We start from the raw sequence: 72,089 nt of genomic DNA, 5'->3' as shown, positions 1-72,089 counted from the left end.
TCCATTTTCACGTATAGATATGTTAATTGTTTAAATGCAGGTTATGATATCTATTCATTGTTGGATGCAATTGCAGGTTACCATCAAATACTAATGAATTCGAATGACCAGATCAAAACGAGCTTCACCACTTAGGTAGTTATTATTATAATGTTATGCCTTTTAGTCTGAAGAATTCATGAGCTACTTAACAACGGCCGTAAACAAATCTTTAGAGAGACCATTAAGGACAAGATGGAGAGATATGTTGATGACATGATTATCAATAACCGAACAATGGAAGAGCATGCTTCAAACCTAGTTATGATCTCCTTTACTTTACATGGGCATAATCTCAAACTGAACTTGGAGAAATGCACCTTCGGTGTCTCTTAGGAAAATTTATAGGGTTCATGATTTCTTAGTGAGGCATCAAAGCAAATCCGGAAAACATTCAAGTTATCATCAACATGGAACCACCAACGAGGCTCAATGATGTGTAGAAACTGAATGGAAAAATCAATGTATTAGGACATTTTATTTCTTGCTCGACAAAAATATGCATGCCCTTTTACAAAATTCCTAAAGGAGTGAATGACTTCAACTCGAGGGCAGAATGTCAAACATCCTTTGAGCAACTAAAGATCTTATTGGCATCTCCACCACTGTTAAGCAGACCTCTAAGTTGAGACTATGTACCTATATGGTAGTGTGACAATAGATTTCATAGGTATGGTATTGATAAGAGAAGAAGCTTCAGAATAGTTTTCGGTTTTAACAAATGCAAAAATCAGATACCTGAAGCTTTAAAAGCTAGTGAATAGAGTAGTGGTGGTGGCACAAAAGTTGAGGCACCATTTTTAAAGTCACTCAATAGTGGCCTGCACGGATACACCATTTAGAAAGACTGCAAATACCAGAAACTTCTAGAAGAATTGGCAAATACGCAGTAAAGCTAACAGAGTTTGAAGTTCGGTTTGAGCCTAAAAAAGCTTTTAAAGCACAAGCATTGGTAGACTTCCTTTTGGAAATACCTGAAGACTCTATTATTCCTTCGACATTCACGGAATTAGGGGAGCTTTATATGGACGAAAGTTCGAATAAGGAGGGAGCAGGCATATGAGTCTTCGTCAAAAGTCCTAATAGTATTAAATTGAGATACGTGGGCGACACTAGACTTCGGCACAATACAAAGCCTTACTTCAAGGACTTCGAATTCTGAACATGATACCTGACAGAGCTGTTTTGAAGAGTGATTCAAAGTTGGTAATGTGTCAACTCATTGACAATTACGAGGTCAATGATGTCATAATGAAACAATATCTTACACTGGTGAGGCAGCTCTTAGAAGAAGGGGAAAAGATTGCTAAATAATGGAATATCTCACACTGGTGAGGCAACTCTTAGAAGAAGGGGAAAATATTGCTAAATAATGGACATTCAAAGAACTGTGAGATTGTCTTTGCAACATGGAGAATTGATATACTTGGAGCTTTATCAATAACAAAAGCCAAAAAGAAATTCTTGATAGTAGCAGTAGACCATTTTAAAAAACGGGAAGTTGAAGCTGTTTCTACTGTCACATCTTCTAAAACCATTTCATTTGTTGAAAAACGAATTTTATGTAGACCAATATACAAAAATTGCTCGGTTTTTTTACATGTAAAATCGGACAATTCTTGCTTGATTATTGTGATGTATTTTTTTGTATTTGTGACTAAAACATTTTCACCCGGTTTATAACAATCGAAACTAAAGAAGTTTAACCGGTATCATCCGAGTTAAAATTAGCATTATAATCGAAAAGTTGTTTAATAAAACTTTCATTATGCAATTATCCTCCTAATAGTCCTCGGAATAATGATTATTATGATGAAAAATCCAAAATGAAACACCCACACAAGTTGCTTTTTGCTTCTTTTCCTTACATCAAGCATATGTACGATCCAAAAGCAACTTTACTTGATATATATAAATAGATAAAGCTTTAAGAAAGAAAGCATAACTCTTTTCATTACCAATGTGGATACGATGCTTTTAGGTACAAATTATTATTATTATTATTTGATGCAATTTTAACAACTTTAAACACATTTATTTTTGTTATTCAAGTATATATGTATATGGTCAATGATAAATACTACTAAAATATACAATTCAGCTTAGGAAAAGAACAAAACAAAAAAAAAAGTTTGGCCCTAGTGAGCAGTACCCTGCACCTGCAGAGTACTGGATCACGAGAATCGTTGAGAAAGTAAACAAAATTGCAGTATGGTACATATAATAACTATAAACTGTAATCAATTTGACCAAGGACGGACCCCATCCATTATGAGAAACAAACAACAAATATAAATTACTCCCATGCTCCATTAACTTTTCTTTACTTTCTTTATAACTCATAAATTTCAATTTCTTTTATAAAAAAAATAAATAAATTTCAATTTCGGATATGAAAGTCCTTATACTTGGCATTTTATTAAGGCTTAATGCATCACAAGTTCATGTACTTAATCCAAGATTTCAATTGTCCCTAAATTTTCAAAATTTTCAAAATCTAATTACGTTCACTAACTCTAAAATTTTAATTGTCTCGTGAATTTTTAAAAGTTCCTAATTATTTATCTATTTTGTATAAGTCTTTTTCACACATGGTGATAACTTTAACACGTGATGGACGTGTCTTCCAATTTCTGCATCCAATAAGAGATTATTGCATGCAATTAGACAAAAATAGAGGTTATTTGAAACTCTTGAAAATTTATGAGTAATTGATTTTTTGGACAAAGTACAAAGGGTAGATGATTCATTAGGCTTTTTGTTAGTATAAAAATCTCTTATAAAAGTAAATAATTTCAAAATTACTTCGCAATATCAAACTAGAAAAATTCAAAAGTTAAATGTCCGTTTATTTCAATTTTAGTGATCTTTTTTTTTTGTAGGGATTGAAACAGTTGATTTTAGTAGAAAATCAACTAATATCGACTACCTATTAGCAACAAAAACAATAAACAACTAACATTAGATATAAAAAAAAATGGACCAAACAGATCCTAAATCTATTTTAAACCATATTTTTTATGAACCACGTTTTCAATTGTTTAAATCATAATTTTTTATCATCTTTCTCTTTAAACAACTATTTTATTTTTCTTAACTAAATACTATGGCTAAATGCCCTTAAATTTAAAAAAAAAAAAATCAATAATTAAAAAGGTTTAGAAAATCATTTCTACTAATCTAATGAGAACTTACCTGCCGTTGGAGAGATTTTGAAGTCTATGAGGCATAAAGAGAGTAACACAAAACTTGAGGGACCATAATATAATTTACCTAAAAAAACAACAAAAAGAGTGGACTTTCAGCACCCAGCCAAATGAAGTCGGAAAGAAAGTTATCTATTTAGGAAAAAACACAGACAGCCTTTCTATGGGCCCAGTAAGCCCAAAAAAGGACACTATCCACATTGATTTTTGCTACAAAACGACAATTACCCCAAAAGCCAGGGGAAAAAAAAAGAGTAGAAAGTTTTTTGGCATTAAACGGTGTCGTGCCTGCCAGACGTTAAAACATAAAAGTCCTCTCCATTAAAGAGGAAAATTGGAAGTAAAGGAAAGGACACTGTTTTTTTTTTTTCAAACCTTATCGTGCGCATGCCATGCGCTTGTCTTTCGAACAGACGTATCACGCCGTCAAACACACCTGTCAGATGAGGTTAGTACTGTCACACTAATAGAGCTGCCTATCTACACTAACACCGTTATAATTTAACGGTGAGTTTTAGTAGCTCCTAAACTAAATCCACCAACGAAGTTATATCTCCGTTACTGAATTTCACGACGTACACGTACAGTGTGGGACCTTGTGCCATGCTAACCGCAGGCGATGAGTTAGGCCCCATCATACTGCAACAGGAGAAATTTTATTTTATGTATGTGGATTCAGTGGTTTGTGACACTAATAATTTATTTTTATTTTTTTCAATAAAAAAAACAATGAATTAATAGGTCAAATCACGACAAAATTGTAACAATGAATCAGAAACATAACTCGGTAATAAATTAAAAAAAAAGAAAGGTAAGTGGATAAATGAGAAGACTGTGCAAACACATGTGTAAGAGTCATTTGATGTTAGAATCGATCGTATTTGAATAATTCTATCCTCAAATTCAGAATCATCAATAAAATTAGAATTTATTGCGTCAATCACTTGTTTAGCATCAGATTCGAAAACCATATTCTTATTCCATCAGCTTCTAGCCATTGCATAGCATGTAATAGAGTTTCGCCCTCACATTCTCGTGTTGTCGGACAACATAACAAACCCACACATCTCCCCATTACAAACTGCACATTTGCATCTCGTACTGCTGCTCCCATCCATGCACGACCATTAGCGTTAAAGCATGCGACATCAACACAACATGAGAGAAATCCTTCTGATGGCGGGTGCCAAGCTGTTATAAAATTAAATTGATATTTAATATCTATTTTTATTTTTAAATTATAACACTAAATAACTACATGAAAACTTTAATTGGAAGAGGATTTTAGTAATCTCAGTTTGAGTTCTAATATATATATAAAACTTTAATTACGAGAGAATCCACATAAAAGATTCTGATGAACCTGGTATGGAATAATCAAAAAATTATTTAAAAAAAATAGGCCATGCATGAAATTATAATTAAATCGAATAATCTGTAATAATGTTTGTGTTAGAATATATGTACATATAAATTAGGCTTGATTCATTTACGACTTAAATTTGTTCAAAAATCTTGATTGGCCTCTGAATGTACATAATGTCTTATTAGTCCATTAAATTTATTTAAAATATAGTGATTAAATCTCTAAATCTATAAAAGCACCCTAAACGTCAAAACAATAGAAAGTTAATTTGCTTTACAATTTTAGAATCGCGAATTAGACCTTTATTTTTGTAAGTTTTGATTTTTTTTTTACAGATTTAGACAAATTGAAATATATATCATTTTAAACAAATCTAAGGGCTAATTGTCACTGTGAGCAGGGAGTAGGTCACTTTAAACAAATATAGATAACCTATAGAATATTTTAAGCAAGTTGAAGAGATTAATGTGCAATGTTATAAAACTTTAACCGGACTGACCAGTTCAACTGGTTGAACCGAAAACCGACGAGGATTCGTCCGAGTTGCGCTAGATTGTTGAATCCTCAACAAACCGACGTGAATCCAAAACCGGTGCAACCCCTGTTTTTTTCTTAATTTATATCTATATATGTTCTAACAGTGACATTATTTAAAAAAAAAACTAGATCCAAATCAATAATCTTTGTGCGAACCCTAAAGAATTTTTTGAATTAAAACCGCACTATAAAATAGAGGAACCTCATTTTGCTGCGGTATTCACGTCGTGCAGGTGCGCTCCTAATCCAATGGTGCTTTGACTGCATTTCATGCGTGTGTGAGAGTCTTTCCCCTAAACTAGTTACAATTTGTTTTATTAACTGACACAGTCTATAATTACGTTATATTAACTAACTTATAATAAATTTAACCCTCCGATTCATGTTTTCTTATACATAAAACAATATTTTTTTTTGGTAGGAAAAGGAAAGAAAAGACAAACAAAACCCAAAGAATTATCCTGGGATTAGCCTGGGAAAGCTAACCCGAACTCTATCATCAGAAAGTAAAGAAAAAAGGAAGTCTGGGGGCGACGAGAAAGTGGAGACTCCTAGCATCATCACATGGCCCTCAGCAGCAAGGCGGTCAGCAACCCTGTTATGCTCCCTGAAGACATGTCCAAAGTTGATTGTGTCGAAGGAGGAGCATAATCTTTTTATCCCTTTTACTAAATTTTGGCTGCTCAAGCAAAAAGCGTTATTTTCAGAGATAATTTTAACTGCTTATAAGTTGTCAGATTCCACGAGCAGACTTTTTACACCCAGACTTTTGGCGAGCCTAAGCCCAGAAAAGATTCCCCATATCTCAGTGGTGAAGGAAGAACCTATACCAAGGTTCTGAGCAAAGCCAGACACCCAAGCACCCCCAGCGTCTCTCAAAACCCTCCCTGCCGCAATCCTCCCATCCGACAGACATGATCCATCAATATTTAACTTAACAGTCCCTTCACAAGGTCTACTCCAACCCACTAAGTGAACCTCATTCCTCTGGCTATAAATAGAAAAACCCTCATCCTTAAAGCTCTTAATAATAGTGTTAATTTTTTTTAGAGAAATAAAGCAAGTAAATTGGGAAAGATAATTGCCCCATCTCCAAAAATATCAGCATTCCTCCATTGTCAAAGCTGGTGACAAACAACGGCGAAGATAATAGCACCATGCTCCAGCTCAGGTAATAACAAACCTTTAACACCATCAATAATCCACTCATGACTAGGATAAGCCGTGAACTTTGGCAGCAAATGATCTGGAAGAATATCCCTCCACACATTCTTACTCTTCACACAGTCTCTAAGAGCATGACATGTAGTTTCAGTCTGGATTCTGCACCTACTACAAGTATCAGCCTCCACTAAATGGTGCTTTTTCCTATCCACATTAGTAAGCAACATGTCTTTAGCACCAAGCCACAGGAAGCTCCTAATGCGATAGGGAACCTTCAAGGCCCAAATATTCTTCCAAGCGACTGAAGAAGGAGAATCTAAATTTATATAGAACGCCTCAAATGCAGATTTACAAGAATAGGCCCCGTTATTTGTAAGGTACCAACTGTGAATATCCCCATCTTCCTCCTTATAGCTAACTTTCACTCCCCTAATCTTCAGGAGCGTTTCCAGATTAAGGTAGGCTTTAAATTTCGACCAAATCCAATCTCCCTCCGAGTCCACCAGATCAGCAATACTCCAATTACGAATCTCCAGAGGCGGCGGCGAGGTACACACTTCTAATAAAGGCTTCATCCCCAGCCAAGTGTCGTTCCAAAAACTAATAGATTTTCCATTGCCCACCGACTAACCAATCCCAGAGCAAAATTCTGAGAACACAGCGTTAACACCTTTCCATAAGAAGGAACAATTAAGAGCTCTCTCTTTTGGGCCCCCAAAAACTTTATCCTTTCTGTATTTACCACACAATAACCGAACCCAAAGAGCCGACGGAAAATGCCGCATTCTCCAAATAAGCTTCATTAATAGAACTTTATTATTGTCTCTGGCTTGTTTAATCCTTAAACCTCCCCTATCTTTAGGTTGGCAGATTTCCTTCCAAGGAACCAGATGAACTTTATTTCCCTCTTCCGAGCTTCCTCACAGGAAACGACGATTGATTTTATCAAGGCCATTAAGAATATGTTCCGGTAATTTACAAGTTTGCATTAAGTGATTGGGAGCAGCACAGTTCACTGATTGGATCAAGGTAAACCAGCCCGCCAGAGAAAGGGATTTAGCCTTCCAATTAGCACACTTCTTATTAGTTTTATCAAAGATTTCTTTAAAAGAATCTTTCGAGACTCTATCACTATGGAGATGAACCCCTAGATAGTTACCAAAAGCCTTGGTTAGAGGGATACCAGAAATCTCACTCAACTGCTTACAGACTCTCTGGTCCATATTTTTAGAGCACATCATCCTAGACTTTTGGATGTTAAGATTTTGACCTGAGGCAGAGCAAAAGTTAGTAAGGATATCCATGATCACACCTATTTGCTCCCCACTCCCTTCCACAAAGATCATAACATCATCTGCAAAGAATAAATGAGTGATAGGGGGACAAAATTTGTTAATGGAAACTGAATGAAGCCCCCCAATGCTAACAATGTCTTGGATAAGATGAGTGAGCCTCTCCATAGCGATAACAATTAAGAACGGGCTCATAGGATCCCCCTGACGTATTCCCCGGGAAGGTGTAAACTCCTCAGATAAATCCCCATTAATCAAAACTTGGAAGACAAGAGAAGAAATACAAACATCAATTAAGTTTCTCCACTTATCCGGAATCCCAGCTTTCTCTAAACAGTCTAGAAGAAAACTCCAGTTAATCCAATCATAAGCTTTTTCCAGGTCCAGCTTAAGAGCCACAATCCCACACTTACCCTTTTTGACCTTCATCGAGTGAACCATCCCCTGTGCGATAACAATGTTGTCCATCATCTGTCTCCCTGGGACAAAACCCTTCAATTAAATTGGAAAAATTAATTAATTATTCTCTTCAAAATAATAAGATATGAAGTAAATAAATATCAAAACATGTTATTAAATCCCTAAACGATTTAAAATAAGACTAAGCCCTTGAACTTTTTAAAGACTAAATTTTCAGTTTCTAATTTTCACACGCATTGAACACTTTACTAACGATTTAGATAACATAACAATTAGTGAAAACTCAATGTGTGTAAAAATTAAAGTTCAAGCATTTAATCTAAATAAATAAATGAAAAAAATTAATTTTTAAAATCATAAAAGTGTAAGGGCTTAATTATGTGTTTAGTCGTTTTATTATAAATGCAATGCACCCTATTTGTATGTCGGACCAATACTTTAATGTTGTAGGAATAAATGGAGTAAAGCGTACTGACCCGTTTACTGATCTATTTATGGTCCATCCGTAATCTAGTATGTTAGGCTTAGGGTTTAGATTTAGCCTAGCTACACATAGATAGATATAGAGGTTAAACCTAACCGACATCAGAGACAAAATATACTGCCTACAATAGTTTACCCTGAACAAAAATATCAAAGACTGCACAAAGACAATCCCTATGTTCCCTATCCCTTAGCCATTGCCCCTTCCTTTTGTTCTTGGGTAGCGCTCTTAGTTCGTGGAACAACGGAGATTGCTCGTTCGGTGTAGTAACCTCATAGATCGGTGATACATAGCCAATGTTGATTACTTCCGCTGTTGTTCAACGGATCTGCGCTACAAAAGATAAGCCTAAATCCGTTGATTTATTTATTGATATATCGAGGTTCATTACATGTCCCCTAGAGGTTAGAGGAATCCATTATGGCTATTAGAGCCTTCAAATGTCGTATAATGTATTTTAACGTATAAGGTTTATAATTAGGATAAGGTACAAATTTAGCCTCCACGTAGAAAATAATGCAATCTTAAACTTTTATGAGATAATGCAATTTGAAATCTTATTACAAAATATAAATTTTATTTATTAACAAAACATGTAAAATTTAAAGCATTATTCAGATGCGAGAATGTTGGATTGGATGGTCGTAAAAACATGAAATTGCACATGAAAGAATAGCTCTTGCTTTGTTAATGAAGTTTGAAATTGCATCCAGTACAGTGTTCAGAATAATCATAGGACTATAATTTGTACATTATCCGTACAGTGTTCAGAATGAGTCCATAAAGTGTGATAGCTTAATACAAGAGTAGAACTCGAACTCATGAGCTCTTTTAAGGAGTGTAAGTGCTCTAATCACTCACACCAACCACATTTTATTTATATCTTATCCTTTTATCATTTATGATTTATTTGGATCTTAAATTTTATACGAAAAAAATAGAATAACAACATAGTTTAAATATTTTTTTTTTTTGAAAAGGAGTTAATTTAAGTTGAATGCATAAAGCAATATAATTAAATGCATCACTATCTGGTCGCACTACGCGTCTGTGTAGAGGGGGCAAGCCTTCCCCTGCCAATTTATTTGGCAAGAGACCGCTTCTAAAACTCGAACCCTTGACCTCTTGATCACATGACAACAATGTTTACCGTTGCGCCAATACTCGCCCTCAATTAAATGCATCATTAACAAAAAAAAAAAAAATTAAAACATTAGATGATCATATAATTAATCCATATACACTTAGACATCACATCATACTTCCGATCTATTTGTGAAGCAAAAATTGACAACTTGATGAGTTTGTTAGTGAGAGAGATGCCTAATAAACATTATGTACGGATCTAAACTTTTAGTGTAAGTCAGAGTGTAAAGGGTTGATCACATACCAATTTAGTGCTAGTTTGTTTTTATTTTTTAGAACTAAATTTTACCTTTTAATTTTAAATAAGAGTTTTTGAAACAACTACATTTTAGCAAAAAAAAAAAAAAAAAATCAGCAACAACAAACCACAAACAGACAATAGCAATATCAAACAATAAACAACATATAAATAAGGGTAAATAATTTATTAGTCCCTTACTTTTTACCTAACACATTGTTTAGTCCCTATATTTTGAAAAACACATTATAAGGTCCCTAGCTTTTGCTAATATTAACTCTTTGGTCATTTTATCTAGTTTTTTTAGACTTGTAATCGTTATATTTTAACATAAACATATATATATATATATAAAATAACAGAGTAACATGGTCAACTTGTATTATACTGTGGTGGTCCTAAAAGCTAAGATCTATTCGGTTAAAAATATAAAAAAATAGATAAAAGGATTATAAGGTTAACATTGGCAAAAGATAGGGACCTTAAAATGTGTTTCATAAAATATGAGGACTAAACAGTGTTTTAGGTAAAAAGTACCATTTTAATACCGTGGTTATTGAATTTCAATTCTTAATGGTATAATCATTAAACGTTACACTCTTTAAAACCGGTGATCACTCAATGCCTCAAAACGGCCGTTAACACTATCAAAATGAAATTTTGAAAAGTTAATGATATTTTAAGAAATTTTAAATCTTGAAAGTTTTAAATTTGAGGTCATTTATGTATTGTTTGGTTAGGAGAGAGTACATTTTTAGAGAGAAAAAAACTCCAAAAAAATATGATTTTGGAAAATAAAAAAATGAAGTTTGATGTCATTTATGTTAAAATAGATAAAGTTCAGTGACCATGTGTGTAATTTACACAAATAACGGAGTAATAAAATTTCTCACAGCAGAGTGAGAAAACCAGCATGCATTCCATGCGATGCCAATCCCTACAATTTCTTTTGTTATTTCGTCTTCTCTCTCTCACCTTTTGTTTATTCGTTCAATTTTGATACTGCGAGTCTTCGATTCGTTTTCCGAGGCACACTCCACCAACGCTACTTAAAATAGCCTCCAGCTCCTACTTGATTTAACAGCAAGCCGCATTCATATAACTCACCCTTCTCCTTTCTCTTCTCCTGTGGATAACAGTGATGAAAAGTACCACACACAGCAAGAAGAAGATCATGGAAACCAAAAGTTCTCTGAATTTTCTTCTTATTATTCTTCTATATGCTGTTACTTGCACTGCTAATTACAGTGATTTTGAAGTGCTTTTGAAGCTTAAATCCTCCATGATCGGACCTAATGGCTCTGGCCTTCACGATTGGTCACCGTCGCCGTCGCCGTCGCCGTCTCCTTCTGCTCATTGCTTCTTCACTGGAGTCACTTGCGATACGGATTTAAGAGTTGTGTCTCTTAACTTATCGTCTCATCAAGGTCTCTTCGGCTTCCTGCCTCCAGAAATTGGGCTTTTGAACAAGCTTGTTAATCTTACTATTGCTTCACTTAATCTCACCGGTAGGATTCCGATGGAATTGGCTACGCTTACTTCTCTTCGGATTTTCAACATTTCTAATAATGTGTTTGTTGATAATTTCCCTGGAGAAATCACGCTTGGTATGACGCAGCTTGAGATTCTTGACATTTATAATAACAACTTATCTGGTCCTCTGCCGGTGGAGCTCATGCACTTGAAGAATCTCAAGCATCTTCATCTCGGAGGGAACTATTTTTCTGGCTCGATACCGGAGTCTTACTCGGAGATTCAGAGCTTGGAGTACTTAGGTTTGAACGGTAATGCGCTCTCTGGCAAGGTCCCTGGAAGCTTGGCTAAGTTGAAAAATCTGAGGAGATTGTATGTTGGTTACTATAGCTCGTACGAGGGAGGTATTCCGCCGGAATTTGGATCCTTGAGTTTGCTTGAAGTTCTTGACATGGCGAATTGTAATCTTACTGGCGAGATTCCGCCGAGTTTAGGCCAGTTGACTCGTCTCGATTCCTTGTTTCTGCAAATGAATCGTCTCTCAGGTCATATTCCTTCTGAATTCTCTAATTTAATTAGATTGAAATCGCTTGATTTGTCGATCAACGATCTGACCGGTGAGATACCGGAAAGCTTTGCTGAGTTGAAGAACCTCACGCTTATCCATCTGTTCAGAAATAATATGTACGGTAGAATTCCAGAATTTATCGGCGATTTTGCAAATCTTGAGGTGCTTCATGTCTGGGGGAACAACTTCACATTTGAGCTCCCGCGAAATCTAGGCAGGAACGAGAAGTTGATAATGGTGGACGTATCTTTCAATCACCTGACCGGCGTGATTCCTCGTGATTTATGCAGGGGAGGCAAGTTGCAAGAGCTGGTTCTCATGAGTAATTTTTTTCTCGGATCGCTTCCTGAGGAACTTGGCCAGTGCAAGTCTTTGACCAAAGTCCGTATAATGAATAACCTCCTAACTGGAACTATTCCTGCCGGAATCTTTAACTTGCCTAATGTGACATTGCTTGAGTTCAACGACAACTACTTCTCCGGCGAACTTCCGTCGGAGATATCAGGAGAAAAACTGGGGCAGTTGGTGATTTCTAACAACCGAATTGGCGGAAGACTTCCTCCGGCCTTGGGAAACTTAAGGAACTTACATATTCTATCACTTGGCATCAATGGACTTACAGGTGAAATTCCTAATGAAATCTTCAACCTCAAGTACCTCACTGTAATCAATATCAGCGCCAACAACCTCAGTGGTGAAATTCCTCTTTCAATTTCAAATTGTTCAACTCTAACATCCGCTGATTTCAGTAGAAACAGACTTCAGGGAGAGATTCCAAAAGAGATTACAAAACTGAAGGATCTCAGCATTTTCAATGCCTCCCACAATCAACTCACTGGAGAAATACCAGTTGAGATGCGGTACATGATTAGTCTCACATCTCTCGATCTCTCCTACAACAATCTGATCGGCAGAATCCCCGCCGAAGGTCAATTTTTGGCGTTCAATGACAGCGCATTCTCTGGAAACATCAATCTATGCAAACCACACCAAGTTTCTTGCCCCTCCCTGAGGAATGTGCTTCATAGTCCAGGCCATGGTCACGCCGGAGAATTCACCATCCCTAAAATAATAATCACGATTATCGGAGTCACTCTTCTGCTGCTAATAATCATTACACTCTACGGTTTATGGAAGAAGAGGATTGAGAAATCAAGAGCTTGGAAGTTAACTGCATTCCAACGTCTCGATTTCAAAGCTGAAGATGTTCTCGAATGCTTGAAAGAAGAAAACATAATAGGCAAAGGCGGTGCCGGAATTGTCTACCGAGGTTCAATGCCAGATGGTTTTGACGTTGCAATTAAAAGACTAATAGGTCGTGGCAGTGGACGGAACGATCACGGTTTCTCCGCCGAGATTCAAACTCTTGGTCGAATCAGGCACCGAAATATTGTGAGGCTGCTGGGCTATGTATCAAACAAGGACACTAATCTTTTGCTATACGAATACATGCCTAATGGAAGCTTAGGCGAGCTGTTACATGGGTCAAAAGGAGGACATTTGAAGTGGGAAACTAGGTACAAGATCGCCGTTGAGGCGGCCAAGGGGCTCTGTTATCTACACCATGATTGTTGTCCTCTGATTTTACACAGGGATGTGAAATCAAACAATATCTTGCTTGATTCAGATTTCGAAGCTCATGTTGCTGACTTTGGGCTGGCCAAGTTCTTGCAGGACGCCGGTGCTTCTGAATGTATGTCCTCCATAGCCGGCTCTTATGGTTACATTGCACCAGGTTCGTTTTGCTTACCCAATATGAATTTACTGCTAATTATCATTATATTGCAATGCCTTGCTAAAATCTTGTGAAAATTTTGATCAGTAATTGGGTATTTTAGCCATAAGTTTTGTTGGATGATTGTTCCAAATTTTATGTCAAGTTGACACCCTTGTGTATGTCATTTTTTGTTAAATGATTCTAAAATAACCTACTAACACTATTAGAAGGTCACAATCATGAATTAAGTGTAAACATGGCCTCAAACTTGGAAATAAGTATTAATTTAATCAAATTCTAAGTTTAGGTATAACTCATCAACCAATTTGGTAAATTTTGTTAAATTGGTCCAAACTTTATAAACTTTTAATATTCAAACAGATTGTATGTGAATCAATTTGTCAAAATCTGGGAACTTGTGAATTGAGCTGATTTAATTCAATTCAGTTGATTATAAATATTAAATTGTTGATTTATTGATAGTGGAATCATATTTTGTATCACTTGATAACAACTTAAAGGTGTGACCGGTTTAATTGTTCATATATATATTATATATTTGTTTGTTGTTAGTTGTTTAATATTTGCTATAACTTGTAGAAGTTTTTCTTCCGAAATAGTTAACAACATTTTTAGTTGTAATCAAATATTTTTATTCTAGATCCTATTATAAAAGAAAAAAAGCTATGAAAAATCAAACATGAAGTGTCAATGTCATCAATCACTCGACATATAACATTATAGTAGTGGTGTTGACATGTCATTACTTGAATGGTCTTGAACCATTGTATTTTCGGGATTAATTTAGTTTAAATCAAAATCAATATTTGATAAATTAGTCTAAATATAACTAGTTTTAAGACTTAAATTTTGTAAAGTTGAGGTTAATTTGTTAGATATTGTAAATTTGAAATATGAGTTAGATACTTGAAATTTAATTTAGGTTTAAAACATTATTTGGCCCCTGACCTATCCAAAATTGTGTTATTTGGCCCCTGACCTATTATTTGATCACATTTAGCCCTTGACCTATCCCATTTGGTGAAATTTCACCCAATTTTTATGAATACTTAACGAAATCGTTATCTCATTGATAAGTAACGATATTTTGACATTTAAATTTGAAACGTGATATTTCTTAAAGTTATTTTTCCACATTATGTGGAAATAATTAATTAGATTAAAAAAACAAAAAAAAAACAAAAAACAAATCCTAAACTAAAATCTATTAAGTTCAAGTGTCAAAATATCGTTACTTATCAATGAGATAATGATTCGGTTAAGTTTGAATTCAAACTGGGTGAAATTTTACCAATTTGGGATACATCGGGAGCCAAATATGACCAAATAATAGGTTAAGAGTCAAATGATAAAATTTTAGATAGATCATGGGTCAAATAGTGCTTTAAGCCTTTAATTTATGGTAATTTGTCAAATGGTAATTTGTCAAATGTTGTCATCCAAGAAATTGAACCTTAAAATTTAATTTTAGCTAAATTTTGTTAAATCCAAATTTTGTAGACATTGTGACCCCTATCCAATTAGAACTCTTATCTTGTTTCCATATATGCCACATTGGGTCTCAGCTTATTAACGTAGCATTGAAGGGGAAAATTGACCCTGATTTACTTTCCAATTAGAACTTTTATCTTGTTTCCATATATGCAACATTTGGGTCTCAACCTATTAACGTAGCATTGAAGGGGAAAATGACAATTGAGCTATTTAAAAGTAATGTTATGTAAGATAAGGAGTGGAATCTCTAATTTTCAGGTTTGAAATTTGATTTCTCACTCTTTCAAAATCTAGTTTAATAATTTAGTCTTTATTGATAGTTAATATATAAATTTCTACTTTAAATCACAATTGAAGTTTGTAGTTTGTATTAATGTTATATGTGAAATTTTAGCAGAAAGTGTTGTGATTAACTCAAATGTTGATTTGGTGTACAACAGAGTACGCATACACGCTGAAAGTAGACGAGAAAAGCGATGTTTACAGCTTTGGAGTTGTGCTGCTTGAACTGATAGCAGGGAAAAGGCCTGTAGGAGAATTTGGAGATGGAGTGGACATAGTTAGGTGGATCAGGAAAACCACATCAGAACTATCTCAACCGTCCGATGCATCTTCAGTGTTAGCTGTTGTGGACCACAGGCTTACCGGGTACCCACTGACAGGTGTCATTCATCTGTTCAAGATAGCTATGATGTGCGTCGAAGATGAAAGCTCAACCAGGCCCACCATGAGGGAAGTTGTTCACATGCTTACTAATCCACCCCCTGCTCACCCTATTGTGTGCACCGGCGTCGTATAACATATGTTTTTCATGACAAATAAAAAACTTCAACAAGTTTGTAACAAATTTCTGATAAAAGAAAAAAGAAAAGAGAGGTGTCTAAAATGTGTGATTAAGTTTGGTCATCGTTTCTCAATGTGAGAGGAATGCAATCTGTGTTTTTTTTGCAGACTTGGTGTTTATAAGAGAAACGAGAATCTGTTATATTGACTTGTGATGTGACTGACTACCCTGTGCACCAAAGTCCTGATTGGTTCTTATTTGAATGTGTATATACCACTTTTTCTTGGTAGTTTTACTTGTATCATATCTATTGTGAAAAATACACAAACAATTAATTAACTTCTAAAGATCACCATATGAAGCTCAAGTTTTGATTTTGTTATTTCATTTTCGATTACATATTTCAATTAATTTCTTTGATTCAAAAAATATTTTTAAGGCTTAATATAAATAGCACCTCCAAATTGGCTATAAAAATCAATTATCTCTTGAATTTTTTAAAGTGTTTGACTATTTAATATACCTGATTCAATTTGTTAAAAAAATGACTTACAAATCGTTTTTAGAATTGACTAAATTTTGTTGAAAAAAACTAACCTTTTTGCACAAATTTAGAGACTGGAAATATACTAGGTCTAATTTTAACATTAAATTTTTTTTTGCTGCTTCTAAATTAAATACAAAATGAGTCAATAGATGTAGATAATGCATTGTACAAAAGGAACGGTTTAATATACCATTAGTACCTTCAACTTGACGTAAAAAGTCGATCGATCTATTCACCATCTTAATTTGTTTAAAATAATTTATTAACTCTAAACTTTAAACTTATATTGATTATTTAGCTATTTAAATTTGTTTAAAGTGATATACATTTAATTTATTTAAAGCTAAATTTATTTGTGGTGCCATATGTGAATTTAAGTATGGAAATTGTAATTTTTCAGGTAAGGAAGAATACAATAAAATCATATTTTTATAAGACTTTTCTCTAATCAAAAGTTGTTTTCCAGCAAAATACTTTCACAGTGAACTTTTTTAAAATGATTCGGGAGTAGAGTAATGGATGAAATTCGCGGACGTTTTTGTGCAGGAATCTTGAGAGGGAAAAAAATAGCAAAATGAGCTTTTGATTGATTAAATAAGATTTCGTTGGGCTTGGGCCTTAGAAGAATGCGTGATGCTAATGATGTTCCAATTTAAAATATATATTATAAAATTTACGTAGGAATTCATTTTTACAAAATTATCTGCATAATAACTTTACTTTTTTAAATAATAATTTTAATTATATAAAATGAAATAAATTATTATTTTTAATATATTTTAAAGACTAGGATTATTAAATTAGAGATTTAGGATATATTTTTCCATAGAATTTAGGATTTATGAAATAGAGTCTAAATTTTTTAAAGGGGAAAGTACAAAAATAAATCATGTGGTTTGGACAATTTTCAAACATAAACTATATGGTTTAAAAGTTTGAGAACAGATACCTTGAGGTCGATTCCATTAACAAACACAGTCCAAATTGACTAACGGTGTTAAAAAAGTCAATAGCCAAGGGGAAAAAAGTTCATTTTGTGATTATATTTATTTATTTTATAAATTAATCATTTCATTATCTAATTATCACAAACAAACCCTGAAATAATAAATAAAAATCAAATACATCAACCTCTCCATCTCTTTTTAATTTCTTATTTTTCTTCTTCTTTTTCTTTCTCTTTCATCTTTGTTAATTTCTCTCTAAAATCAATTGAATTAATAAAAGAAACAAAATGTGTTTTTTTAGAAATTAGTTTGGGAAAAAAAGGATTTAAACAAGTTGTGGGGCATGTATTATGGGATTGATATGACTTGGAAAAAAAGGATTTAAACAAATTATCTTTGAAGTTGACCCGTTGCTAGTAGTTCGACTTGTGTTGGTTTTAGAGATTTCGACCCACAAGTACTTTTGATTTATTGAGAGATGCAAAAGATTATTGAAGTAAGATTGTGGTATTACTATTAGAGTCATTCATACCTTCTAGGAAGGTAGTAGAGAAGCTGATTGGTTGCTAAACTTCTCATGATTTTTTTCTTTAGGTCATCATGAGTGTGATGGGCCGTCTACATGTCTCGTAGCGTATGGCTAGCTTTCCTCGTAGAGTTAGCACCTATCATTTTGGCTGTTTTTTTTTCTCTTGTTTCTTTATATTTTCGGGGTGTTTTAGCCCTTCTTCTGTTACCAAAAAAAAATGGAATATAATTCTAGTTACTTATGCCTTTTATATTTAAAAATTCTATTTATTATTTTAAAAAGATGATCAATACATAAATGATTAGAACTGTTATTGACTAGACAGTATAATGTATATATTAGTCTAAATAGTAAAAATCTTATCTTAATTAATTTTATAATGTATATGTATGATTCATACAGAGAAAATCCAAAAATTAATTAACGATATCCATCAATTGCAATACTAAAATCTAAAATTTGAATTTACAAACCACAACCCCAAAGATGCATTTTCTTGAAACCATAATGAGTAACCAACTTTGAAACAATGAAAACTTACAAAATAATTAGCATAATAGTTCAAACACGCGGTAATGCATTAGTTTTCTTCTTCATTTGATTTGTATGGTAAAAATTGTTACTTTTGTCATAGATAGGATTGTTGAAACACAATTTTCCAAATAGTTTTTTATTCTGACAAAAATAATTTAATCAGAATCCCAAAATTAAATTGAATATGAAATCTTAAGTTTAAATTGATTTGCTATCCACTAACATTTATGTCGAGTGATTTAATAAACTTAAGTGCAAGCAAAAGAAATGGGCTTGATATAAAGAGAAACCCAAAAGGTTAATCCAGAGGCCCTAACAATTCAGAAGCCCACAAACAAAACGGACGGACATCTGGAAAAATACTATGGAGTACGTGTGTTCCCAATGCCTGACAAGAAGTACAATGCTGCAGAGGGCATGTTCCCTCAATGTACCTCTGTCACAACCGCAGAAGAAAAGGTTGCAGAAAACCACGGCTCAAGACATAAGAGCCTCTGGAGAAGCTGCATAACTTTTTGTCTGAAGGACAAAAGACGTCAGAAGCTGATGTGACAGGCTCCGTTTAAATCAGAATTTTATATTCAAACAGATCTCTTACCAGCCCCTCCTATAAATACCATGTCATATGCTCCATTCGAAGTTGACGAAATTTACAAGCTATCAAGAGAGATCAAAATCTTCAAAAGAGCTAGAGCAACATTCAAATACACAAACCATTGTTTATATTTGTGTTCATCCAAAAATATTGTTTGGATCTTCATTATGTTCTTTCAAATAACTTCTTTTGTTCATAATATTATTCTAGAATCTCGGTTGTTTGCTTCGGTCATAAGCAAGAAATAAAAGTATAGATACTTGAGAGCTTTTAGAGGAAGATACTTTACAGAGGCTCTGTCTATTTGTATAAAGGTTTGTGCTCTATCCGTGAAAGAGTACTTTAGTGGATTAAAGCTCGGAAGAAGGTATTTTGGGGGGCTGGATGTAGGCTAAAGGCCGAACCAATATAAATCTGTTGAGTAACTATTTTCTAACCTCTGACCTATTGCTTCTGATTATTTATGCTCTATATCCTATCTCTATTGCAAAACTGCTTCTGTTGTATTACCATTCATTAAGCATCACATATCTTAAACAGAAGCGTTATCCAACTAAAAAGGCAAACTCAAAGATAATAATTAAGATCAGAACTGCTCTCTTAAAAACCATCTTTGTTTATTGTGAACTAGCCTCTGATATTAATTATCCTGCCTCTGTGCTTAATAAAGTTGTGCATGCCAAGTGAGTAAATTATAAAACCCATAAAATTACCCAATAGTTTCATTCACCCCCTCTTTGGAACTAATATTACCTCACAAAGGACCAACAAGTGGTATCAGAGCCTAACAAGCTCTAGTGGAAAAATAACACTATCTCAAGCTTAAGATCTCTAATGGCTGCCAACAGCATAAGAAACCTCCTTGGTAATGAGACCACTCAAATCCTTCTGGAGGGTCTATCCATTACCAGACCACCTTTGTTCTTTGGATCAAATTATACATTCCGGAAGAACAAAAAGAAAAATTTCATCCAAGCTCAAAGCATGAGTGTCTGGTTAATAATAACCAAAGGACCTTATGTTCCTATTGAAAATAGTGGGTGGGACTCAAGTAATCACGGGTGAGGATAAGTGGTCTGAAGATGACATTAAAATATTGCAAACTAGTGCCTCTGCCATAAATATGCTCCATTGTGCTCTAGATGCTACAGAATTTAATAAAATCTCAGGGTGCGAGACTACCAAAGAGATATGGGACAAACTGGAGAAGGAACTAGCAAGGTCAATGAGTCTAAAGTAAATCAGAACATGCGACTCTATGAGTTGTTTGAAATGAAGGAAAAAGAAGGCATTTATGATATAAATACTAGATTCACCAATATCATAAACAAGCTCAAAAGATTGGAAAAAATCTTCTCAGAAGAGGAGCAAGTCAAAAAGATCCTCATAAGCCTTTCGAAAGGTTGGCAGGCCAAAAAGGCGGCTATTGAGGAAGCTCAAAACCTAAGCACATACAAATATGATGAGCTAATTGGGTCTCTTCTGAGACATGAAATTTAAATGAAAAATTTTGAAACCAAAGAAAAGTCAGAAGACAGGAATCATAAGTCAATAGTACTAAAGGCTGACTCCTCTGAGGAAAGCACTAATGACGATTAGGAGATGGTAATGTTCACCCGTAAAATGAAGCGGATGTTCAGAAAAAGTGATCAATACCATTCAAGAGATCTGACAGATCCAGAATAGAGCAAGGTGATAGCAAATTCAGAAAGGAGTCCTCAAAGCCTATCACATGCTTTGAATGCCATTAGACGGGCACATTAAATATAATTGCCCAACACTAAAAAAGGAAAAGAAATATAGCAAGAAGGCTATGGTTGCAACATGGAGTGACAGTGATGATTCTTCATCTTCCGAAAAATAAGTCGTTGAAACATCAAACATTTGTTTTATAGCTAATTAAGAGTAGAAAAAAATAGAGGAACTCGAAATAAATGAGTAGTCGAAAATGATCAAAGTTATCTGATGGAATCTCACACAAAACCATTTTCTACGAAGTACTTAAGTTTGGGTTGAAGATTGCTCTCGGGTGAGAGAGATTTTAGTGTGAGTCCAAGGAATTTGAGTTTTGACTTTGATGTTGAGATTTTAGTGTGATTGACAATCAATTTATCCACCAGTGTATTGTTGAAATGAGGGGATGGGATGAGTTGAATCACAGATTGAGGGAGAGAGCAGTTGAGAGAGATAGATTAATGATGATAGACAGTGGAGAGAGGATTGAGATTGAAAAAGTGAAAGAATTTTTTGTCATAAATAACCATTGATATAAAGAAATGGAATAGAAAGACAATAGATTGATAAATTAAGATTAAATAATTAATTAAATTTTTTATGAAGTTGACACATCAACTACTAGATTTTTATTAGCTTGCCACGTGGCAAGTTAGGATTGATAACAACCCAAATTATTCTAAAATGAGGAATAAAGAGAAAATTAATAGAAATAACATTATTTCTTATAAAAAATTGGGAATTATATATGATTAATATGAAATTAATGATAATTAATGTGCAAGGGTGAATATGCAAATAATAAAGAAAAAGGAAGAAGTCTCTAGTATTATGCTACGTCACGTGGACCATGACGAGACACGCCATAACAAAGAGTTCTTATATTAAGCACCGAGTCTTTCATGTCACTCGGAGGACCTTCAATTCATATTTAGACACGTGTATTGTGACCCCACGTAATAATTAAAATAGTGAAGCCTCTTATAATATGTATGAGTCCATGTTATACGTGTCGAAATATTATGGAAGGTCCTCCATTTGACATGGAGAACTGAGTGCTTCTAATAATTTGCCCATAACAAGATACGCCCGATGAGAGCGAGTAATGGAGACCGCCATTGTTCTCAAGAAGATCGTACATACATCGCGACGGTTCTAAGAATACCAAAAGTTGTACTTATAACCAGTCATGAATGAGAATAAATACAATTAAATGACAATTAATATGCATTAAAGGGAATAAAGACTTGACTGTTCGAATACCCCAACTCTGAAGTTTTCAAGGATAAATGTTGGGATTAATGGAGAATTGATAGCAATTAAAGATGAGTAATGACATGACTCTTCACCTGCGTCCCCATTAATATTGAAGGTTATAGAAACCTATATAAATACCCAAACTTCATAGGAGCAAAGGTACACAGATTATTACTATTCTAACTCTACTTTATGATTACTTATTATTCTTTTAAGAATATTACTAACTTTGGCATCGAAGTGTCCCGGTCGATCCCAACGGCGCCTCATAGAGAAGTGCTTCAATCAAAGATTTTTTTCACCAGTTATTAAGGATTTTACTTTTTATAATAGTAATATATAGATATTTCCTCGTTTTTATAATATATATAATGCAATGTTTTTAAAAATTTCTTAAGAAAATAATTAATATTATTTTGTTAGTTTACTAAATCAGCTTTCTTAAATTATTTTCCTTGATTTACCAAATTTAAAGTAATTTTTATTTGAAAAGATACCCACAACTATTAATCAAATTTTCAATTGTTTAATTTTTTTTTCTCTGAAGGTTGGGACGCGAAGGAAGGCCAGTAATCCCAACTAGGTTGGCACCACCAGCGCAACCAACAATCCGAATATTATTAATTAAGAAAAAATGAAAGTAGTACAAGAGAGAGAGGGGGAGGAAGAGAAATTAAAGAAATCTAACATGCGCTACACTACACAGATCGTCAAAAACGAAATCCCTGCAGAATTGAGGTTCAGAGTGCCACCACATAGCAGAACCCGCCGATTGACCAAAGCTAGCAAGACAGTCCGCAGCCGAGTTACCTTCCCTGAAAATGTGCGTGGCCTTCCAATTCATTCTTGAGAGTTTGTCAATACAACTCATCCAGTCCTTCCTGATTTTCCAAGGAACATTAGTAGAGTTCATGCTAAGAAGATTGACAGCATATGAGGAGTCAGATTCAATCCACAGATTCCTCCAGTTTCTTTCCCAGGCAGATTCAACCGCATAGACAATTGCCCTTAGCTCAGTAATGTGAGCCGCTGCACTATCAATAGGAAATGCAAAGCATCCTACCACAAATCCTCTATGATTCCTGAAGATTCCACCCGCCCCTGCATCTCCGCCAACACTCGAGGAGCCGTCCGTGTTGACCTTAATCCAGTAAGCGGGAGGAGCGAGCCATCGGACGATAACTAAGTCCGGCTCGGGCGGGGGTCTAGTCCGGGCGGCAGTAGCTACCGCGCATTCCCTGATAAAATGCAGCAAGCTACGGCACAAATTTTGGATTGAAGGGAGGTCATTATCAAAGATAGCCTTATTACGGGTGAGCCAAATAAACCAAATGCAAGTGATCACCGAAAAGTTCCATCCTTTTCTTAGCCGTTTTCTTACCCGGACAGTTCGTATCTCTCTAAAAAAGCTGTCGATATCAGAACCATCACAGTAGGGGGCGCTGTGTAGATTGCAGACCAGATCCCACAATCTCTTGGCAACCCAACAGTGAATGAACAAATGTTCAGTCGTCTCTTCCGCCATCTTGCATAGCTCGCATCGCTGAGCAAAAACAATTCCGCGTTTCTACATTAGATCCTGCACCGCGAGTTTCCGGTGAATCATCATCCAGCAAATTGCAGCGCGCCTCGGAGGAACGAATGAGTTCCACAGGAATTTAGACCACGAAACCGGCGTCCCTGTCTGAAGTTCCATGTAATAGAGCTTTGCCGTCAACCTTCCTAAGTCAAACGGTTTCCAAATGCAGCTGTCCGAGTCTCCAAAGGCGCTGGTCTGCATAATGTTTGCTTGAACCTGCACGGGAAGATCCTGCAGACCAGTCCAATCCCCAAATTCTCGGAATTCAGAAATATGCTTGAAGAGATTAGATTGTTGCTTTCTAGGGATATTAAGTTGATCCGCTATCGGAGGCTCTATCCATCTGTGTGACCCCTCTAGAGACTGAATTTGCTGAGAAATTTGTCAACAAGAGGCTGCAAATATCTTGCTCTAGGGGACCCCTGAAACAGCGGTACTCCAAGATAACTGAAGGGGAGGGATGCGGTCTTAATCCTCAGAATCCTCGAGAGACGGCCTCTACGCACAGCAGGGATAAAATTCCCAAAGATAGCCTGGGATTTGTCCCAGTTCACCGCCTGTCCGGAGAAAGCTTCATACATACTGAATAAATATTTAATGCACTTCATATTTTTCAAAGTAGCTTTACAGAAAAGCATCATGTCATCTGCATAAAGAAGGTGAGAGGGAAACCCAGTATCCCTTGTATACATTATAGGATCGAATTTACCTTCTTCCACCAGCTGGCTGATTCTCCTGCCAAGAAAATCCTCCGCAAGCCCAAAGAGAATGGAAGATAATGGATCCCCCTGTCTGACACCACAAGAACAGCTGAATAAACCTTTAATTCCTCCACTTAGAGCAATAGAGATTCTGGCCGATCGAAGAATTTCTAATATCCAATTCCTGAACTGCAGGGAGAAGCCAAAGGATTCTAGAACAGCTAGCAGAAAGTTCCAATCCAAAGTGTCAAAAGCCTTCCTGATGTCAATTTTCAATGCCATGTTGCCCCCGAAACATTTCTTTTTGAGCAAATTTACCCCTTCCGAAGCCGCGGCTATGCAGTGATGAATACTTCTGCCTGAAATGAAGCCAAATTGATTATTCGAGATGATTTTGGAGGCAATTGGCGCCAGCCTGTCGGCAAGAATCCTTGAGATGATTTTGTAGCTGAAATTTCCCATAGCCACGGGTCTGAACTGCTGAATTTCATTAGCACCTTCAATTTTAGGAATGAGCGCAATGATGCTAGAATTCAAACCTGGAAGCATATAGCCTGAATCAAAAAAACTAGTTACCATTCTGCACACATCAGGACCTACTATGTCCCAGCAATGCTGATAAAAAACTCCTCCGAACCCGTCTGGCCCAGACGAGCTGTCCTTATTCATTTGGAAGACAGCAGCACGGATCTCATCATCTGAAGGTCTCCTAATCAGAGACTCATTGTCTGGATCAGACACCCTACTGGGAATCACAGAGCTAACTACACCATAATCAACATATCTTAGATCACCAGTGAACAACGTTTCATAATAATTAACAACATGCTGAGCAATCGTGCTTTCATCACTGATAAGAGAGTTATTAATCAAAAGGGAGTCAAGAGAGGATTGCACCTTTCTGATCGTGGCTGACCTGTGAAATACAGATGAGTTTCTATCCCCAGCTTGAAGCCATTTCTCCCTGCTTTTATCCCTAAGAAGCATCTCCTTCCTATATAATTGTAGATCAAGATCATACTGAGCTTCCGCTTCTTGGGCAAAGCTAACATCATTTAAACCATCCCTTGAAATACTAGACTGAACCTCTTCAAGTTTTGCCAGGGCAGCCACAATGCTGGTGTCCACGCATCCAAAAACCTCAAAATTCCAAGCCTTAAGCTTAGGGCGTAGAGTTTTTTGTTTGTGACAAAGTAACTGAGCCGGGGGAAGAGAAACCGCACAGGAGTGCCAGTGACCGTAGACAAGTCTATACAAGTCCCTGCGAGTAGTCCACATCGAAAGGAATCTGAATCTACCTTTTTTTACCATTCCAGATTTACAAGAGAGCACAATTGGGCAATGATCAGAATTGCTGCGGGGAAGAGAAGAACATTGAATCCTGTCCCAGCTGTCAATAAAGGCCTCATTGACAAGAGCCCTGTCAAGTTTGCATTCAATATGGGCATCACCCATTCTCCCATTAGACCACGCGAACTGTATCCCTGTGAAGTCAACCTCATTTAGATCACCGTTCCGGATGAACTTTCTAAATTCCCGACAACTGCTCTCAGCAGGGCACCTTCCGGTTTTCTCATGCGCACCCCTGACAGAATTAAAATCTCCCAGAACAACCCATTTATGGCTGTCCTCAATTCCCAGAAGCGATTCCCAGAGCAATCGGCGTCTTCCACTGTTATTGCTTCCATAAACAAAAGAAATCTGGAAGACAGATTGATTCAAACTGTACCTAATGGAAATATGTTGCTCATGCTCAAGAAGAGTGAAGCACCTGCCACTATTGCCAATTTTACAAAAAAAGCCAAATTGAGTTATTGCTATTTTGTGAAATAGGCTGCATATCAAGAGACTTCCAGAGAAGAGGCGATATATTGCCAAAATCAGTCATAGGTTCTGACAAACACAACAAATCCGGATGATTAGTATTGCACAATAATTTTAAAGCCTTTTGGGTACCCTGATTTTGGATACCCCTGCAGTTCCAGTACAATATAATCATGAGATAATGACATGAGGATTTGCCCTCCCTTTAAGCCTATAATTTGCCTTAGGCTTCCTTCTTTTAGTAATCCAATCACTGCTCTCTGCAGCATATTCATTCCTGATCCCAATATCCCTATTCATTGATATCATTAGATGCTGAGTCCATTTATGAGTTTCAGAGAGAAAATTTACCTCTTTAGGCATGCCCATCGGGAGCTTTAGCTTTAAGCCCTCTGACTCCGACGCCGAGTGTCCAGAATCTTCACTGACGCCATCCCAATTTTTCGAACCAGCCCAAGAAATTGCCTCGCCATTCGATTTAAAATCGTTGTGAATCACCATCTGCATAGAGTTTTGCAGCGCGGTGCTATCTAGAGCCTTATCCTCCTGAGTCATGGGAACATCCTCCTGATTAGCCACTTTCCTCTTAGGCTTGGCTCTAGCTTTCCCCTGCTTGATCCCGTTGGCTAGAGGGGCTTGAGGATTAACATTCCGTCGACAACGAGATGAAGAATGCCCAATAGAGGAGCAAGAGCCACAAAGCTCCGGCAGGTTCTCATACTCCACAAATACCCAATGCTTCTGATTATCCGTATCAATTCGGAGTTTGGATTGAATCTCACGGGACAGCTCAACGTCAATAAGCACCCTGGTGTGTGCTCGAATTCCCCACTAACAGTGTTCTGATCAAATCTGATAGGCACACCCACCGCCCTAGCAATACTGGCGATGATTCTGGTATCCCAAAACTCCCAAGGCAAGTTATAAAAACGAACCCAAACCTGTGCGAAAGTGGACTTGTGCATCTCTGGATTGAATCCCGGTGACCAAGGCGAAAACCTGATAATCCCAGGCCTGAGAGAAATAGCTCCAAGCCCCCAGATAGCCTGAAGAGCAGATTCATTTGGCATTACAATCTGATAGAAGCCTTTCCCAAGAGAAATCATCTTCCAGTCTGACCCTCTCTTCCAGGCCTGGCCCAATTTCGCTTTCAGGTCTGCATGCTTCCAGGGACGATCCCCTTTATTCATCGTGACCCGACCGATTACAGAATACTGAACCGATTTTATCCTTTCCTCGTTAATATCCTGAGGAATTCTAACCGCCATAAAACCCCCCTCTTCGGAGACAAGCGGCGCAGACGGAGACGGGATTGCGATTTTGGCAATACCCTTCACAGCATCTGCGAAGGAAGGCGGAGGAGGGATTGGCATGGTCTTCGAGGCATTTCCAGAATGACGAGTGAAAGCCTTCCGTTCGAATATGTGGGCGATCGAGAAAGATGCCTCTCCGGCCATGGAACGCGAGGACAAAGTCTTGGTCAGAACCCCATCGCCGCCTCAAGCTCCTCAGACGTGAGATATCTTGTCTTTCAATTGTTTAATTTAATATTTACCTTTCTTACAAAATATACTTTTATAAAATTATATTTCTATTTAGTCTATACTTTTTTTTAATTCATATATTTATTTATTTTTCCTTTTTATTCTTAATTTAATTTCATTTTTTATTATATATATTTTAAATTTTTCTCAAAAAATATTTTTGAATAAATTATACTTTCTCTTTTTTATTTAATTCGTATACTTATTTATTTATCAAACTTAAAATTTCACTTTTGATCTTTTTATTTATTTATTTTTTTCATATGGAAAGCAATATTTACTAATTTTTATTTTTAATTATTTTAAAATAATTATTTTCTAAAAAATTGAATGTCTATATATTTGTTTTCTTTGAATTCAAAGTCATCTAAAGAGAAAGAAGGATTGAATTAATAAAACAAGGGCTAAGGTGCAAAAATACCCTAACGTTTTGGGTCAGGAGAAATTTTACCCCTAACGTCTAAAATGGTGCAATTTTACCCCTAATGTTAGAAGCCAAGATCAATTTTACCCCTAACGTTGATAAATTGGATCATTTTGAGAAATAATTCATCAAATTGTCTTCTCGGTCATTAGTCTTATCATCTAAACTTCACACACGTGTCATTTTATCAGTAACAAATCACAAACATATGTTGGGATATGAAAATAAAATAAAATATACTATCTTTTTGCACGAATTAGACAAAAAAATTCAAAAAATTCACCGAATTTATAAATATTAATCTCAAATTCTATTATTAAATTAAAAAACATGAAATCCTTTTTTCAGAACGAATTATTATGTAATTGATGCAGAATAATGAACAAAAATATCTGTTTTTATAATAGTATCTGAAATTGACTCAATTTATCAACGTTAGGGATAAAATTGCTCTCTTGGCTTCCAACGTTAGGGGTAAAATTGCACCATTTTAGACGTTAAGAGTAAAATTGCTCTTGACCCAAAACGTTAGGGGGTATATTTTTACACCTTAACCCATAAAACAAATACAAAAAAATAAAATAACCAAAACCTTACTTGGAAGCCCCAAAATCCCTAATTGTTTCCTTCCATTCTACAATGAGCATGTCCTCCAAACGTGCCCTAAAATTTAAAGTTATCGCTCCCAATACATTTCCCCCCACAAATAAAAACTTGAGATTGCACAAATTGAATTGAAGAGGAAGGGAGGGAAACTCTGTTTCGAGTCTTTCCATCTTCTAATCGCACACACAGAATATCCAACATCTATGAAATTTTCAGAAAGGGAAGCATAAAACATCAATGGATTTGAAGAGTCCCCCTCCATGTCCAAGTACCGTCACCGTCCGCCGAAATCCTACGCGGAGGGCAAGGCCTACACCTTGGTCAAATCCTCCGCCAGCATCATCAAAATTAGTGAAACCAGCTATTACTCCGTTCCCTACTGAAGAAATTCTATCAATGGAAATTCCTCAACCAGAAACCGTTTCTTCCACCCAAATTGAACCTCCAGTATCCGAAAACCTCAAAGTCTACCTTAGGATTCGACCTCTAATACTTCTCAAGTCAACCAAAGCAGCAGCTGATCAAAATGGAAGGCTGAGAAACAAAAATGTTTGGCCCCAAAACCCTGCTGCTAAGAAGAATAGAGCAAAAGACCAGACTGATAAGAAAAAGAACAACGAGGTGTGTGTATCAGTTAATGATTCACAATCAGTGACATTAGCCCCGCCCCAGGCCTTGCAAGATTCCAAAAGGATCAAGTCCGTCGTGTATGAAGGATTTTCACATGTTTTTGCGTCCGATATATCCCAGGCAAGCCTTCCGTTGTTTCCGTTTTGATTGTTTCCTTATTTCTTTCAGTGATCTTGATATTTCGTATATTATCGCAGAGTGAAGTGTACGAGAAAATGGTGAAGCCGCTAGTTGAGGAATTTCTTAATGGAAAAAGTGGAATGCTAGCAGCTCTGGGGCCTAGTGGTTCAGGAAAGACCCATACAGTGTTTGGGACTGGCAGGGAACCTGGTATGGTTCCACTTGCACTTCAACACATTTTTAAACAACCTCAGGGGAAGCAATCTAGGTAATTGATTATATTTTCTTTTTTTCCTACACTTGGCAAATTTTCTGCACTTCTTTCGGGGTTAATGCCAAGAGGATAATGTGAGAGATTAATATAAAAGTTATTTTTGTTCCTTAATTATAAGCTTAAGCTTCATAGATCAGGTGGTCATGATTCGAATACTCACAACTTCATTTGCTGATTGAATTTCAACACATGGTAAAATATCTCTTTTGCTCCTCAAGCCCAACTCACATTTGCTTGAGGGGATGTGTGAGATTAATATAAAAGTTATTATTGAGACTTAACTATCAGCTTAAGCTTTTAGTTAAGTCCCAAGAATAACTTCTATATTAATCTCTCACATATAAAATTTAAAATATGACTATTGATCATGTTCTTTGATGGTCATGAAAGGAGTTATTTCAGTATTTCCTGTCTTTACAGGTCATTCTATATATCCATTTTTGAAATATCTTCTGAAGGGAAGGCAGAGAAAATCTTTGATTTATCCCCTGATGGAGCTGGGTTGTCCATGCAACAGTCAGCTATTAAAGGCATCCAAGAGGTTATAGCTATTTATGTTGTATATGAATAATATTTCTTGCATTGCCAAATACGTTCTTTTTATTGAGATAGTTACTCAGCATAAGACCTTTGTCTGTTCACTCATGCGAACAGGTTCCTATTACGAGTGCTGAACAGGCAGAATCCTTGATAGCTTCAGCCATGTTGAAACGTGCAACTGCAATGACAAATACAAACAGCCAATCAAGGTACTTATTGCATCAGTGCTTCCCCATTTCATCGAACTTTATAGATGGCATTGATGAAAGATCTAACAGTTTTTTGGATTTTAAGAATTAGGAGGGAAGTGTTAATTTGTCGTTCTGATATCTATCATTAGAATAATTTTATGACTGTTCTTCCTACTGAAAAGGTCTTTGTCAACAGAACAAAGCATCAAAGGGGAATTCGGAGTGATGAATTTGGAGAGTTTTGATCAGGAGTAGAACTTAGGTTTTAGGATTCAACTTTAGCTTTCTAACATGGGGTTTATTTTGCATTTTAAAATTTATTTATGCGTAAGAATATTGTCATGTGACCAAGAGGTCACGGGTTCGAGTCTTAGGAGCGGTCTCTTACCAAATAAATTGGTAGGGGAAGGCTTGCCCCTAGTACACCCTTGTGGTGGGACCCCTCTCCGGACCCTCGCTCAGCGGGGACGCGTAGTGCACCGGGCCGCCCCTTTAAGAATATTGTCATGATTTAGTATTCATTGCATTTTTATGTTAGTTTTATAGTTTTATAATTTTTGTTCTTGTAAGTGCGCCTTATCTCGCTAGTGCGCGATGCCCAAGGCGCCCAAGGCTCCAGGACCCCTAGCGCCTTTAATAACTATGATACACATACACACAACACAACTACACACAAATGTGAGCACTTATGTCCTAGTGTTTATTTGTTTGCATTTAGCTCCGCGATTGACTTTTTATAATTTTTTGCTGCATTTTCCTTCTATATTGTTGTTGCTTCTCAGTGTTGAATAGCTTTTGCAATGTTCTTCGGATTTCTTATTTGATTAGTAACTTTTCAGGGTGTTATATTTATGATTGCCTTTTCCCTTTTTAACATGTTTCCAGCCGATCTCAGTGCATCATCAACATACACAGTCTTGGTAACAAGTCCAACAGAGAATTAGATGTTCAACCAAACGATGCTGTCCTAACTGTTGTTGACCTGGCTGGAGCTGAAAGAGAAAGGAGAACTGGGAATCAGGTTTCCAGATATACCTTTTTCTCTTCCCATGATTTAGCATTTTAAGTAAAGTAAATACTTGTATGCATTTCTGTAGTTTTAGTTGTACAGTAGACGCACAGGGTGAACATAATAAAGATGTAGGCATGTAGAAAGTTAGATTTTTATTTTTTATTTTTTTGGATGATATATATTACCATAGGTTTAAGAGTTAGAGTAAATAAACTGCTTATTAATAAGTCAATGTAAAAGTGGAAAATAATTTCTTTCCATTGGGATGATGTTTTCTAATTCTAACTTCTCTAGCTCCTAGATTGTTGATGGGAATCTGTTTTTATCATATCTTGAAACAACTGTTGGATTGAACATTCTTCATTATCATTGTTCTAACATCCTTATTGCTTTCTGTCTCTAACATAGTTATCAAAGGCGTGCCTGACGCAAGGCGCAGGGGTTAGCGCCTCTATAGGTGTGAGGCGGGCGATGTCAGCCAGGCACACGTTGGCTACCCTCGCGCCTTGACTCAAGGCGTGCCTAGGCGCTATTGTAAGGGCTTTGACGATTTTTTAGGGTTTTTTCAGCTTTTAATCACAGCCATACGGAATCTTTAGGATTAAGGGTTCGGATTATATTGGAAAAAGAAAGAAAAAGATGACGATGAGATTGAGAACCTTGAAGAAGAATATGATGATGGAGGAGATGATGGTGACTTTGATGATGAATAGGGACTATAAAGACTAAAAGTTTACTAGTCTTGCTTGAGGAAGATTAGTTATTATTAGGCTATTAGTTAGTAACTTATTGTGTAGTTGAAGTTGAACTTTGGTCTTTAGGTTAGATTTAAATTTTACTATGAATTATAATTCTGTCATAATAGTTAATTAGAATTTGTCTCATGCATTTTTTATGATTAAAATTGTTGTTATTTGACTATTTGTGTCATTTTAAAAATGTTAAGGGTTGTTATTTATAATTTTATATGCTATTTTGTTTTGGTGCGCCATGTGTCCCTCGGGTGCCTTGCGCCTAGGCTTCAGGACCCCCTTGCACCTTTCAGAACTATGGTCTGGTCTCTAATAAAACCCAAAATAAGCATCCATGAAAGTGAAAATGGTAGGTTCAGTGTTCAAGTCTCCATCCTACATGCTATCTGTTGTTCATAGATAGCTTATTTCATAGTTATTAAAGGTGCGCACCAGGTGCAGGCCTTAGCGCCATGACACACCCATGGCGTGGCGCAACTGCCATTTTGCGCCTGGTGCGCCATTTTGCGCCAAGGGACAGTTGCCAAAGGCGCACCAAGGCGCGTCTCGGTGAGTTAGGGGCAGTTTTATGGGTTTTTGGCAGTTACATATCTGGAACAAGTGTTCTGAAGGGTTCCAAGAAACAAATATTAAAAAGAAAGACAGATTATAGGTTTGAATAAATTAGAAGAGGAAGAGACTGTTAGAAGAGGCAGCGACAAAGTCTTATTATAAGAGGAACAAGTTTAGTAGAACAGCACACAGAAAACAAATTCAAACTGAAACAAAGCCGCTAACGAGAATTTGAATTCAACAGGAGTGATGGATTTGGAGAGTTTTGATGAGGAGTAGAAGTTAGTATTTAGTATTCAACTTTAGCTTTCTAACATGGGGTTTATTTTGCATTTTAAAATTTATTTATGCTTAAGAATATTGTCATGATTTAGTATTCATTGCATTTTTATGTTAGTTTTATAGTTTTATAATTTTTGTTTTTGTAATTATGTATTGTCTCGCTATGGCGCGCGCCATCGCCCTGTGCCAAGGTTCCAGGACCCCTAGTGCCTTAGTGCGCCATGCGCCTTTAATAACTATGGCTTATTTGCTTTTTGTCTCTAATTAAACAAAAAATAAGCATCATGAAAGTGAAAATAGTAGGTTTAGTGACCAAGCCTCCATCCTACATTCTATCTGGTGCCGGTGCAGGTTTGATTACTTGGATCACAATATGGTTTATCATCTTTGCAGGGGTCAAGATTGCTTGAAAGTAATTTCATCAACAACACGTCGATGGTTTTTGGCCTGTGCCTAAGGGTACGTCACACTACTTTATGGTTTTTCAAGGCATTCCTGCTATTCAATTGCTTATCATTTTTCTTTTGCTTCATTTTCATAATTTTGCCACAATATTTCTAATGACTAGATAATCTGGGGTAGTTTAACAATTTCTTTCTTTCCTTATGCTCCCTTTCTCCATCCATTTTTATAATATCTTGCAATTTCCTGTACTTCCAGTCACTATTAGAGCACCAGAAGAACCCCAAGAAGCCATTGCAGAAGCACTTTCAGAACTCCTTGGTAATGTTTTTTTTCGCTTTTCCATTATGGTTTATGATTTCTTAATTTGGTCTATTCATCTTAGTGGTTCAGATTGTTATGATTTTTTTATCTGATGCTTTCTTAACACATCATTGGAGTTATTTAGTTTTGTCTAACATCACTGTTAATGATTCCTTGTAATTTACAACAATCTGATTCTGTCTTTCAATAGTTGACTAGGTATCTAAGAGACTATTTGGAAGGGAAGAAGCGGATGGCTTTGGTATGCAGTTCCTAGTTTAAACTTGATACTAAATGTTGTATGTGTAGCAGATAAAAACCTGTTGTGCCTACTTATATTAGATTTTCTATTTTCTCTTTGTTATTGAAGATTTTAACAGTTAAACCAGGAGAAGAGGATTACCTCGATACATCTTACCTGCTGAGACAAGCTTCACCTTATATGAAGATCAAGTAAAATTTCCCCCCTCCAGGCCTTCATCATTTTGAAATTTCAAGTTTCTTCACTTTATAAACATGATTCTTTTTTATAATTTATCTAGGTTCAATAATGTCGAGGAACAATCTAATTCAGTTATTCAGAAAAGGCCGCGTATACAATCATTCTCTAGAGCTGAAGAGCCCAAAAGAAAGAAATACTGTGACCCCAATGCTCATGCGGTATTATATTTTTCTTTTCAATGAGCTAATTCCATGTGTATCCAATTTCATATTCTTACTCCATCTTTTTTTTATTAAGTTATTTATATATCACTGTCCAAATAAGGACCAATTTGACCTTTTAAATTGAAATTTAGTGTCTAAAGTTCAATTAGTTGAATGGGTTGCAAAGAAAACATCTTAACGAAACTGGACCCTTTGTTAGATACTTTTGAATTAAAGAAAATAATTGGATGCTTCATTCTGACGGCTTAAGTGTATGAGATAAAATTCATTTCTAAGCGAGTAAGCTTGTTCAATTGCATGCTGATTGTGTATAATGTTTTTTTTTTCTTTCAGATTGAAGAAGGAAGGAGTGCAGAGGAATTGGAAGAAGGATGTAACAGTTGTAGCGGTGACTTGCATATTCTTTTTTGTGATTTCTCCTTTTTAATTATATACTTCCTTTCTTTCTGTTCGGAAATTCTGATCAACTTATTTTTTAGTCCCGGATGCCCCAATTATCACCAAACCGGACACTGCTGCTACTCCATCTATAGATCGTACTGATTTTAGGGGAGAGAGGGAACATAGAATCATGCAAAATTTTGCTAAAGCAATTTGGAAAGTTTTGAAGGAATACAAAGAAGAACTTAGGGTAATGCAAATTTTCATTTTTTTTGGGGTTATATTATAGCTTTTTAATTTTCGTTATTCATTCACAATACTTTGACATGGTTACTACTTCCAATTTTAATGGGAAATTAATGTGCTCATAGTCTTGATTAGGTTGCAGAAAAAGAAATAGAAATTCTCAATGAGAATCTAAGACATGAAAAGACAAGATATATTCAGCTGGAAAAGGAGCATGAGGTTTTTCAGTCATTTTGTACTTGTAGCAAGGAAATTTCAGTGGGGGCTAACTTTCTTAAAGTAGATAATGACATTGATGTCCCATTATATCTGGATGAAAATGAATATGACAACATCCAAAAGGTAAGCCAGTAAGCTACTTTCTTTCCCCTCTTTCTAAGTGATTTGTTGGATATTTTTTAATGGCTGTAACTTTTGTGTTTTGTTACAACTCAATTCCATTATACCAATATACTTTGTGCACAAAGTAATGAATGATAATTTGCAAGTGTTTTCCTGATGACCTCTGTCAAAAGGGATTCAACTGTGATAACTCCTAGAATGTGCAACCTAAAGCCACTGCACAATCTATAGTAATCATATATTCAAGTCTTTGAAAAGTTATTCAATCTTTAGATGAACGTAGGGTTTTATCTGCTGAACCCTTAGGTTGAGGCATTTGAACAAAATAGCACTTGCGAAAAATGTTGCCACATTCCAGGATGAGATAAAGATATATTTTCTCAGGTTCATCTTTGTTTTATTCTATAATCATCTTTATGGTAATCAAATTATAAAGAAACAGAAACATATTATTCACTTTGAATATATGTGCTTTTGGCCTTCAGGAAAGAAGTACACCACAGTTCCAAAAACATCCTGTAAAATACCAGCTTCTATACGTATGGGATAAAAGCTTTTTACATCTATGTTACCATAATACCATTTAAGATTTCATTTACTGTCCTTTGGTGAAATTTTGACTAAGATCATTAAAGATTTGTGCTTTGTTGTATTCATATGGCACAGACTACTTGTTATAGAAAACAAAACTTTTTATGAATGGTATTCATAGTTTGCTTGAATAAAAGGATGACAGTTTTCATATTTATTTATTTTAGTGCAAAGTAAATCGTAAAAAGTACATATATTCTTTGGCATAAATACATGCATTCATGCATATTTCAGAAGGGAAAACTATTTGGTGCCCTGGGTGGGACCATTCACATAGTTATCTTTCGAACAAATGTTCAATCACAACTTTCACCTTTCAAGTATGATTCTTGATTCCAGCACAATTTGCAAAGGAGCAAAACTGAAAATGAATTAATCCTCAACATATCAACCTGGAGAAAGAGATTCTCTGGGTGTAATTGTTTTAATTCTTTCAGACTGATGTGAATCATAATTCTTCCTATCAGAAAGCATTTGAATGTACAAGCACTACTGGAGGCGATCAGGATGCTTCAAATGAGGTACATATGATACTTATATGTTTGCTTTTCTTTTGTTTTTTCAATTAAATGGAAAAAGTACGGCACTTGTTGAGGGTACTTAGATTTTAGCTTTAACTACAATAAGTAATCAGTCACGTAGATGGAATTGGCTATACTTTCCTAAACCTCAACAAATCCAAATGTAGTACCACTTTAGTTGTGCTCATTTTGAATTGTGGATATTCGATATCTGGTATACTCAAGCCACTCTGCTATATGAGTTTGATTAAAATTGTGCTGTTCATTGAGAATACATGTTTATTTCTCCATCTTAAAAGCAATGACTTCTATAATCAATCATTTAAGTATTATTCCAATCCAAATTTAGCTGAAATGTCTAAAACTGAAATTGAATTGATGTGTAAGATGTTAAATTGTCATTAATTGAATATCGACATCCTCATGTGCAATTTATATGACACTTGTTCTTAGGCTGATGTGAATAGTCATTCTCATTCACACAATGACAAGGCGATTCAAAGTGAGTGTACATCTAGAGGCATTGATGATGTTACAAATCAGGTACAATGTTGTCAAAGTTTTGCTTGTTGGGATTTATCCATGTGTGTATGCTCTAGAAGCTTTTAATAGCTGGGTTTTTGTTCTCAGATGAATGCAACTATTCTTTCTGCGGACATTGAGGAATGTGAATGTGGTAGCTCTCCAGTATATGCTCAGGTTTTTTCATCTCTGATATATGATGGCTGCTCAGCATTTGTTAAAGTTCAGTCGAACAATTTTTCATATTTCTTTTTTATTTCTAATCCAATATCTGAAATGCATATTACAGAAGGGATAAAACTATTAAATATGCTTAATTTAGTATCCTGGGACCATTAAAATAGTTTCTTTTGGTTATTTTGACATATGAGTATGAACACCTTTTAAATATTTTTTTTTATTTTTTTATTGCAAAACAATTAGCACTACTAATGTTATTAAATAATTTGATTACTTACTTTCAGGCTGATGAGAATAGTAATTCTCCCTATCACACGACAATTGAATGTGCAAGTACTCCTGGAGACGATCAGGATGCTGCAAATGAGGTGCATATGACACTGATTTTCTTTTTTCAGATAAAGAACAAATTCTGAGGGTACCATGTATTTTAGCTTGAACAACAATTAATAGTCAGTAGCTTAGATGGAAGCAACTGTGTTTAGCTCAAATATCTGGTAATCCAACTACAGTGTATCACTTTACCTGGTACTCAAGCTGTTATATATATTTTACGTTGGGTATACTCAGGCTTCTCTGCTGTTTTATAAAGTTCTGTAGAAAATGTTTATTTAGAACACATGTTTGTTTCTACATCTTAAAGGCAATGTCTTCTGTAATGAATCATATGTGCTATTTAAGTATTATTTGAATCCAAATTTAGCTGAAAAGTCTAAACTAAAGTTGAATTAAATCGGTGATGTGTTAAATTGTCAATAATTGCATATTGGCATACCAATTGTTTATTTATCTGACACTTGTTCTTAGGCTGATGTGAATAGTCATTCTCATGATCACAAGGCATCTCAAAGGAAGTCTACTTGTAGAGGCGATAAAGATATTACAAATCAGGTACAATGTTGGTGAAGTTTTCCTTATTGGAATTCACCAATGCGTGTACGCTCCAAAAGCATTTAATAATGGTTTTTTTTTTTTTTTTCCTTAGATGGACGCTATTGTTATTTATCCAGACATCCAAGAATCCAAATATAGTAGCTCTCCAAAATGTCCCGAGGTTTTTTCATCTCTGGTACATGTGCGCTGCTCAGCATTTGTTAAGATCTTGTGTTACAGTTTTTCACATTTTTCATTTTTAATCCAAAGTAAGAAATATATATATATATATATATATATATATATATATATATATTAGAAGTAAAAATTATTAAAATATCATTAATCTGGTGTTCTGGGACCATTCACATACTTATCTTGTGAACAAATGTTCAAGCACAATTCTTATTTTGATATATGAGCACCTTTCATGTATGATTATTGATTCGAGCACGAGTAGAAGTATATATCTTACTATTGGAGAAAGATTCTATGATGTAATTGAGTTAATGCTTAATTTCAGGCTGATGAGAATAGTCATTCTCCCTTTAACGAGGCATTTGAATGTGCAAGTACTCCTGAAGTACCTATGCTGCTGAAATTTATGTTTTTATTTATTCTTTATTGTTTTTTAATTGAGAAGAAATGGCATGGAACTTGCTGAGGTTACCAGTAGGTTTAATAACAATCAGTAACCATTGGCTTAGATGGAAGCTAGTGTTTTTTCCTCAAACCTCAAGAAATCCAAATGCAAAACCACTTTAGCTGGTACTCAAAATGTTCTGTCTATTTCATATTTGGCATACTCAAGCTGCTCTGCTGTTTTATAATGTTTGACTAAAATCATGTTGTTCATTGGAAGTACATGTTCATTCTGCATCAGAACTGTGATAACTTCTATAATCAATCATATTATTAAGTATTATTCGAATCCAAATTTAACTGAAAAGCCTAATCTCACGTTGAACAATCTACAAGGTGTTAAATTGTCAATAGTTGAATATTGACATCCTCAAAGTGTTATTTATATCTCAGACTTGTTCTCAGGCTGATAATCGTTCTCACAATCACAAGGCATCTCAAAGTAAGTGTACTCCTAGAGGCGATGAGGATGTTGCGCATGAGGTACAGTGATGAAGTTTTCCTTGTTGGGATTTTCTCAACCCATATATGATCTAAAACCTTTTTTCTTTTTTGTTCTTAGATGGATGCGGTTGTTCTTTCTTCAGATATAGAGGAATCAAAATGTGGTAGCTCTCCAGGATCTGCTCAGGATTTTTCATCTCTGGTACATGTAAGCTACTTTGCATTTGTTAAGATCAGACTGACTCACCTTGATCATTGAGAAGATTTCTGCAGTTAACATTTAAGACTTGAACATTTAATAATCATCCAAGTGAAGTTCCCATTTTTTAGCAAAAACCAATAATTCTCAAAAATATATGACACACCCAAAAACCTGAGTAGTTAATCTAATATTTTTTTGCAGTTTGACACGAATACTTGTTCTCCTGATTGCAAGGCATCTGGGTGCATGAGTACTGATAGAGTCCACCGGCATGTTACAGAACAGGTATAAGTGATCTTGAATATTACTTTGTTTCTTTCGAATAAAAAAAGAAAGAAAAAAGCAAGACACTTATCGAGATTTCCTGTGCATATATCCTCTGAAGACCAAATAACAGTGAGTTTTTTTTTTTTTTTTTTGTATGCTTAGATGGATGCAACTATGCTTTCTTCAAACCTCAAGGCATCTAAAAGCAGCAACTGTCCAAGACAGGATCAGGATTTACTCTGTGAGGACAACAAGGTGAGTTTAGGCTGCTAAGGACTTTTTTTTTTTTTAATTAGCAACTCTCATATTGTTTATTGAGAAAACTTGTACAGAAATGCTCAGAGAAAGCAGTTGTCCGCGTATATATATTGAGGATTTGGATGCAGATCATGATATTTGCTATATCCTTGTCATCAATGCATAGTTAGGATATGTTTTGCTTTCCCTTTAATTTATCTACAAAAAATTAAAGTAAGTCAAAACTGCTAGAGTCTGACTCATTGTAGGATATGATTAACATTTTGTAGTTCTTTTTCCAACTCTTCCTTGTTTTCAGAAACCACTTGATCTACCACCATTACACAAAGAAGATGCAGCATCTGTCGAACAGAACAACCTTTCTGAGCTACATTGTGAAATCAAATCGGACGCTTCATGCAAATCGTCGACTTTGAAGAAACCAAAGAGGTTTGCTGTCTTTTTCTTGCTTTGCGTTATATATATACACCATTGATTACCTATGCTGTGGATACTGAAACCGAAATGAACATCGGTAAATATTATTTCTAAAAAATATAACTAACAAATGATAATAGAAAGGGAAATGGATACGAAATACCAAAACGCTACTGAAGAAGATTTTCTGTGCAACATAGCTGATTACTGTTTCTCTGAAATTGTTCAATTTTATTTTCCTTTACCGAATTCCTGAATGTGTATTGTGGGCATTTAATTACTCTAGGAGACTTCTGCCTGCCTCATCAATATTACTGAGGGATATTACTGTTCTGGGGATTGAAGATGAGTCCGAGAAGCTAAAAGTAAGTTTATTCCGTTTTTTAATCCTTCTTATGCTGTTTTTTTCGTCTCTTTGGGGGTAATTTGTTGAGACATACATCAACTTAACGGCAAAAAATATCCCTATATCATTGACAAACAGAAAAGTTAGAATTTTAAACCTAACTAGAAAATTGGTCAATTAAGTTCGATACTTATACCTAATTATATGTTCCTGGAGGTGGAATTATATATATTATCTGATAATATGATATGAATTTAGTGTATTAGTGTTTTATTAAATAATGAATTATTTTTCAATTGACACTGATTTTACATGCAAATTTTTAAATTCTGTCATGTTAGCCTGTTAATTTGAAAATGATATGAATATTTAAATTATATTATATCTTTATGTTTTACATGCACCTTAATTAATAGAAGGATAAATTACATCTGTGGCTTCTTACTTTCACTATGATTTCTGAACTACAAAACCGAACGTTGTGGCTCAGAATTTTACACTTTGCTATGTTAACTATGTCAAAGAGACCAATTATGATCTAAAAATAAAAAAATCCAAAAATTAAAGTTGTTTAAAATTATATTTTCTATGAACCACGAATTATAATTTCCGAATCACAATTTTTGGATATTTTTCTATCTAAACGACACCTAAATAACTTCAAATCCAAAAAATTCAAGAATTAAAGTTGCTCAAAATTTCATTTCTATCCGTTCTATAATGGAGGGCTATTTGCTATTAGAGTGTGATCGTATTGATTAATATTAAAAGGGTCATTATGTTAGTACAATGTAAAGTTTAGGGCTATAATGTTCGGTTTTGAAGTTTATGGGTCATAATGAAAGTAAGTGCAAAGTCTTGAGGGCCATGAATGTAATTTACCCATTAATAAAGGTAATCAAATTGCAATTATCATTTGATAGTAAAATTATATGCAACTTGTCCGGATTAAGGGTTTATTTATGTTGCATGTAAACTCTTTTTCATTAGCGTTTCACTGTCGGTTTCCATTTCTTTTCCGTTTCCATTATGGTTTCCTAGCTAATTTTTATTAGAAACAACGTTTTCCGATATCTGTTTCCGTTTCCGTGCAATATAGGGGTTTATTAAAGAGATTTAGGTTAAATTTTTAATGGTTAAGAATAAATGTCAATCAAAAAATATTATTATATTCCCTTATATATTTTAATTTTATAATTAAGATTATGTGTGACCTACAAACACGGTATAAAATTGACACTAATCTGATTGTGTTGAGACGATCATGAACTTTTTTTGCATTAAGTATTGACTCATTTGAAACTAAATCAATAATTGATACCAATTTGTCATTAACCTGCTAATTGCCATACTGATAGATTTCGCCATCAGAATTGTTAATATTATTCGTCAGTGGAGATTGTGATTGATCTGTCTGCTTATAGTTGTACCGTCAATTAACCCATTTTGTAGAGGAAATTCAACGTACAACATGCCAATTTTAGAAATATTTTTAATCCTTATCTGAATTTTTTTAATGCTTGCTTCAAATTTGGGAAATCAGATTATATAGCAAAGGATCAACATCAGCCGAAATTCAAAACCACAAGTAATATGTAGTAGGAATTGGAATAAAAGAAACAGATTCCATTTGGAGATTCTGATTCTGTTTTAACTTCCTCTGCAGGGGAATAGAGGTGGAAAGAAAATGGTTGATGATGAGAGAACTCAGGGCAGCAGAACTCTTGTACGTTTGCTTCAGAAAAATCTCCGTCTATAGCACCTAATCATGGCTTTTCATTTTCAATTATCAATCAAATCAGGAAAGTTTCTATACATACGATTTCTTAACCCCAAAAAGTCTCCACTTCAGAGATGCATGCTAAAACCCCAACTTGGTGAATATGGACTTTCAGTGTTTCACATTATAGCCTTTTTTGGAAATCTGGCCTGATTTCATAGGTAATGAATTGAGAAAATTACGATCAAAAAACATATATCAATTTATTATTACAATTAACAAAGGTGCTTTTATTTCCTTTATCAATACATCACCTTTTATTTTACTTTTGTCAAACTAAAACAGTTAAAGAAATATTTTAATCATCTCATCATCTCCTACGATTGGTCTGCTTCTTACCTCTTCACCTCTCTTTATCCATGGAGTCTGCAATTGGTACTTGAGTCATATTTCATCTTCTTTTCTTTACTTCCCCTTTCTCTCACTTCTTTTTTTTTTCTTACTTTTGAGTCCTCAAAATTAAGGAGAATTTAGTAAGAATCAACTCAATCACCAAAAATGAAAATCCACAAATTAGGTAATCTATTGAATCTGCTTTGGACTACAAATTTTTTTTTTGGGAGTTTTCAAATTTCAAAAATTAAGAAGACTCTAGAAAAGGTAGCCAACAATTTCACGCAAGTACCCCTCATCCATGGCGTCTGCAATTATATCTAGGAGAAACTGTATAAAGTTATGTGATTTCGAAGAGCATGAAAATTTGAGGAAATTCTGTGTGCAAAACGGCACACCCACACCATTCTACAGAATATTGAATTCGTGACATATGCCATATGAATTTATAAATCTCTGACAAATTTAGAATTATTGACACTCTTATGACATACTTGTGTTTTTTTACAATAATTGTGATATTCATGTAACTAACCCGAATGAATTTTAACCACTTTTTAACTAATGTAAAGCAAGACTTTGGTGAGATACTAAGCTTCGAAGGCCTTTATTTTGAGAACATGGAAAGAGTTTAGTGAGATACTAAGCTTCGAAGCAAATGGGCTCACCGGGCTGTTCGAGTTTAAGGTCCTGATTTTGCTTGAAGATTAATGGGTTGTTTATCAGTATTTAAAAAGAGAAATTTATACGGAAATGCAATGTTTTAAAATTATCTATAATTATGTCATAATATTTAAATTATGTCCAGCCAAATAAACTACCATTTTTCTTGTCATTTTCATATATTAATGTGTGTATTCTTTGATTTGTTTAGTTAATAATATTTTTATGAATAGGCGTCAGGGTTTATAAATTAGAATTTAGTGTTTATTTTTTAGTAAGAATCAAATGGCAGCATGGCTAATTCAGTTATTATGGTGTAAAACAAAAGGTTTCATAAATCATTAGATGGTTTTACTCTAAAATAGAAATCTCAGCAAAACAACCAAAGAAGAAATATGAAAATTAGATGTAGTTGTTGTTTTGGAATGAAATTCTAATAAGTCAAGGAAAGCATTTATTTAACCCAAAATAGGGGTTATTTAAATTAGAACTTATTTATTGATTTAGTAGACTTTAAAGTTGTAGAAACACAATCAAATCAAAACTTTGATACAAGCACTTTTCTTACCATACAAACACTTTTCTTACCATTGTAGAAGATCTAACATCGATAAATTTACATGTGTGGTAGGTTCAAATATAAATTTACATTTAAAAATTGGCAAGTTTAGAAATGTAACTATATATTGAGTTGCATTTGAAATTAATGTATTATTTTTTATTGAATCTGTTTAATTTATTAATTATGATAAGTCTTAAATTTTTATTTTTCACAATTTTATTTTTCTATTAGATAGTTGATTATGGTCAAAATGTTGTTTGCCAGTTTTGGTGGAGACCAACGACGTAGTTTTGTTTGATTGGGAAACTTATCTTGACAATGTCCTTGTTAAAAGGTTATACATATAAAAAAATAAATAAAAAGACATGCTGAAGGAAATTAATAATTGGTGTGTGAAAGGAAATGATAGAATTAAATTTGGCTAGTTTTAATTGGCTTGAGGTAGTGAATATGATGGTAAGATGGGCCAAAGTTCTTTTAATTTTTGATTGTGGATTAGACATAGTCCAACAAATAAAGCATATGGCTGGCTGGCTGAGTCTCAATCTTCATTGATTATCTGAAAAACCTTTATGAGGTCTCTCATCTTTTCTACTTTTTGTTTCTTGCTTTCATCATGTCTTTTCAATATAATAATAAGATTGTAGTATTCAATTAATTATCAAATTATTTTTGGCCCGACCCGTCTGCCGGTTTCCATTCATTCCTCTTTTCCCGAGCAAAATGTCTTTTCAGTGAAAGAACCCAACTGTTCTGTTTCAACATTTGTCTTCCTTCAGACCTTGAGCCCAAACATATTAGGGGTATGGTAAAATTGTACTTTTTACCCTTTTTTTAAGTTGAGTTTAGTAACGTGTTTTAATCTAATTACATTCAATAATCCGAAATTTTTAATTACCTTGTTAATTTTCAAAAGTTTTTAATTATTTTTGCATTTAGTATTTTCTTTTTGACATGTGGTGGACGTGTCTTATTTTGTATATTTACCAAATTTTATTGAAAAATATAGAGTTGTTGAATACTGTTGGATAAAATAAAGGGTAATTTGGAACTTTTAAAAATTCAAAGAGAGCCGTTAATTTTTTTAGGAAAAACAGATGTAATAGACTCTTTCTTAAGTGTAAATATACTTTTAACATAAAATTATATGTTAATTTGAAGTAATTATAGGCTAAAAAGCTGTATACAGATGAATTTTGGATTCACATAATAAAATTCATGCAATGTGATTCTTACTTACGGAGACAAGGATACATAAGTGCTTGTGCATTCCTAGCTATTAGAAGTAGACTGAGCGTGGATTTTGGATATTTTTGAACCAGATCGAATATCCAAATAAAAAGAATTAGAATTGGATTGAACTATTGATTTTTTTAAGACTAACCGTTGGCTTATTGGATATTTTCAAGCTCCTGATATTATTGAGTAAATATGTTGGAGATTCTGGATCCAAACCGAATGTCCAAAAAAATAGATCCAAAACCGAATTGAATATTGACTTTTTCGTTAGGACCAAATGGAATTGTACCATTACAATTTTAGAGATTTTCAAATACCCAAATTGTACAGAACAACACTCATCCCTAATTGTATAAGGGCATTTTCATCCTATCCGTTTATACATCTTAATCTGTGGAGGTGTGAATAGATGAAGGATTAGGCGACTAAATCTGCGCTACCTAATAATCATAAAATTAAATTTATACTCTGTTTATTTTTCCATTTTTCAAAAAATGTTAGGTCTAAATTATCTAAAAAAAAAAAAATTAAAAAGCGATCCTTAATTCAGCAATGACAGTTCACCTATAATTGATCCATCAAAGTTTTGAAATTAATTGACTGCAACCATTTTCCAATTAGACTGCTTTGCTGATTTATTCTTCTACATTTTAATAATATGTTACTCTGCTGTTGTTGTCATCGATAATGATGAGTTTAACCTTTGACTCCCCAAAAACATTCATTATCATTATCATGGTTTGATTTTTTTTTAGAAATAAATCATGTACAAACAATAACATCAATTTTAATGAATTTAATTCAAATATTGACTTGGAAATATTTTAAAAAAGGATTATGTAGAATCAATTTGGTATTTTGTGTATATCTTGTTTCTAAAAATGAATAAAGAATATTCTCTAAATTGTTCTTATTGATGTATATATTGTTTCTATTTAGCTTTTCCAGGCTGAATAATCATGATCAAAATCAAAATCAAATATTGTTCCCCCAATTGTTCTTATTCTGTGTCTTATCCATCTGATAGCACCAAGAGCCTTCATCTTTTAATATCCCACTTATTGAATTATATGGTTACCCAAAGCATCTCAAGAACTCAAAAAAAGCCATCTTTTAAAAACATTAAAAAAAACATAAATTATTAAACGAATTTTGTTTCAAATGCCATGAGTTTAGTTAGAGCTTTGCTTTGCTTTAGTATGTTATTAATTAGGTAAATGTTTGTTAAAGGAATTATTCACTTATAAATCCGAATATAATATAATACATATGCGAATGTAGCTATCTATTTATAGACTATAATATTAGGTCAAACCCGAATTACCCACATAACCTCTTCCGCACAATTTAAGCAGAGAGATTTTAAATAGCGCCGGAGCCAGGATTTCATACTTGGAGGGTAATTTTAGCTTTGTAGTTTGTGGTAATTTTTCAAAACTCAAATTTTTTTAGTCTCCATCATGATAAAACTGCTTCGTTTTGGTGTGGTGACTAAAAAATTAAAAGTGCCTAACGTGAGACATTTAATTTTCTATATATTCAATGCTAATTTCGTAAATTAAGATCCCTAAATTTTGGTAAAATAATAGTTTAAAAGAGCTAAGATGATAAAGAAAGTAATTAATAATAATAGAAAATAAAATCAAATAGATAATAAAAGCCAAAAGATAAGGTTTCTTTGAACCCTGATTTTTTTTATTAAAAACATGATCCTTAAAACATTGAAATAATACTATAAATATGTCTTAATAAAATAAAATTAGGGGATTATCAAATACCGAACCAATTTTATTCAAAGGTGGAGCCGGTGGTCGGAGGAATCCTTAGCCCTGGGCTGGCTCTACCACTGATTTCGAATGTCCTATATCGAATTTGGAAAAGTGTCCAATTAAAATGTGTCTAATTAAAATGATGAAAAATTACAATTTTTAGATTACTAAAAATCAAGTAAGAATAGTCATTCTTATAATCAGTAGTGTTCATATGGACCCTAATGACCACGGTGAATTTGATCATTCACCGTTAGATGTAGGCTGATTAAAATCCTAAGGTAGAGATTCAAAGCATCTTAAGACTTAAATTTAACCATTCTACATCTAACGGTGAATGACCAAATTCACCGTGATCATTATGGTCCATGTGAACACTACTGTTCTTACAATATTTTTTAAGTGGAATCATTAATTAAGCATTCAATAATCATTTTTTTTAATATTAGACTTTTCTTATCAATATCTTCAAGCAAATCACATCTAATAAATAATAAAACTAATTCATTTAAACTTTCCATATAATATGGTTAATCATAAATATATTTAATAAGTAACTTAAAATTTAAAAAACTCATTTCTATAAATGCAATAGTAACATGTATAATCAATAATATCTTATAAAGAGTAAGTATATTTAGAAAACAATAAAATCATTTCAATAACTCAATATTATTTTTTGGTGGTTTTGGTAAAATTGTTTGTAAATTTTTGAACTCTCAAACCAAATCTTGATTATCAATACCATAAGAGTCTCGATAGCTTCCCTACTATTTGGAGGCCATATGTCATCGCACTTCTTGCACACCCTTAAATTCGGCCCTGAATTTAAGTTACAAGTGGATTTTGTTCGACCCGAATATATTTCATACACTAGTATATTCAACAAAACTCTCTTGAAATAGCTATACCTGTTCATTGATTTTATTGCACAAAATTCCTTCTTTTCCATTCAACGATAACTTTACATATCTAACTTCAAAAAATTATAGAATGTTTTAGGATATTTTTTTGTTAAGTTTTGTAGTTCTAAACTTAATTTTGCATTCCAAGTACTCATTTAGTTTTGTTTTTTTCCATTTTACTTCAAATAAACTATAAACAACAACAGTTAAATTAAACAGATTCTGTTATTATCGATTAATATAAGTTATACACGTAATCTCTCCCTAAAAAAATGTAAATATTTATAAAAGAAAAAGGAAATAGAGAAGCTCCATTGAATACGAACCATTCAATATTTATGCTTATAAGCTTAACACGTGAAAGGGAACAAAATAATGGTAAGTCAAGGCTAGAATCCTTTGAATTATTTATTTATTTAATTTAGAAAAGTAATTTGCAGTCTTTTAGATTTGGATCACATGCAATGCAATATATAATCTTTTTGGTATATTAAAATCATAGTTTTGGACAAAGTGTCCCACTCAAACTCACACTTGCTTGCCTTGACTCCGACCTTGTACCCTTTAAATGGACCTATTGCCACATACCCTTATGCCTTCTTGTTTCTCACCTTTTTACTACTTCTTACCTTTTCTTTTTTAAATTAAAAGGAATTCTCATTAATCAATAGGATTAGAATCCTTCAAAAAAACATCAAAAAGCCATAAAAGACCTATAAAATTGATCTAATCGCTAGAATAAAAACGAACATGCTTAGCCACAAGAAGAACTACTACATTCGCTAACCGAGAAACATGCAATATAGAGAAATTTGTATGAGTTAAGAGAATATCCTTACAATCTTGTATAAGGTCAACAAAATCCGATAAGTCAGCGTGTACCGACTTAATGCAATCCACACTTTTTGCATCAGTTTCGAAATCCACTTTATCAAGGTTAAGAGATACCGCCCAGATAAGTCATTTGCGTAGCGCCAACACTTCTACAACCTTGGCTTCGTGGACACCTGAGACAACTTCACTCCGGCAGGCCATGAAAACTCCCTCTTGCTGACGAAAAATAACGCCCAGGCCACAAATGTTCGAGTCACCAAACACCGCCCGTCCATGTTGCATTTGCAGACACCGTCTGCAGGAGCCTGCCAACAAACCACATGCCTTACCACTGCTCCTCTGTCCACCACAATCGTTTGACAAGCCTACTGCTAGTCCCCCAAGAACTGTTGTACTGATAGAACAACTTCTCTCGGATTTAAAATTCTGTTATTCCATAACATACTATTCTCCTGCTAACAATACCTTCCATCTCTATCCCATTCAAGCTATGACACCTTTCAAACAACCAATCCGCCAAAGCCTGGTAGTGCCTTATCAGACCAATCCTTCCTGGCTGATGTGCATTTTACGTATACGTGCATGTGAAGGCAAGTGTACATTAGTCGTGTATCAAGTAATAAAGTGAAAGTAGAGTATCGTTTCCACGAGAATGGTGATTATAAGTACTAATCTGTTTGCTTACTATCTATTATTTAAACAATCAAAATGTAGAGTTTGTTGGACAACCAAGCTAAGACTTAAACAAGAAATGAAATGAAAATTATACAAATCAATTGAGAGATTACTTATATTAAAGAAACTAAGGCTTCTAGCTTCACTTAACCTCTTTGCTTGGTAATAACACTTAACCCCTTTTAAGTTGTTTTATCCATTTTAAGATGACGATTTTTCTTATTAACTAATAGATTCTCGAGATTGGCTCTAAACTCTCGATTAATTTCTTTCCCTTGATCTGGCTCAAGTAATTAATCTAGAGAAGCATTAAGTTTTATTAATCTAAATCTTTTTAACCTACTTTACCTTGGTCCGGCTAAAGTGATTACTTAAGGTTCAAGAAAAACCACTCGAGTAATTAGTTTTAAACTTTCGATTAATTACTTTTCCTTGGTCTGGCTCAAGTAATAAATCTAAGATTTGTAAATAAGATTTATGAAAAACCTTGAAAAACCAATAAGCCACACTAAATGGTCATTAGGTCCAACTTATGAATTTCGATTAATCAATTTAATCACAGTCAATATAAACGATTAATTATATTCAAGTAGGAATTGGGCCCATCACCTACAAGCATTAAGAATCATAAGTTAGTTCTCAAAAAGGATAAACATAGTATAAATAAGTTAAACGTAATTATCACATAATTAAGGTTAAGATCCGCTTTTAGTCTTAGTTAAAGGGGTTTTAGCCCATAATTAGATTAAAACACACCTTAGAAAGATAGATAATGGAGTTCATAGTAGTAAAAGAGATTAAAGTTTAGAAGAAACCGTAATGACGATTGTCGAACGAACTTCTTCGGTAACTTGAAACTTACTTTTATTGGATGAACTTTTGCACAAACAACACCTTGAGAATAATAACAATAATTACAACAACAAAAACAACTGATTCTTAAAGAGAAGAATCAACAAAATAACATTATAGAGGGAAGAATTAAGCCTAAGCTTGGTGTGTCTTCAAATAGCTCTCAAGGTCTCCTTTTATATTAAAATGACACACATAATTCCAAGGACCAAGTCTCCATATGGCCTCTCACTCCCTAATCTTCTGAATTCAACCTTTAAGAGAGGATGGTGGAAGACTTTGGTGTTGGTCCCGTGTAATGTGATAGGATTAGTTCCAGGGGGGGGGGTTAGGAACTAATATAACTTTTTCGCTTAATAATGCTGACTTAATTGAATGTTTGATTATTTAACTTAGTTTCAGGTCAGCAAGGCTGAGTGATGTGTGAGACAACTGTTTAATCAGATACTGACTAGAGCTGTTTCAGTTGTGAGTTGGGAAGTAACACTTAAGTTAGTTTCCAACTCAACACTCAGATTACTCAGCTTCAGCTTGTACAGATTATTTACTGAGTGATTTTAAGCAAGCAACACATACAAATATATATCAAGAGAAAGGGTTAGAGTTTATTCAGCAGACTTATCCTGGTTCGGCCTCTCCGCCTACGTCCAGTCTCCAGAATCCTTCCGAGCTTTTTCAATCCTCTACTAAGCTCTTTAAAGGTAGAGCACAAACCGTTTACAATAGAAACTGAGTATGCAAGAGTACCGTCCTCTATTCGTCTACTCAATCCTATCTACCACTGAATACTATAACCGAGTACTCAGCTTCTCTCTACCACTGAGTACTATAACCGAGTACTCAGCTTCACTCTTCTAACCTTTTACAAATGATAAGAAATTGTTCTTAATACAACAAAGAACACTTTAGATGACAGAATCAATCTAGACTTTTACACAATGATTGGAATTTGGTGTAAGAGCTTGCTTTTTCTTTTCAGACAGCTTCTATTTTGGATTATCACTTAGTGAAGATTTTGCTTGTCTGTATGTATCTCTCTTGTATGTATCTGATCCAAGTGATGATTTGGCCTATTTATAGCAATCTTTGGGCTTCAATGATTTGAATCCCGACATAGCCGTTGTGGGAACAACGGTCTTCTTCGTCATCACGTGGTCAGCTTCCAGAGCTGCAGGCCAATCCTGTCTTCTATTTTTACCAGATGCCAGGTTTGCCAGATTCGTCTTCTTGCGCCAGGTTTGTCTTCTAGCCAAAAGTCAGATGGTCCATGCATCTCGAAAAGGTCCTTAAGATGGATTTTCGAGGCTTCTGATTTGTTTCAGACATTTTTCAGATCTTGTCTTGCAAGTTGATGGATCATTGATGCTGACTTGATTATTACTCAGCTTGACTCAGCGGCTTCGCCTTCAAGCTTTTCTGAAGAAGACATTTCTTTTCTTAAAGCTGAGTTGCGTTCTTACTCAGCGTCTGCTGTGTGACTTGCTTATTGATGCGAGTAAAAAGAGAAAATTTATGAGGACGATCATTCATGGAAAAGAGCTTCAAAGTTCTAGTTTTCAACCAGAAATGGAATAAACAGCCAGAAATTACAGTTCAAGCAGGAATCTTTACGAACAGCCTCTCAGTAGAACAGAACAGCTTAAACAACAGCATTTAACGGGTCATTTGGAAGGAAAACGGATAAACGCACGGGTCGAGCAAGTTATAGGAGAGAGAAAGAGAGAATCACGTGGAAAGCAAGACAGCTTTCGATCTTGCGCCAAGTGTAGGAAGATTGTTTACTTGTCCTTGTTTTTACCTTTTTGTGACTTTTTGCCCTTATAATTAGGGTTGATGTAAGGGGAGTATAAATAGGAGGAAGATGATTGTAATAGATACCTCGGCATTACCGCCACCACTAGCTTTATATTCTGTTTTTATTTTTCCGTTGCAAGAATGTTTTTGGGAAGAACAAGTTGTTCACTCATGACAATGAGTGAGTAGTTCTTCTGCAGGCCTAGCCAGCCATTTAGAAGGCGACTGTAAGTATCTCTTATCAATGAATGAAGTATATTTATCCATGATTGAGTGTTATTAGCATGCTTCAAGAATAGATTAAGATCGAGTCTATTTGATAGTTACCGAGGATGACACGACAGTGCTCCGACGTAATGGAAAAAGCTAATCGGCATATGTTGTAGTGGACGGATACGAAAACTACCACATATTGGGGTTTTTTTACGAATGCTCTCTGTTGCTTAATGCTTGTTTGTATGTTAGCGCAAGAACACTTGGTTAATACTACTTACTTAGTATCTTTGGAAATGGGACACCGGACCTTAGTGACCAATGAGAGAGAGACTCAACTCAGGAATATAGATCTAATTCATTTAGTGATAAAAGTTAGGCACAGTTGTTCGTTAGGCGTATGGCTAGATCTGTGCTTGTTTATCTTGAATTCATTCGTCTTACTTTCCGCTTGTTTCTGTTTATGTTAAGATCTCACACATTATTCATCCAAGTTAAGAATCTAACACTTAAGGTAACCTATTCTTCTCACTAGAGACCAATCCCTGTGGAATACGACACTTGGCCTTACTAAATACTACATTCGACCTAGTACACTTGCTAGCGTCCCTATTTAATACACCACTTATGCTGACTTTGTTCTGTCTTTCTTTTATAGACTTTCAGTTCCTGTTCTCGTTAGTTAACTTACTCAACATTGAACAAACACATTAGTACAATTAAATCAAAGAACTTAAATTTAATTGTTTTAATCATGGGAATAATTTTGTCAAATCAAAATCATGTGGAAAGGTGTTTCAACAAACTCCCCCATTTTGATGTTGGCAAAAGTATTCAATTAAGGAACTCAGTGTTGAGCTCCCCCATGGTAGTTGACCTTTTCTATTCTTCTGAAATTACTCCCTCGTAAGGATTGCATCTACTGACTTAGTTCAATTCTAAACCTTCTAAGATTTAATCGAAGTGAGCCTAAGGTCAGCTTTCAGAAGTAGGTCAGTGCTTGGAACATTTTGTCATTACTCAGATTGATACTTAGTTAAGTTCAGATATCAGAGTTGAGGTATACTGAGTATATTTTACTTGTTTAATTTTTGTGTTCACAAGTTTTAAGTTGTTGTTCAATGAGTAGTTACATGACACAGATCAACACATAACCACAACAAATAAGCATCACATATAAAAAGACAGTTTGTAGAAAGGATGCTTATATATATAGATAGTTAGCTCAACAAAGAGAAAACATGCCAGATACAGATTACAACTTCTCAAGCTAAGTCTAGTTCTAGTTCTACTTCTTGATATTGGCTTGAACTTGGTTGGATTTGGCTTTGGGCTTGGTTGTTCTTTGTTGCTGACTTTGGTTGCTCGGGACAGTAGAAGTTGAGCTAGGAGGCTTCTGCTGAGTTTGACGAGTTCCGTCAGCTGGCTGCTTAGCTTTATCTTTCTCCCCCGTTTTGCCAGCATCATTAGACGAAAGGGGAGGAGCATAGAATTGCCCATGTTGAACAGCGCGAGTCAGTATGGTGGAATACTGTTGCATGTGACTCGTACTTTCTTTAAGACCCTTAAAGACCTGCATGCCATCAGCCATACTTGAAGAGGGGATTTTAATGTGTGCGCTGAGCATACTGAGTAAAAACTCAAGAGACTTCCCTATCCAAGTAATAGAGTCCATCATCCGTGCATAAGATTGATAGTACATCCTGAGCAGTGAAGAATCATACGAATGACGCTGCAATGTGCAAGGGTTGATCGGGTGCAGTGAAGTATGTCATTGGTCTTTACTTGGTCAGTTTCCATTTCCTCTTTGCTCAGGTTGAGTAGGCGAATGACTTCACCAATCTGTTCAATGGAGCATTGAGAAGTGGAGGAGATAAGTTCACGAGCTCCGGTTAGCTCGGCGGTCAGCTGGGTGAAATGCTGAGTGATTTCAGCAGAAGTTACGGATGATGAGTTCGCAGCAGATAGGGCATTGATTTTACCTTCAATCGAGTCCATGTGATTGACCATCATCAGTTGAAGTTCGGCCAGCTTGACCATGAATTCTTGTTTGGGCTGCTGAGAGACTAGAGAAGTCATAACACTCATCAGCTCCTTAAGACCTTTGAGTTCAGTCAAAAGTTGCGTGATGGATGAGAATTGAGTTGGCTCAGCAGGAGTGGACCCAGCAGCATCGGCTTGAGACTGATCTATTGCTTGAAGAACCATATGAGCTGAGTTGATGATTCGATGACCTGACTCAGAGGCATTGAGAAAGTTGTAAGAATCATCTTCAGATTGTTTTTGCGTGGTCTCAGGGGCCGTTTCATTGTCAGCACCAGATGTTGGAGGATTGTGGTGCTGCCCGGAAGTGGAAGTTCCAGCTTCATCAGTGGCTGCACTTTTATTATTGAGGCCAGTAGTAGGAGCTGACTGGCAAACTAACTGCTCAGTAGAAGATGGAAGAGTTTGCTCAGCAGTGTTTGTTACATGCTCAGGGTCAGTCTACAGTTGAATTGGAACTTGAGGTTGAGGCAACTCAGAGCTGTCTTTAGCAGGAGGATTTTCCTTTGCCAACTCGGTGTGTTGAGCAGCAGGAACTTCGAGCACTTGCTCAGTGGAAGGTGGAGCAGAGGTGTCGGCAAAGGTTTGACCCGTAGGAGCTTTTGGGCCGGCTTGTTCCTCAGCTTGAGAAACAGAGGCTTGCTTTTCCTTTACATGATCCGGAGTGGGTTCAGTGATGTCGGTGAAGAATTGGAATTGGAGCCCAGTTAAGTCAGTAATGGGGTCCCTCAGCGGAGATTCATCCAACAAGTCTATGACGTTGGGCTTCTAAGCTTTCCGTTTGAACTGAAGGAAACTAGGCTAAGGTATAGCAGCGGAAATATAAATTTTTTAGCCTACTTCCTTTTAACCATAGGATCCGTTAATCGTTATTTCATATAAAGAGGGATAAGAAGAAATACCTTTTGAAGAACAATCTACCGTTGCAAACGAAGTGCCCACAACTTCAAAAGAGATGGAAACTGTTTACCAATCTGCCCCTATCCAAAATAGACCTTCCAGACCTCCGAACGACAATCCCTTCGATGGAAACGTGGAAGAATATGTCTAGAAGCTACTGTCCAAAAATCGCGACGATCCGACGGTTCAATCTCCGGGAATCCGTGAAATAGTGAACTGACCTGATGTAGGTGAAGAAAAACGAATTTCTCCCATTTGTTTGTTTTTCCTTCTTTCATGAACACAATGAGATTAAGTTAGAATCAACAGTATGAGATGCAACCAAAATAGATTGCCTCTAATTAACCAACACAAGATCAAAGAAAAGGAGATAGATGAAATTAATCGATCGATGGAAGCCGTATGAATTCTTGTCCACGAACTAGGGGAGTCGAATTCTCTTTCTCTCTCTTACTTGCAAATTTCGAAAATCACAAAGGGGAATTGTATAGGCTTAGTCGAAATTCATGTAGTAGGGGGTATATATAATCACTTGTATCTAAACCCTAGTTAGATAGGAATAGGTTACTTAATAGGAATTCAATTCGGAATAGGATTCCCAATTATTATCTCATTATATATCTAATATATCTAGGATAATAATAAATAACCTAATTGGATAATAATAGGAGTATATTAATCTAATTAAAACTCCTAACTTAATTATCTCTTAATTAATTTAATTCACAAACCTAATCAAATTAGGATTAATGGAATTAAAACAATTCCTTATTATTACATATAAATTTCGGCCCCCCTTCTAATTAAATGGGCCTTACTGGGCTCAATTGGGCTTCCATCTATTAATGACATCCATCTCTCTTTTGGTTCCAAGTCTTATGTGTGATCCATTAGGTTCTTACTACTTCTGGCCGTATGCAACTATTAAATTAATTTCTTCAAGAATTATATTTAATCTTTGCATAACGGAATGATGTACTGAGTATGTTATTGGCAAGTCTGTAATCATTCCCCCAGAGTCTGTTAAGAAGACAGGTTGATTCTGTCGTTAACCCTTCCGTATTAGTTACAGTATAATTCGATCCTTTATCAACTACATCCTTGAACTGAATCTTATGACTATGGGTGATGTCAAGTCACATATAGCGAGACGTTCGTTTTACTTGTATAGGCCGAGTCAAATCAAATAGATAGGTTAAGTGAAATCTGTATTTCTTACTCTTAAGCTATCACCTTGTAAGGATTTAGAGTCGAGTCTTCCACAAGCGATCCTTGGATGTATCTCCCATTAATCAGGAGTGATAAATGCTCAATCCAATGTATAACTACCCTGATATTACCTCCTATGACACCCAACCTTTGCCGTTCACACCCCAGAGTCATCTCTGTTAAGGATCGTGGGACAGCAGGATCAAAGTCTCACATTCAGTAATTCAGGATGACCAATTAACATTCCTTTGAGTCTGAGGATTAGTTATACCTATTAATACCAATGAGATGAACAGGTGACAAGGATGAATCTACCCATCCTGTTATCTCAAATCGGATCCCCAATCCTAATGAACGACGTTTCACCGGATCTATGTAACTGTCCAGATATCTGTATATATGAAGCTTGTGAGATCAGCTTTCTGTCGGACAGAAGACATTGTTACATACAACTTACAAGTCTCAACAGTGATATATCAATCCTAAACATATCACTTGACTTGGGGTGGTTTTAAGTTTATTAGTTTACTATAAAGTTTTGTCTCACTTCATGCTTGTATGAACACTTTATAATCACTTTAAACAAACTTACGGATTTCCTTTTATTAGACTTTATTTAGTGCTTAAAAGGGATTGCCTTTATATAGTTATAAAACATATATCTCATTAAAACAAATGATATAAAGAACAATTCATTTACATTAAGTTTGTATCCTAGAACAATTGTCTATAGGACACTAAACCCCAACATACTCCCACTTGGACTAAAGCCAATTGTTTCTAAAACTTATCCCAGTAGAAGTTAAATGACGATCATGTACTTTCTGGGTTAAAGGCTTTGTCAACGGATCTGCAACGTTGTCCTCTGTAGGTACTCTTTCTATTCTCACATCTCCTCTAGCCACAATCTCTCTTATGATGTGGTATCGCTTTAGGTAGTGCTTGGATGCATTATGAGACCGTGGTTCCTTTGCTTGCGTAATGGCTCCATTGTTATCACAGTACAGAGTAATGCGATTGACAATATCAGGCACCACACCTAGTTCTGTAATGAACTTTCTAATCCAAACTGCTTCCTTTGCTGCTTCCGCAGCAGCGATGTACTCTGACTCGGTCGCAGAGAAAGCTACGCTTCCCTGCTTTGAGGAACTAAAGAAGAGATTGACTTCTGCACCAGTGTTAGTGTTACCTTCTGAAGGTGGTGGCTTTGTTGTTTATACAGATGCCTCGGGACAAGGTTTGGGATGTGTTCTAATGCAAAATGGGAAAGTCATTGCATATGCTTCTAGGCAACTGAGACCTCATGAGATGAATTACCCCACACACGACTTAGAGTTGGCAGCAGTCATCCATGCATTGAAGGTATGGAGACATTACCTATATGGGGAGACATTTCAGATTCTCACTGATCACAAGAGTTTGAAGTACATCTTTACACAGAAGGAGTTGAACCTAAGACAAAGGAGATGGATTGAGCTATTAAAAGATTATGATTGTACAATAGATTACCATCCAGGAAAAGCTAATGTGGTTGCAGATGCTTTGAGTAGAAAGAGTGTTGATATTGTGGCTAGTATGAAGAATTATAGTTTGAATTCACTAGTGGAGATGCGAGCCATGGATGTGCAGTTAGAAGTAAATGAAGTAACAGGTTTGATGGCTACACTACGAGTAAAACCAGATTTGAAAGAAAGGATCCAAGAAGCACAATGGCATGATCCTTATTTACAGAAAATGCGAGATCATGTACAACAAGGTAAAAGACCTGATATTTCTGTGGAAGATGATGGAACTATGATGATAGGTAGTCGATTATGTGTTCCAGATGTAGCAAATTTAAGATCAGAAATTCTACAGGAAGCACATAATTCTCCTTATGCTATGCACCCAGGAATGACAAAGATGTACAGAAATTTGAGACCTTTTTACTGGTGGCCTACAATGAAGAAAGATGTATCTGATTTTGTTTCCAAATGTTTGACATGTCAACAGGTTAAAGCTGAGCATCAAGCTCCCGTGGGAAAACTAAAACCTTTAACCATACCAGAGTGGAAATGGGAGAGGATCACTATGGATTTTGTGATGGGATTACCAAGAACAAGGCGTAGACACGATAGTATATGGGTGATAGTGGATAGACTTACGAAATCTGCTCACTTTCTACCGGTTCAACAGACAGACTCGATGGATAAATTGGCTAGACTTTATGTGGAACAAATAGTGAGGTTGCATGGAGTACCTATATCTATTGTTTCAGATCGTGATCCTAGATTTACATCTAGATTTTGGGGCAGTTTACAACACTCATTGGGAACAAAATTGCATTTCAGTACAGCCTTTCATCCACAGACAGATGGACAATCGGAAAGAACTATTCAGACCTTAGAGGATATGATGAGAGCTTGTGTTCTTAATTTCCAAGGTGAGTGGGATATACATTTACCTCTTATAGAGTTTGCTTATAATAATGGTTATCATTCAAGTATAGGCATGGCACCTTATGAGGCACTATATGGAAGACCGTGTAGAAGCCCTATATGTTGGGATGTTGAAGGAATGAGACAATTGGAAGGACCTGAGTTAGTCCAGGAAACTGTTGAGAAGATCAATGTCATAAAGAAGTATTTAAAAGCTGCACAGGAACGTCAGAAAGCCTATGTGGATCAGCACCGAAGGGAGATGGAATATAAAGTTGGAGATAAAGTGTTTTTAAAAATATCTCCATGGAAAGGAATAGTTCGTTTTGGCAGAAGAGGGAAGTTGAATCCAAGATACATCGGGCCTTATGAGATCATTGAGAGAGTTGGACCATTGGCTTATAGGTTAGCTCTACCACCAGAATTGTCTTTAATACATGATGTATTTCATGTGTCAGTATTGAGAAGATATAGATCAGACCCAAGTCATATGATTCCTGAACCTGAGATTGCAATAGTGAATACAGACTTAACTATTCGTGAGCAACCTTTAGAGATTTTGGGACGAGAAATGAAACGACTCAGAAACCGTGAAATTCCAATGGTTAAGGTGAGATGGAGTCATAATCAAACACTTGATGAGGCAACTTGGGAGGTAGAAGAAAATATGAGGACACAATATCCTTACCTATTTGAAGCTTCTGGTAAGTGAATTTCGGGGACGAAATTCTTTAAGGGGGGAAGAACTGTAACATCCCCAAAACCCTAACATATGAGTCTTCCCACATTCATATATATTTTCATGATTGAATACATACATTTTAGATTCATCTCATTGTCAGTAGAAGTTTTGTATGCATAATGCGATTATCGTGCGATTAGTAGGCGATTAGTGTGTCGTTAAGATGTAACGATTGGTTAATTGAGTTAGGAATTAAATGAATGAATTAATGAATTCATATGTCCTAAATTGATTAACTTACATTTGTGGAGGGCTGGATTGGAGGTTTGTGAGCAAGCACGAGGTGTCACTCAAGTAAAACAAAGTATGCCTCTTTGTTTTAACAATGATTGGTACAACTCATTTCTCCTCATTTCCAGCCACAATTTCGACCAAAACTTCAGCAAACCTTCCTTTGATATACCCTAACATCCTCCAAACAAAACTCTTCCAATTTCTTCCATTTTCAAGCCAAACAGGTCAAGTTAGGAAGCATACTAGGTGATAGACACAAGTTGAAAGTTAGTATGCTGTTTTAGCTTGTTTTCTATGAGTTGGAGATTCTGAAAAAACCTAGGTATGATCATAGGATTTGTTGTGGATGAGTTGTGATTGAGCTTGTTGAGTTTTGGTGTTGTTTTCATTGGTTTTAGGCTGTCCAAATAAAAGATATGTATCAAGTGCCCTAAACAGAAATCTAGGGTACTGCTTTCAGTCATTTTGGAGCCTATTTTTCATATTGATATTGTTCGAATTTGAAGATACATAAAGAATAACATATGTTCCTATATGTGTTATGAAACCCTCTGTAAAATATGGGACTTTAATTCCATATATAGAGGAAGAAAACCTAGATGGATCATGACTGCCTCGAAATTGAATGTCATGTGAGGCGGCCATGTTGATGTAGCATTTTGAGGATCTTAAAGTCCGAATTGGAGAAAGTTTCTTTATACAAAAGTGTTCCTAAATACTTGAAGTATATGTCTGTAAAAGTATTTGGCAATCCATTGTGTTTATTGTGAGCTAGGTTGAGTGAATTATGGTAGATGCAAATCTGAATAGTCTGTTTCTTGGCTGGAAACAGGACCGAATCATTTTGCATACCATATATTGTGTAGAAGTGATATTAAATTGAATTTGGGATATGTTATACCCATATATGTCTAGTTTCAGTAGGTTCAAGAATCAGGGCATTTGGATTAATATAGAGAAAGTTATGGCAGAATGTGGGCAAGTAGGTCATGTGATGATCTAAGACAAAAGGATTAGATTGCATAAACTTTGTGGCATTAGTGTCTTGTAAATCATATAGCATTCCTTAGTTTCTATTTTCATTAAGTTTATGTTAAGTCTAATTGTATCAATGTTATGTGACATTAGGAGGGCAAGGTGCAATTGAACGCACACCCGATCGTGTTGAATAGATCGAACCAAGTGCGACGGTAAGCATATTGCTTATATATGTGTATGAATGTATTGTGCCTTGTGACTTGTTGAGTGTGAGATGTGGTTGAATCTGATGTGAATGATGTGGATAATGTTTGAGTGTTTATGATACGTCATGATTGATAAGAAAGTGTTATGATTGAGTATGTTGCAGTGTTATGCGTAAATACGGCATGTTAAGCCTTGTGCACATACTGGAACTGAATAATGGTTGGATTATAAATGAATATGAGCTTGCTTAGATGGATATGTGAAATGGTCCAAGTTGAGAGTGCTATCCGAATATTGTGAGCCGGAAGCACATGTATTGAGATATATGAGTACGTGAGTGAGTGTAACTCCTCCGTAGCACAGATGATTGTATTCCGAATTTAGTGAGCCGGAATACAGATTGGGCCCAAGGACCATTTTATATATATTGTCTAAGTATAGCAAGGCCTTTCTAAAATCAGTATTACTATTCTAAATGAATAAATTCTAACTTGGTACTGATGACCTATTTTGGTTTGTGCTCTTTACATTACTTGTATATACATATATGTGTAATATGTTTATTGAGTAGGCAGCTCACCCCTTGCCAACAGATTTTACAGGTTAGGTGGAGTTCTTCTTGCTTAAGGTCACACCAGCAGTGTCAGTCCATTCTCATCTAGGCATTTTGGAGTCTTGTGAATGTACTTTTGTTTTGTAAATCCTCTGTGTAGGATAATGACTTAAACGTGTATTGTAAATTATAAATGCTTTCTCTTATGTATAATATGTAAAATTTATATGAGATTGAAGTTTATATGATTGAGAATTGAAAACATGTCTATGACTGATATTGTGTGAGATATCATGTGATCCAAATGAGGGGGTTACACGTACACTAGGAACATATCTTTAGTCCTTCTCAAGTACTTAAGAATGTTCTTGGCGGAAATCCAATGCTCGTCTCCCGGATTCCCTTGGTAACGACTCGTTACAGATAACGCGAACGCTACGTCAGGTCTAGTGCATAGCATAGCATACATAATCGAACCAATCACGCTGGCGTACGGGACTACAGCCATGCGTCGTTTGTCATCATCGGTTTTAGGACATTGATGATTGTTTAACTTTACTCCATGTAGCATGGGTAAGTTACCTCGTTTCGATTCAAGCATGCTAAACCGATTTAGCACCTTTTCAATGTATGTAGCCTGTGAAAGACCAAGCATTCTTCTCAATCTATCTCTATAGATCTTTATACCAAGTATATAAGCTGCTTCACCAAGGTCTTTCATTGAGAAGTTACCAGATAATCATACTTTTACCGGCTGTAATAGAGCAATGTCATTTCCCATTAACAGTATATCGTCCACATATAGTATGAGAAATGCTATAGAGCTCCCACTTGCTTTCTTGTAAATGCAAGCTTCTTCGCAATTTTGTTCGGAACCAAATTGTTTTATGGTTTCATCAAAACGCTTATTCCAGCTTCTAGATGCTTGCTTGAGTCCATAAATGGATCTCTGAAGTTTGCAAACTTTATTTGCATCCTTCGATATGAAACCTTCAGGCTGCATCATATATACATCCTCAAGCAGGTTTCCGTTCAGGAAAGCTGTTTTCACATCCATTTACGAAATCTCATAATCAAAATGAGCGGCAATTGCAAGCATGATTCTGATTGATTTGGACATAGCCACAGGAGAGAAAGTTTCGTCATAATCAATTCCTTGCTTCTGACGATATCCTTTCGCTACCAACCTAGCCTTGTAGGTGCTAACCTTTCCATCCATGTCAGTCTTCTTTTTGAAGATCCACCTGCACCCAATGGGAATTATCCCTTCGGGTGGATCAACCAAAGTCCACACTTGGTTAGTATACATGGAATCCATTTCAGAATCCATGGCCTCAAGCCATGCTTTAGAATCTGGACTAGTAAGAGCCTCTTCGTAGTTTTCGGGTTCGTCGTCTAATACGGGAACCTCATTATCATCTCCCACTAGAAAACCATATCTAATTGGGAGTTCACGAACTCTTCGTGATCTATGAATAGGTGCCACTAGAGTCTCATCTAATGGGACTACTTCGGGTACCTCAACCGCTTCTGTTGTTTCAGTCGGTATTTCTTCTTCTTGAACTTCGTCGAGTTTAATCACGCTTCCCTTTTGTGTTTCTTCGAGAAACTCTTTCTCTAAGAAGGTTGCGTGCTTGGATACTATTACTTTCTGATCATCTGGATGATAGAAGTAATACCCTATGGTTTCCCTGGGATATCCAATGAAGAAACATTTATCAGATTTAGAATCTAATTTGTCGGACGCAATGCGTTTGACATACGCTGAACAACCCCATGCTCTCATAAACGAGAACACGGGTTTCCTACCAACGAACAATTCATATAGTGTGGAACTAGCGGATTTAGTTGGTACTCGGTTCAGGGTGAAGAGGGCAGTTTCTAAGGCACAGCCCCAGAACGTCTTTGGAAGTAAGGCCATGCTCATCATGGATCGTACCATATCTAATAGGGTACGGTTTCTCCTCTCGGATACACCATTGTGTTGTGGTGTATATGGAGGTGTCCATTGTGAGCATATCCCACATTCAGTTAGATAATTCAGAAAATCATCAGAAAGATATTCGCCACCTCGATCGGATCGAAGCGTCTTTATTTTCTTTCCTAATTGATTTTCCACTTCATTCTTGAAGCATTTGAACTTGTCAAAAGCTTCTGATTTGTGCCTCATCAAGTAGATGTAACCATATCGAGTATGGTAATCTATGAAGCTTATGAAGTATCTGAATCCTCCTCTTGCTTGGACCGACATAGGACCGCATACATCTGAATGAATGAGTCCTAGAGTGTCTGATACACGCTCACCTTTATTGCTAAAGGGTGTCTTTATCATTTTACCTTTTAAACACGATTCGCATGTTTCCAATGATTCGAAATCGATTGGATCTATAAGCCCATCTGAATGTAGCTTTAGCATGCGTCTCTTGTTTATATGGCCTAAACGACAATGCCACAAGTAAGTTGAATTATCTAGCTTATGTCTTTTGGTATCAATTGCAAAAACAGGAATTTTGTTATCTAACACATAAATCCCATTTTGTGATATTCCTGAAAAGTAAAAGATCGAATCTTTATAAAAATTGCAACTCTTGTCTTTTATTGAAATATGAAAACCGTCGTCAATAAGACGGCTAATAGAAATAATATTTCTAGATATTCCTAGAATATCCTTAGGCTGCATCCGGTATCAAATACCAAAAGATTCAGACTGTGAAATTTCAATATAAAACATACCAGATGTTGAAGTCCCGGCTTCTTCCCCTTTTGAGGAAGGCTAGGTACACCAACAGTTTCTTTTCCAATGCCCGTCTTCACCACAGAAGTGGTACTCTCCTTTAGGCTTCTTCACTTTATTTCCCTTAGTTTTGTTGGGCACGGCTTACCTTTCTTCATATTGGGCTCAACTGACTTGAGCATATTTGCAAGCTCTTCAAAAGAGGTTTGCAAGTCATTCATCTGATAGTTCATAATGAACTGTGAATAACTCTCTGGGAGGGATTGAAGAATTAAGTCTATGCTTAATTCGTTATCCATCGCAAATCCAATACTAGAAAGTTTGGTAATGTAGCCAATCATCTTGACACAATGTGTCATGATAGATGTGCCCTCTTGCATCCTACTGCGATATAGCAACTTGGATATCTCGTAGCGTTCGCACCTGGTCTGTTTCCCAAACAGTTCCTTTAGGTGCATGATGATGGAACAAGCATAGTTGCCTTTGTAATTCCGATGTCATCGATGCAAGTATGATGCATCCGGCATGATCGTCATCAGCCTTGTGCTTCTGGTAAGCATCGATTTCCTCGATGGGAGCATCATCCTCAGGGATAGGGGGTATCGATGTATCAAGTACATACCCTATTTTATCAAACTTCAAAATGATTTTGAGGTTACGAAACCAGTCGGTGAAGTTTGAACAGTTCAATTTGTTATCGGTAAGAATGTTTTGCAGATTGGTGTTAGTCATGATTTTAAGAGTGTTTTAATTTAAAACTTGAGATGTGAGAAAGAGTAAACGTATGTCATTCATTTGCTTTAAAGTATATCAATCTAAAATTATAGGCCTTTTAGTTTATTTCAGATTGCTCCCACTATTTTGCCAAATTAATAACCCTCCATATTAATTCGAAGAATTTCACAAATCCTTTAGTGAGCTAGGATCCTAACTCCTGAGATTTCGCCTTGAGTTTGCTCAACAAGCTAGTCCCATTTGTTAGGTAGATTCATGTAATCAATCACATCTCGAATGTGACTCCTAGGTTATTGGGTTACTAACCACATTAGTAACTAATATGTTATTCATATTAATCCCAACCATATTGCCCATTAGTTTATGACAACATGAGTTTGCTCATCCAATTATCATAATCTAATTTAAGTATTACCCCATATTCATGAAAGAACGATTTTCGATAATTCAGGTGTTACCATAAGACCCCGAGCTTGAGTTTGCTCAACAACCCAAAGGCCCCCAGTACTGCCGGCTGAATTATAATATTAGGGAGGGGCAACCGATTTTAATAACTTGCTTATTTACTTAACTTTTTAACGAGGGATTTTATTTAAGTCTCATAATCTAACTTAGTCTTGATTTGCTTTAGCATACATCAGACACATACATTCACATACATTGGCGTTATGGACATATCATCTAAATTATTCCGTCGAGCCAGAGACGGAATAAAAGGGCAAACCTAAGGAAATACTAACTATTACATATTTCTCTTTAGGTCATCCGTCTTCTCTATAGCGCCTTGAAATTACATATTAATTTCTATACTACTATAAGAAAACTTCAATTGAATTGAAGGGAATCAGATGAGAGGAGAAATTACAATAGATAGTAGAGAGGCAGGACGCGCAGGCCCTATTTCAAAAATACCAAAAGACTAAAAGAGGGTCCAAATATGTCCATAACTCCAAACATGCATAGACTCAATTAAATAAATTTAATTGGTTGATTACATAACCGTCTTATGTAATATTTAGGTTAATCACATTAACTCGTCAAATTAACTTTCATCCAATTTTACTTCTAATCGTTTTGTATCTTTATATTAATTCTTAGATTAATATAACAATATAAAACGTCGATTATGCATGTCCCAATTATTTTGATTTCAATTCATTTAACACTTTGATTTACAACTTGGTAAAAATAAAACTTTTAAACGAATTTTTCATTCGATAATCAAAACAGAAAACTATTAATTTCCGAAACATATATATATATATATATCAGATTTTAAAACGGTTTTAAAAACGATTTTCAGAAATAGGAAAAACTACAATAGATTTCCGTTTTATCCTTAGAATTAATAAAACTAATTTTATTAACCTAACTATAAAACTAATAGATTTTGTTATAATGATTATCAACCGAAATAATTAGGAACATACGCATAATCTATTTTAATTAACAATTAATTAAAACTTATTTATCTTTAGAATTAATTAATCAAACAATTTGTTAATTAATCCTAACCATAAATATTTATTCAATCCTATTGAAAAACTTCTAAATTTTCATATATGAAATAACGGATTTAACGATGGCTCTGATACCACTGAAGGAAATTAGGCTAAGGTATAGCAGCGGAAATATAAAAAGTTTAGCCTACTTCCTTTTAACCATAGGATCCGTTAATCGTTATTTCATATAAAGAGGGATAAGAAGAAGGGTTAATTATAAAAAAAACTACCATGTGGTTTGGCCGATTTGCGATCTGGTACCTGTGGTATTTTTTGTTACAAACAGGTACTCGTGGTTGTCACCGTTAGCAAAATCAAGGAGACGGACAGAATTCTGTTAAAAAGCTGACGTGGAATAGGGGTAATTTCGGAAATTTGATTTTTTAATTTTTTTTTTAATTTTTTCTTTCTCTCTCTCACCCTTCTCTCTTCTCCATCCACGTTCTTCGTCTTCTCCATCGATGTTCTTCGTCTTCTCCATCTTCTCCTTTCTTCTTCTTCTTCTTCTTCTTCTCCTTTCTTCTCTTTTCTTCTTCTCCTTTTTTTTTCTTCTGGTGAATTCCAGAATTCTGGAATTTCTGGAAATTCCAGAAATTCCAGAATTCTGGAAATTCTGGAATTCCAGAATTTCCAGAATTCCAGAACTCTGGAAATTCTGGAATTTTCTGGAATTTCCAGAATTCCAGAATTCTAGAATTTACCAGAAATGAAAAACAAAAAAAGAAGATGGGGAAGAAGAGAAGAAAGGAAGAAGAAGAAATGAGAAAGAAGAAGAAGAAAAAGAAAAAGAAATGGGGAAAAAGAGAAGAAAAGAAGAAGAAGAAATGGGGAAGAAGAAGAAAAAGAAAAAGAAATGGGGAAGAAGAGAAGAAAGGAAGAAGAAGATGAAGGAAGATGAAGGAGAAGAAAAGAAGAGAGAGAAAATCGTTAAAGAAGAAAAGGAGAGGAGGAAAGAGAGAAGTCAACAAAAAAGTAAAAAAAAAGTCAAAAAAAATATGTTTTCGAAAATACCCCTGTAATTTAACAGTCAATTTTCCGTTTCCTTGATTTTAGTAACGGCGACAACCACAGGTACCTGTTTGTAACAAAAAATACCACAGGTACCATATCGTAAATCGGCCAAACCACAGAGTAGTTTTTTGTAATTAACCCTAAGAAGAAATACCTTTTGAAGAACAATCTACCGTTGCAAACGAAGTGCCCACAACTTCAAAAGAGATGGAAACTGTTAACCAATCTTCCCCTATCCGAAACAGACCTTCCAGACCTCCGAACGACAATCCCTTCGGTGGAAACGTGGAAGAATATGTCTAGAAGCTACTGTCCAAAAATCGCGACGATCCGACGGTTCAATCTCCGGGAATCCGCGAAATAGTGAACTGACCTGATGTAGGTGAAGAAAAACGAATTTCTCCCATTTGTTTGTTTTTCCTTCTTTCATGAACACAGTGAGATTAAGTTAGAATCAACCGTATGAGATGCAACCAAAATAGATTGCCTCTAATTAACCAACACAAGATCAAAGAAAAGGAGATAGATGAAATTAATCGATCGATGGAAGCCGTATGAATTCTTGTCCACGAACTAGGGGAGTCGAATTCTCTTTCTCTCTCTTACTTGCAAATTTCGAAAATCACAAAGGGGAGTTGTATAGGCTTAGTCGAAATTCATGTAGTAGGGGTATATATAATCACTTGTATCTAAACCCTAGTTAGATAGGAATAGGTTACTTAATAGGAATTCAATTCGGAATAGGATTCCCAATTATTATCTCATTATATATCTAATATATCTAGGATAATAATAAATAACCTAATTGGATAATAATAGGAGTATATTAATCTAATTAAAACTCCTAACTTAATTATCTCTTAATTAATTTAATTCACAAACCTAATCAAATTAGGATTCATGGAATTAAAACAATTCCTTATTATTACATATAAATTTCGGCCCCCCTTCTAATTAAATGGGCCTTACTGGGCTCAATTGGGCTTCCATCTATTAATGACATCCATCTCTCTTTTGGTTCCAAGTCTTATGTGTGATCCATTAGGTTCTTACTACTTCTGGCCGTATGCAACTATTAAATTAATTTCTTCAAGAATTATATTTAATCTTTGCATAACGAAATGATGTACTGAGTATGTTATTGGCAAGTCTGTAATCATTCCCCCAGAGTTCGTTAAGAAGACAGGTTGATTCTATCGTTAACCCTTCCGTATTAGTTACAGTATAATTCGATCCTTTATCAACTACATCCTTGAACTGAATCTTATGACTATGGGTGATGTCAAGTCACATATAGTGAGACGTTCGTTTTACTTGTATAGGCCGAGTCAACTCAAATAGATAGGTTAAGTGAAATCTGTATTTCTTACTCTTAAGCTATCACCTTGCAAGGATTTAGAGTCGAGTCTTCCACAAGCGATCCTTGGATGTATCTCCCATTAATCGGGAGTGATAAATGCTCAATCCAATGTATAACTACCCTGATATTACCTCCTATGACACCCAACCTTTGCCGTTCACACCCCAGAGTCATCTCTGTTAAGGATCGTGGGACAGCAGGATCAAAGTCTCACATTCAGTAATTCAGGATGACCAATTAACATTCCTTTGAGTCTGAGGATTAGTTATACCTATTAATACCAATGAGATGAACAGGTGACAAGGATGAATCTACCCATCCTGTTATCTTAAATCGGATCCCTAATCCTAATGAACGACGTTTCATCGGATCTATGTAACTGTCCAGATATCTGTATATATGAAGCTTGTGAGATCAACAGAAGACATTGTTACATACAAGTCTCAACAGTGATATATCAATCCTAAACATATCACTTGACTTGGGGTGGTTTTAAGCTTATTAGTTTACTATAAAGTTTTGTCTCACTTCATGCTTGTATGAACACTTTATAATCACTTTAAACAAACTTACGGATTTCCTTTTATTAGACTTTATTTAGTGCTTAAAAGGGATTGCCTTTATATTATAAAACATATATCTCATTAAAACAAATGATATAAAGAACAATTCATTTACATTAAGTTTGTATCCTAGAACAATTGTCTATAGGACACTAAACCCCAACATGAACCGCTTTTCCGTACTGCCCTTTTGAGTTTTGGTTTAAGGAGAAGGGTCAGCAGCAATAGACTCTGATGACTCAGAAGAGGAGGTGAGTCCAAGGTCAGCATAAAGGTTCTCCACAACCTTGTCCTTCACTGGTGACTCAACTCTTTGCTCATCAGCTTGCTCAGCAGCAGCTGTGTTACTTGGCTCAGCAGAACCCATCTTGTTAGTGCAGCCTTGCTCTTCTTCCTGAGGAGTCTTTTCCAGGTCAATTTCCTGACTTCGCACAAAGTGTGAATCCTTTGAGATCACAAAGTCAAGTGGGTCAGCATCTAACGACGTCATTCCAGAGGTTTTCTTCCTCTTTAGAGACTGTTCAAGTGTCTCCTCACTTTCTTCCTCAGGGTCAGCTCTCTCCTTCCTTTTCTCAGCTGACTCTGGCTCAGCAGGAGCAACTTTCTTTTCACCGACCACCACTCTGATCTTCTTCATAGCCTTGTTAATATCTTTGGCTAGTGGGGTTGAGGATGGCTCAGCTTTCCTTTTTCTTTCATTTCTGGTTCGCTCAGCAGCTGCTGCTTCAACCACAACTCCCTTTCCTTTCTGAGGTAACTCACCTTTTGCTTTTTCAACCATATCTCCCTCAGCAGGTGCTTCTTCAACCATGGTTTCCTTACCTTTCTTAGGTTTGATAGGAAGGCTGTGAGCTAAGCCGAACAGAATTGCTGAGGTGATCTCAGTGCCCTCTACATCAATTTCCCCCTTTAAGCTGACCTGGTGATCCTGAAGAATTCTTGTGATGAGAGAGCCCATCCGAAGGATCCCGGTGATGCGTTGAAAAGCTCTAATTAGAAAAACGGGCATATTGAGCGGTTTGTAGTTCAGCATATTCCAGATGAAGCACTGCTCAAAGTTTGAGGCTGAGGAGGAGGAGTTGACCTTGGGAAAGGGAAAGTTGGTCAGGATGTAGTGAGCTTGTTTTTTAGGCTGACCCATGCTGGTGCTGGAGATTTATCCTTTGTGGTTTTTGGGTTTACAGAACTCAACAACGTACTGAACCCGCTTATAATCATTCGTGCATCGCAGTTCTGCACCTTCTGCTTTAAGCTTTAGTAGGATAGCAAGGTAAGAGGGGGTGATGGTGATTTCCTTATTCTTAACTTTGGTGACCAAATAGTCATCGTCGTCATCAGCGACCTTTAGGTTTGCGTAGAACTCCTTCACCAGTTGTGGGTAAGTAGTTCCAGGGAGAGAGAAGAGGTCAATCCACCCATTCTTTGAAATCCAATCACAGAAGGGTTTTTCTTCCTCGATGAAGCTTCCGGAAAACCATCGAGAATGGTAGACGTTCAGGTTTTTGATACTGCTGAAGACTGGAAAGAACTTCCTTTCCTTAGGTTGCTTTTTCTTCTTCTTCTTCGAAGGAGTCATCTGGTCAGTGTGAGGGTTTTCACCGAGAATGATGACCTCGAGCATTGGTTGGTCACGCTGACCATGTATCTGTTCTTGAGACTCTGAGGAAGTCTTGTGATATTCCTGCTCAGCAGGAGATGGAGGATTAATGTCGGAGCGGTTGTCATTGTATTGCTCACCGGAGATATTCTGGGAATCGTTCGACATGGTGTTCTTGAGGATTTTTGAGAAACTTAGAAGATTTGGGAATTGAGAGAAGAGAGAGATTGAGTGCGAAATTATCAAGCGTAAAGAGCGATTAGTGGGAAATCGTCCACTATTTATAGCTGGTGCGTGTTGATCTGATAGGTCAGAATGGCGGTTCGTTTTGAATCAATCAATGGCATTTAATTCTGACATTAATGACACATTCGGCGTATGGTTTTCTAATCATTATTCTTACGTCATCCTAGGTGGTTACTTAAATACGCGTGCATGCATTAATTCTCGCAGGACGTTTTACTCAGCATCTAGGGATTTAAACGTTTGAGATTCTGAGTGTATAGATTAGTACAGATGGGGTTAATATCATGTGTAGTAACTCATCATTTAGTAATCACTCAATATATATATGGTGACTCAGCAAGTAGTGATTTCATAGCATTCATATCTACTCAGTTACTCAACATGTAATAATCACTCAGCATGATATAATCACTCAACATTCATTTTACTCAGAATTTTATTGAAGAGGATTAAACATACCGATAGCCTCCCTTAGTATGCTGAACTGCTCACGAGCCAACGGCTTCGTGAAGATATCTGCAAGCTGTCCATCTGTTGGAACATACGTCAGCTTGATCTCACCTTTGAGTACATGATCTCTAATGAAGTGATGCCTTATGCTGACATGCTTCATCCTGCTGTGTTGGATTGGATTCTTTGATAAGTCAATGGCACTTTTGTTGTCACATTTGACTTCTATTGTTTTCATTTGAACTCCATAATCATCCAGCTGT

The 72,089-nt window shown here is 35.6% G+C and overlaps 2 protein-coding genes across 4 annotated transcripts; both read left to right on the top strand.

Annotated features, from left to right (window-relative positions):
* The first annotated feature begins 10,835 nt into the window (after positions 1-10,835).
* On the top strand, positions 10,836-16,274 carry LOC136201172 (receptor protein kinase CLAVATA1). Its single transcript, XM_065991764.1, has 2 exons — positions 10,836-13,668; positions 15,606-16,274. Exons 1-2 carry the CDS (start codon positions 11,034-11,036, stop codon positions 15,962-15,964), a joined length of 2,994 nt encoding a protein of 997 aa, XP_065847836.1. The 5' UTR covers positions 10,836-11,033; the 3' UTR covers positions 15,965-16,274.
* Positions 16,275-28,778: 12,504 nt separating this feature from the next.
* LOC136201331 (kinesin-like protein KIN-6) lies at positions 28,779-43,377 on the top strand. 3 transcript variants are annotated; one of them, XM_065991981.1, is made up of 26 exons: positions 28,779-29,520; positions 29,598-29,788; positions 30,215-30,335; positions 30,449-30,543; positions 31,411-31,546; positions 33,517-33,582; positions 33,784-33,846; positions 34,040-34,090; positions 34,199-34,281; positions 34,371-34,488; positions 34,828-34,882; positions 34,974-35,125; positions 35,257-35,463; positions 36,522-36,575; positions 37,029-37,118; positions 37,206-37,274; positions 37,562-37,645; positions 38,085-38,168; positions 38,263-38,346; positions 39,186-39,275; positions 39,355-39,444; positions 39,640-39,723; positions 39,868-39,960; positions 40,262-40,392; positions 40,667-40,745; positions 42,393-43,377. In XM_065991981.1, exons 1-26 carry the CDS (start codon positions 29,008-29,010, stop codon positions 42,483-42,485), a joined length of 2,976 nt encoding a protein of 991 aa, XP_065848053.1. In that variant the 5' UTR covers positions 28,779-29,007; the 3' UTR covers positions 42,486-43,377. The 3 variants fall into 3 exon arrangements, with proteins under 3 accessions (XP_065848053.1, XP_065848054.1, XP_065848055.1); XM_065991982.1 differs by having other exon boundaries at positions 38,263-38,352; positions 39,198-39,275; XM_065991983.1 differs by having other exon boundaries at positions 39,198-39,275; positions 42,393-43,376.
* Positions 43,378-72,089: the final 28,712 nt, after the last annotated feature.

This window comes from Euphorbia lathyris, chromosome 7 (genome assembly GCF_963576675.1).
Source record: "Euphorbia lathyris chromosome 7, ddEupLath1.1, whole genome shotgun sequence".
Lineage (NCBI taxonomy): Eukaryota > Viridiplantae > Streptophyta > Magnoliopsida > Malpighiales > Euphorbiaceae > Euphorbia > Euphorbia lathyris.
This window is presented reverse-complemented; position numbering and strand designations above follow the sequence as displayed.

Coding starts and splice junctions, on each gene's coding strand:
- LOC136201331 (XM_065991981.1), top strand. CDS start 29,008: ATGGATTTGAAGAGTCCCCCTCCATGTCCAAGTACCGTCACCGTCCGC. Junction 34,091..34,198: donor GGAAGAAGCGGATGGCTTTG/GTATGCAGTTCC, acceptor TTGTTATTGAAG/ATTTTAACAGTTAAACCAGG. Junction 37,646..38,084: donor ATCAGGATGCTGCAAATGAG/GTGCATATGACA, acceptor ACTTGTTCTTAG/GCTGATGTGAATAGTCATTC.
- LOC136201172 (XM_065991764.1), top strand. CDS start 11,034: ATGAAAAGTACCACACACAGCAAGAAGAAGATCATGGAAACCAAAAGT. Junction 13,669..15,605: donor TTATGGTTACATTGCACCAG/GTTCGTTTTGCT, acceptor GGTGTACAACAG/AGTACGCATACACGCTGAAA.